Raw genomic sequence first — 72,089 nt, 5'->3', positions numbered from 1 at the left:
AGAGAAAAAAGACAAAATATAAAAAAAAATTAGACAATACTAATTAACATAGAATTAAAGTAAGGTCAGATGGTCTGGATGGAGAAAGAAAAAAACAAAATCTGCAGGGGTTCCAGGCCAAGAGACCGCCCAGCCCCCTCTAGCATTCTACCTAACGTAAATGATCTCAATCAGTCCTCGTGGTTTTCAGGCTTCACATGGCTTCACATAATGTACACTACACATTATAACAGAAACAGCAGTCAAACTCACTCCCTACAAGAGTCGCCATTTATTTGGCCAGTAACATACAGTGAAAAACTATGAATGGGGAAGGCATCAAGTTTGTATAAACAATAAAGTCAAACCAAGTGCTTCATTTCTTTCAATAGCCTACCAAAATGTAATCTTCTTTTTTTATATCCTAATAGTTAATTCCATTTGTCACTAATTACTTATGTGGACATTTTCTAACAAAGTTTACCCAAAATCTGCTTTGTTATAATGTAATTACTGATCTTGAGACATGTTATTTATTTTGCAATTTTATTATTTTAAATATTTTGGCCAAATAAGGTTCCTCAAAAACATTTACTTAACACAGTTTGGCCTATTTGCATCCATCCACTTTCCATGCTCCCTTATCCAGTTCAGAGCCACGGGGAAGAGATGGAGTCAAGCTAAGTTGGAACACCAGTCCATTGCAGTGCCCAATCACCCACACTGGGCCAATGTAGAGTCATCAGGCAAGTTATCTTGTATATATTTGGGATCTAGGCAAAAACCTGGAGAAGCTGGAGAAAAACCCATGTAGATGTAGGGAGAACACGCAGATCCAAATGAAAACAACACCCGAGTAGAGATTAATTGTGAAGCTGTCAGGGAACAGCAAGCCATCCATGTTTTTGTTTACATCATATTTTTATCCAGCCATCATTTAAATGGTTAATCCAAATACATTTTCAAGACATTCCATAGTACTTATTATATTCAATAAAATCTCTGAAATGTACAGTTGGTCTGCATATCATAGAGCAGGAATTTTCAATCTATTTTCTTGGCATTCCATGAACTGAATTATTTGAAGTATTACTTATTTTTTTCTGTTTACCATAACTGTTAAGTTCTTGGTACAGCTAAACGTGATATTTTTATAAGCAATCCCTCCATTATTGTATGGACTTTAATGTGAGCAGTGGGAGATTTTTTATCAGTGTAGCAGGTGAACATAGAAGAGGTGAACAATACCAAGTGGGAGAGACAGGAATGGCATCTCACAGCAAGAACAGTTTGAGATGGAACAGTACAACTGAAACATAGATGAGTATGAATACTTGTGTTTTGCTTCTGTGTAATAATGATCCTTTTAAGACCCATTTTTTCTCCATTTTTAATCTTATTTGCTGTCTGGCAGCTGCTTATATACTGTCATTATATCTTTATGTAATAAACCTTCTGGGGTATTTCAAACTTGCTATCTTTAATTGCCCTTCAGTTCTTGTTATCATCTTTGCTTTGCATTCAAACTAAATACCTGACACTTTTGCAATTTAAATTCTATTTTAAGGTGAACTGCAAAAAATCCCCACCTTTTATTGAGCTATCTTGAGTCATTTAGAATCAATTTACTGTATGTAAATTGTAAGCAAGATGTTATTATGTTTTCTTGAATATAAATCACCTCCACTGATTCACATTACACAAAAACATACATGTTTAATTTGTCTCCAGTACAAAAACATCTCTGAAGTAACAGACATGTCTGAAGTAACAGACATGATAAAACCAGTTTGATCTAGATGAGATTTGTTTCAGAATTTATCACAGAGGTTGGCTAATAATTACAACAGTCCAGTTGTTCTTTAAGATGAGGGTAATCAATTCATGAGGGTAATCAATGCCAGATTAATGGAGGGATTCAAATTACAGAAGAAAGTAGAAGATTTCAGAAATTGCCTGTAAGAGGCAGAAAGGATTTTAGAAGGTAAACCATCAGGGCCTGGAGATTTTCCAGAATTCAAGGAATCTAGAGCCTCCTTTGATTCTGGTGATGTAATTTTTTTTTTTTTTTTTTTTGTTCTTTATTTCACCTTATACAATTTCTTGTATTAGGAATTTGGTAGTTTTCACATACCCCTTGGGGTCAGAGCGCAGGGTCAGCCATTGTACAGCGCCCCTGGAGCAATTACAGGTTAAGGGCTTTGCTCAAGGGCCCAGCAGAGCAGTGGCCTTTTGGCAGTAACGGGGATTCGAACCGGCAACCTTCGGGATACCAGCGCAGATCCTTAGCCTCAGAGCCACCACTCTGCCCTATAAATTGGGGAAATCAATGCAGTGATATTGTCTTCTCAAACCCTGAGAAAAGGACAAGAAGTAATTTCTGAAGGAGAAGACTTAGAGCTTTCATTAAATGACTTAGAATCAAACTCTAAGAAATGGTTATTTATATCCAGAGTGTTTTGTTTGTGGGTCCCTGACACATAATATCAAGTCTGAGTTTGGTGAATTTCCAGTTCAGCTTTCCACATCAACAAAAGGTTTATTTCAGACTGTGTGCCCAAAACTAAAAGAGATCATGTTCTAGATTTGCATATCAGAGGCAAGATTTAAGTTCAAGGTTCATTAACCTGAATGCAGAAAATTACTAGTATATCCAATTGTGAAGTCATATATAAATCCTTTTACAGCCAACCAGACGTACTGATGAAAGAATTTTAGTCTTAAATTCTTTATCATCTAAGTTTGGGACATATATGTTGACCAAACCTATTTCAGTTTTATTTAACATTCCCATCACTATAATGTAGTGCCCTTCAATGTCTGCTGTTACTTCAGTTGGAGTGCCCTGTAGATCAGAATTACCATTCCTTGATTATTCTCATTATAAGTGGAAGAAAGCATTTGACCAATCCTTTTCTGTTTTCAACTGAAACTGATCCCTTGTAGTTCAATGCTTCGCTTGCAAAAATATTATTACTGGTCTCATGGAGCTGCAATGTTAGAGCACATTTGTCTTTTAAAGACATGATTGAGACCTTTAACATTTTAGCAAGTACTGCATTTAGTGGGTCAATTGATGCTAAGTTCGAACCATATGTTCATTTTTGGAAATCAATCTTTTTTGGTGTTCAGGGAAACATGAAGCTTACCCCAGCAGTCTCAGGTGCAACCCTGATTGGGATGCCACTTACTTACACACACAATGTAATGTTACCAGCACATGTCTTTGGAATAAAGAAAAAGCAGAAAGTATCAGGGAACGTCCTCAGAAATATGAGGAGAACATTGAAACATGGTGTCATCATTATCATTTTCACACTTCTTGTTGTGACAAAGGTTGCACTGCCTAAGCTGATCTAGCAAGTTTCTATAACAACTCCTGAGATTTTCCAGATGCTTCAGGGCCTGCTAAAAGATACAATCCCTCCATGCCCTGGGAGAGACCCTTGGTCTTTTCACAGTGAGTCATTCATTGTTCCTAGTTTGCATGGTAAATACATGGTGAAATTACATTAGAAGACTTCTCTTAATCTGGAGAAGCATGATTTCTATTCCAACATTGTCCCTTAGTGCTGAGCTTCTAACCTGGAGAAAGACCCCAGTAATCTTGACATGAACCCCATTTTGGCTAATTTTACTTGCAATCTCATTTTTTGGTCACTACCTAGAGCTTGGGAAGTGAGGTGAAGTATGGATGGGGATATAGACTCCTGCCTTATGACTCTGGTCCGGAAGAACATCTGTAAACCTTCTGCTACTGAAAAAAAATTCTTGCTCAATCTCACAATTATCCCTTTCCTCACTCATGAACAAAACATCGATGTACACTATAGGGGCAATATGGACATTGAGATGCCTGGCCATTACACCAACAGGAACTTTAATGACATATCATTCAAATCCATAGACTGTAATATGGAGTTGGTCCCCCCTTTGCAGCTATAACAGCTTCCACTCTTCTTGGAAGGCTTTCCACAAGATATTGAAGTGTTTCTGTTTGAATTTGTGCCCCTACATTCTGTTCAGCATTTATGAGGTCAGGCACTGATGTTGGACAAGAAGTCCTGGCTCTCGATCTTCATTCCATTTCATCCTAAATGTGTTTGATGGGGTTGAGGTCAGGGCTCTGTGCAGGCCAGTCAAGTTCTTTCACACCAAACTCATCTATCCATGTCTTTATGAACCTTGCTTTGTGCACTGGGCCACAGTCATTTCAGAATAGTAAAAGGCCATCCCCAAACTGTTTTCACAAAGTTGGGAGCATAGTGTTGTCCAAAATGTCTTGGTAAGCTGAAGCATTAAGATTGCCCTTCACTAGATGTAAGAGGCCTAGCCCAAACCCTGAAAAACAGCCCCACACCATTATCCCTCCTCTACCAAACAGTTGGCAAAATCAGGCAGGTAACATTCTCCTGGCATCAGCCAAACCCAGTCTCACCCATGTGAGTGCCAAACAGAGATGCGTGATTCGTCACTTCACAGAACACGTTTTCACTGCTCCACGGTCTATTGACGATGTGCTTTAGGCCACTCCATCCAACGCTTGGCATTGGTATTGGTGATGTGAGGCTTGGTGATGTGCAGCTACTTGGCCATGGAAGCCCATTCCATGAAGCTCCCGCCACACAGTTAATGCCAGTGGAGGTTTGGAACTCTTCAGCTATGGAATCAGCAGAGCGTTGGCGACTTTTACACTCCATACACCTTAACAGTCGTTGACCCCGCACTGTGACTTTACATGGCCTTTCCCTTCGTGGCTGAGTTGCTGTTGTTCCTAAATGCTTCCACTTTCCAATAATAACACTTACAGTTGACTGTGGAATGTCTAACAGGGATGAAATTTCATGAACTGTCTTATTGCAAAGGTGGCATCCTATCACAGTACCACGCTTGAAGTCACTCAGCTCTTCAGAATGGCCCATTTTGTAAATGAAGACTGCATGACTGATTGAAACACTTGAATTCAATAATTAAGAGGTGCGTCCCAATACTTTTGTCCATATAGTGTACTTCTGCTCTTGAAAATTTTAGACCCATCTCTAACCTGCCTTTCTTAAGTAAGATTCTAGAGAAGGCAGTCATTATGCAGTTAAATGAGCACCTCAATAAACATGCTATTCTTGATAAATTTCAGTCAGGTTTTAGAACAAATCACAGCACAGAAACTGCACTCGTTAAAGTAGTAAATGATTTGCGGGTAAATGCAGACAGAGGTCATTTATCTGTTCCCTTCCTCTTAGATCTGAGTGCCGCATTTGACACCATTGATCATAATATTCTTAGAAATCGCCTTAGTCAATGGGTGGGCCTCTCTGGCAGCGTCTTAAATTGGTTTGAATCCTACCTGGCAGGAAGAAAATTCTTTGTTAGTTGTGGTAATTACAACTCAAAGACACATGATATCCTATATGGTGTTCCACAAGGCTCTATCCTGTGTCCGCTGCTCTTCTCAATCTACATGCTTCCATTTGGTCAGATTATCTCAGAGCACAACGTGAGCTACCACAGCTATGCTGATGACACACAGCTGTATTTATCAATTGCACCTGATGACCCCGATTCTCTTGATTCACTAACACAATGTCTAACTTGTATCTCAGAATGGATGAATAGTAACTATGTTAAATAAAGAGAAAACTGAAATCTTAGTGACTGGCAATAATGGATACAATGAGGCTATTAGAAATAAACTGGATGCATTACGATTAAAAGTCAAAACGGAGGTAAAAAGCTTAGGGGTAACTTTTGACTGTAATCTAAATTTTAAATCGCATATTAATCAGATCACTAGGACAGCATTTTTTCACTTAAGAAACATAGCAAAAGTTATACCTCTTATATCATTGAAAGATGCTGAGAAATTAGTTCACACGTTTGTTTTCAGTCGACTAGATTACTGTAATGCACTCCTCTCAGGACTACTCAAAAAAGACATAAATTGTTTGCAAATAGTGCAGAATGCAGCTGCTAGAATCCTAACCAGGAAAAGAAAATCTGAGCACATCTCTCCAGTTTTGATGTCACTACACTGGTTACCTGTGTCATTCAGGATTGACTTTAAAATTCTGCTTATGGTTTATAAAGCCTTAAATAATCTCACCCCATCTTATATATCGGAATGTCTGACGTCTTATATTCCAAATCGTAACCTCAGATCCTCAACTGAGTGTCTCCTTAGAATTCCAAGAGCAAAACTTAAAAGAAGTGGTGAGGCGGCCTTCTGCTGTTATGCACCTAAAATCTGGAATAGCCTGCCAGTAGGAATTCGCCAGGCTAATACAGTGGAGCACTTTAAAAAACTGCTGAAAACACATTACTTTAACATGGCCTTCTCATAACTTTACTGTAATTTAAATCCTGATACTCTGTATATCCAATTCACTATAATAACTATTCATGGTGGCTCTAAAATCTGTACTAACCCCTACTCTCTCTTTTGTTTCCTTTTCCGGTGTCCTTTTGGTGGTGGCACAAGCCACCACCATCTACCCAAAGCACCATGATGTTCCAACAATGATGGATGGATTAAAAGCCAGAAGTCTGTATGACCATCAGCATCAAGTGACTCCGTGAGAACCCTAACTACAAAGAGGACTATTTCATTTATGTTATGTAGAATGCCCAGAGGGGACTGGGCAGTCTTGTGGCCTGGAACCCCTACAGATTTTATTTTTTTCTCCAGCTTTCTGGAGTTTTTTTTTGTTTTTTCTGTCCACCCTGGCCAACGGACCTTACTCCTTTTCTATGTTAACTAATGTTGTCTTATTTTAATTTCTTATTTTGTCTTTTATTTTTCTTTTCTTCATTATGTAAAGCACTTTGAGCTACTTTTTGTATGAAAATGTGCTATATAAATAAATGTTGTTGTTGTTGTTGTTCAGTTGCTCCACTTGACATAGCCACTCAACCCTTACCTGACAAAGCTTTTTTGGAAGAGAACCATGACATTGTTCTGTGATGGACAGGCCAAAATGGCAAGCATTAATGGGTCAGGAAATGAAAATAGAAGTCAGGGACAAATTACCAAAACTCAATATGTAAACCAAACCAACAGTCAAAAGAAGAATAAAAGAACTTGGCCAAAATGAATAGTTAGACCAAATAAATTTCACTATAGGTCTTTAACAGTTTATTCACAGTCTTGTGGAGCACAAACTGCTAGCTCATAAATGGCCATGCCACTGACATCATGCATGAACAACAAAATAGTGTCATGGAGAAATTTAAACATTAATAGTTGAATTTCCCAACATTCAAAACCCAAAACGTTAAAACATTATTAGAAGTACACAGAAAATGTACTAAGCTTACAAAACATTTTCAGGTTCACATTCTCATACCTAAGTGGGAATTGTTCCAGTGCATACCAAAGTTTACAGACAAAAGAAGGCAAGAATACAACATCATTTATCTAAACTAATCTGCAAATAGCAGCAATGCAACCCTTACGTGCCCAGACTGGATACTCTTCAATCCTTGGTTGTGCCTTGATATCCTGTCCATTGAAATCATGAACTGTGGAAGAGTCCAACACCCATATTAAAAGTCTTCACCTTCCACCATGTCTGTAAACACAGCCCTTACCTCACACATACAATGTCTTGCAGCAATGGTCCTCGACTCCATACTTTCTACAAGATATTATGGTGTACACAGTCATAAGCTATTTCTAGAATCCACAAAATACATGTGGGGAGGACTGAAAAATTCACATTAATCCCCCAGATATCAGTCCAAGGATAAAGAATTGATGCACTGCTCCATGTCATGAATAGAATGCATAATGTTCCTATTAAATCTGAAGTTTAATTATCAATTAGAATCTCCAATCCAAAACCCTAGCATATGTTTTCCCCATCATTCCTGGTTGGGTCTAATCCTTAACTCTGGAACTGGAATTGCAGAGCTTTTCAATTACTGCAGCAACATCAGCCACAGAGGTGATGCCTTCTAGAATTACGACCTTGGTGTGATATGGGGGCTTGTATGTCTTAATTATCCTTAGAAATATGTTGTCTGGAACTGTGTGCTCCTGGCAGAAAATAAGCATGGCATTGTAACTTACGGGAAAGGCCAAACCAAGAATAATTAATCTATGATTCTTGTGATACTCTCAAATAAATTTAAAGAGGACCTCGCCCAGGACAGAAACACTGGGGCCCACTCCTAAAACCAGGCATGTGGGTTGGAAATTGTCAGGTTACTGTCTGATTTTTGGCTGACTATCTGGCCTGACCCCTTTTCTGTCTAAAACAGATGCATGGAGCCACCATGTGAACTCATCCCCTACAAGACTGAAATGCTAGTTGGGCAACTGAAAAGAATGGGATGAGAATTCAGAAGTATATCTCTGGAGCTCTGGGGCAGCAGCAGTGAATCAATCATGTGCCATCAAGCCACTGGACAACAAATTCAGTAGATCATTTTTTTTAACATTTGCATTACATTATCATAGTTTGTTTTCCACTAATGTGTACCAGCTCTGTATTTAGTATTTTAGTATAATCTGTACTTGTGTTTTAACTGAGAATTGTTCACAGAACTCTGCGCCAGCACTCAGGGAAGAGCACTATACAAAAATAAGCTGGATTATTAATGATCCACTATGAAGAAAAGGTGCACTGGGAAATGGCTGAATAGAACTGAATATAATATTATGAAAAAAAAATGTAACAAGCCACAATGTGCCCATCTGCATTAAAACTATGCTTACCTATTCAAGCAGGGAACACCTAAAAGGTGAAAATCTTAGTGAAGCAGAAAGACACTACAGATGCTTGTCTGATTAATGTAACTTAATGCCGCGCATTATACTGCCTTTGCATTATGCCTGCCTTACGCTGCCGACGTGTTCTCAAGTCCCTGCTAATGAATCAGACCTGTATAATGCCACCTGTTTTCAAAAATGCTTGTTTCCAGACATGGTAATTAGAACCTGAGCTATAACAGCTGTAATGTTACTAAAAGATATGCCTCAGGGCTAATTAGCTAATATTGCAGTTCCTTGCTAATCTGTACTGAAGTTCAAATTACATTAAGGTTTAATATAGACAAAAATCCATACAAAGCTGAATCTTTTTAAATGAAAAGATACAGAGTCTAATACTTACTGCATCTGCACAGTTCCTTTGCTGGTACAAGGGACCTATCAATTCTTAGTTTCCGACTCTTCCATCATCTTGTGATTTCATGTCCTTTTTACAGGCTTCAGCTAAACTCAAAGTGAGCAGCATTACAACAATGAAGTCTCACAAAGTCAGTTATATCTTTTTCTCACCAAATGCTCATTTTGTCGTGTGCAACTTGATTTTCTGATTATTAGCAGACATTTTCTGTTAAACATATCGGTAGGATTACAAATCTAAAGTGCAAGGGATATTCTCAAGATTGTTGCCTTGGTGCATCACTTATTTGAATGAAACCATGCAGTGTTCTGCAACATAAAATGAACGAGAGAAAAAGCCCAAGTAGAATAGATAAGAATATGCAACCAGGTGACAATAGTTAAGGAGATTCATAAAGATGAAATCATGCAAATTTCTTGAACAGTACAACTGGCTAGAATTCAAACCCATTCTGCTTGAGCTGATAGGCAGTAGGTGTTTTTCATGGTATCACCATGCAAACACGCATAGACATTTTGTTTACCACTAGTCCATACTTTTGGGTTCTTTCCAAACTCGTTCTTAGTAAAAACATTCCTAAAAACTAGGAGAAGGTTTATAATTCACTCTCAGAAAGCATACATGCATGCATCATGTCTGCCACAGCGTTGTTTTGACATGTCCACTGAGCACATCGTCAGAAATTAACGTGATGCGTGCACGAGTTTCAGTACCAGCAAAAATATGGGTGGGGTGTGTGTTCAAGTTTTGGTATGTGACATCAGCATCCTTGTTTGCTATCAACATGTGATGGCAGGCTTGCAGCTCCTACAGGATCAATTTGTGTGCTTCGATGTTTGATGAATGATTCGATGCATTTAAGCAAATCATTAAACTTAAATGCTGACATGCGAATATCTTCATGGTGCTCTTCTTCATCCATTTCTTACATAGGCAATACAAACATTGCATATTTCTGTAGGTACGCAATACTTTTAAAGATCTCACATACCATCTTCTGTGTCGCTGTTGCCATCTTTCTTTTTTTTTTTGCACCTTCGCAATATCATCAGAATGCAAAGAATTTTTGTTTTTAACATCTTTTTTCCTTTAACTCACTGCCATCTGGTGGAATCCTCCAGATTTACTTAAAGTACGAGTGCAAGTATACACAGTACACTGTTGGCGTAGCAGCAGCGTCCTCAAGTTTATACGTTGCATAGCGTTAAATATATCCCCGGCCTAAAAGTAGGACTTTGAGAGCATGTTTGGTCAGTAGTTTCAAAATTAGCACTGTCACAAATATTATAAAATCTTTCCATTTTTAATATATTTGTTTGGTCATTGGTTTATGTTGTTTGGGACCATTTAGGGGTACTGGATGCTTATCTGGTCTATTTTAATATTTGAACTTTATTTTATATTGTTAAAAATAATGTGTGGCAGATGCCATTTTGTTTTTCACTTAGTGAATCCCCTGATTCCCAGGGGCATGGCCTCACAGGTCACAACCTCTGGGATTCATTCATGAGGGTTTAAAATGTCGACTCAGTGGCCATGTTGGTATCCATGTTTGCGGATAAAAATCTAAGAAGATGTTCCTTGCTATTTCTTTATTTTCAAAACACATTTTGGGTAATGAACTTTTGACAATGGAATTTTGACTGTAATATTGCTGTATACTGGAATAGTCTGTGGACCCCCACAATCTTGAAAGGTGTTAAACAGGTTTGAAAATTGTATAGCACATTTTGTTATGTTATGAATATTATGGCATACTTTTGATTTTATAAAGGTGAATTAATCACTTGGAATCTGTGAAATAGATGAGCCATCACATAGGCAACCTCAAGTTGTTGGCTCCAACAGCTGAATCACAAGTCTGGTGCATGTGTTCTATGCAGCTTTTAACAACATACTTTTGGTTCAGAAAGTACTTAGACCCCTTCACTTTTTGCACACTTTACTGTGTTGTAGATTTAAATTGAAATGGATAAATGTGCCATTTTTGTCCATCAATCTACACTCAATAACCTATAATGACAAAGTGAAAATGTTTTCAGGGAAAATATTGAGACAAGACTATTGCCAAGAGATTTTTTCAAGTCCCGCCCTCCTGTCAACCATTTTCAACCACGACCACAGTCCTCTCACCTCTCATTCACGTGAATGTTTTTGTCAGACACAGTTCTTGCGCTCTCAGCTCTTATAAATTTTTACGTTTTCCTTACTTTAAGTTCCCAATAAAAGACTTGTTATGTCCAAATCTTATTGAAGAATTTCATCCTGAAGGGTTGTCAACAGAAGAAATGAGTACACAGGCAATCATAGCACCGACAAATGATGAAGTCAAACGAATTAACTCAAAAATTGTTGACTGGCTACATGGCAAGTTGGTTAAATGCGTATAAATAGACTATGCTAAAACAGAATACAAGGAAGGTAAACAAGCATACAGGAAAGGCAACAAGAAAGGGAATGTAGTACATGTTCTGCGGATAACATTAGACAACAAAGGAGATCTTGATATGCCGTTCATATTAAAATGTTTACCCGTTAGAATAGCTTTTGTTATGACAACTAATATATCACAGGGACAAACATTTGAAGAAGTCGGTTTATTTATTACAGAGAAAGAAACAATATTCACTCACGGATGCGTTGCATTGTCATGATGTAAGTCCAAACACAGAATCAAAATTCAATGTGATACTGACGAAAAGTTAATTCAAAAAATTGTTTTTAATGAAGTTTTACAGTAAAGGTTTAAGATTAAAAAGTATTTGCATGTTAATTTCAAAGCCAAACAGAATGAATACCTCAAACGTAACATGAGGCATAATTTTCTTTCAATTTATTACGTTTTACTATTTCTTACTATGGTTAATTACTTGCTGTAATGTAAAATAGTTAGTTCTATTATTCATATGTAACAATTCCCATGAAAATAACAATCTGTTTAAATTGTATATCCGCTTCCCCATACATAATCAGCAGATCTGTGGAGTGGCTAGCACGTAGCGTCCTCCTAGGGGTTGGCGAGCAAAGCGAGCAGGGGGCAGAGCCCCCTAGTTTTTTAAATTGAAAACTCTAATCTCTCATTCATACAAGTATTCAGACTTTAAATTCAGTACATTATAAAGGCCCCTTTGGCAGCAACTACAGCTTTGAGTCATCTTGGGTAAGTCTGGATAATCTTAGGTCAACTGAATTTGGGTAGATTATCCCATTCTTCCTGGCAGATCTGCTCAAGCTCCTTCGGATTGGATGGGAATCATTGTCATCCTCTGGTCTCTGCACAGATGTTCTGTGGGGTTTAGGTCTGGGCCACTCAAGGACAGTCAGAGACTATCCCAAAGCCACTCCAGTGTTGTCTTGCTGAATGAACTGTTGCCCCAGTCTGATGTTGTGTGTACTTTGGAGCAGATTTTCTTCAAGAACTTCTCTGTGTTTAGCTGCAATAATCTTTCCGTCAATTCCAACCAGTCTACTTGTCCCTATCGCTGAGAAGCATCCCCACAGAATGATGCTGCCATTGTAATGCCTCACCGTAGTAGTGGTATTAGGCAGGTGATGAGCAATGCCTGGTCGTTGGTAGACGTAGTGCTTGGAGCTCTTCCCAAGGAGTGTGTTTTTTTGTCTCATTAGACCAGAGAATCTTTTTCCTTATGCTCACTTGATGGAGTGCTGCTGAGATGGTCATCTTTCTGATAGGTTCTCCCATCTCTGCAAAGGACTTCTGAAGCTTTGTTAGAATGACCATTGGGTTCTTGGTCACCTCATGAACCAAGGCCCTTTTTGCTCAGTTATTCAGTTTTGATACTCTAGGAAGAGCCCTGGTGGCTCCAAACATCTTTCATGTCACAGCCTTTGAAATGGTTTTATACCCCCATTCTAATCTGTGATTCACCAGAATTTGATCACAGAGGTCTGCAGAGAGGTCTTCAGACTTTGTGGCTTTGTTTTTGTTAAGATATGGAGTGTGAATTGTGGGACGTTATATTCACTGATGTGTGCCTTTCTAAACAATCCAGTCAGTTCAGTTTGCCACAGGTGGACCTCAGTCAAGTTCTAGACACATCTCAAGGAGAATTAAAGCCAATAGGCTGCAACTGACCACAATCTAAAGTGCCACAGTGAAGGGGTCTGAATACTTACATAAATGAGAGATTTCAGTTTTTGATTTTTAATAAATTTGCAAACCTTTCTGAAAACCAAAAGAAAGGAAAGCCAAAAATGGAATATTTTTCCTTTTCAATGTAAATCTACACAATAAGGTATGCGAAAAGTGAAAGGTTCTGAAAACGTACTGAAACCACTGTATGTCACAGATCATACCTTGGACACAGACCAGCCATTGCTGATTGGTGTGTTGCTAGTATCTGGACAGCATTTTCTTGTTTTGCATAGGCCAGAGTTCACTTGGGTTTAGCAGACCCAGTCGAGACTTTTGATCTCAAACCATTAAAAGCATTTTTGAAGTCTGATCTGTTCTGGAGTGACCAGTGAAAGAATGTCTATAATTTTTTTTTTCCATAAAGCTGTCTTCTTTCCCATTGCTTTCAAAGATTATTTGAAAGACTGGGTAAACACTCTGTTATTCATTATGTTACTAGATATAAAAGTTGTGAAGATTGTTTTAGACAAAGGACTGACCTCCATTATCACAGACTAAATTTTCTGGCATCTGTGAATAGTGTTGTACTACATATAGCATGTTCTTCTTGAAAATAGCTGGTTATTTAGATTGAACATTGACTCTTATTAGAAGCATCCAGTTAAGAAGAGGTCCTCATAATCAGCATTAACTTACTGTTTAGATTTGTGTCACCACTTAAATGCGTGCAGCAAAGCTACTTGAGGCTGTTGCTAGGTTTATTTATATTCAGATTGTCTTTTGGCCAGAGAAAGACAGAGTTTAGGAGCATGCACTGATACAGAACTTTGCTGCACCCACCACACGATGAATAACCTCAGCTTCCCAAATTAGGACCCAATTGCAGCCATGCAACGGGTGACACCTCAGCTCCATATTAGTTTAAATGGAATGGAACCGTGTAAGGTTTTTTACAGTGGCTGGAGTGCCAATCCTGCCATCATCCCAGGTTGCAGTTTAAGAGACTTACTCAAGGGCTCAATGGAGTGGAATCACTTTTGGCATTTATGGGAGATGAACCGGCAACCTTCTGATTGCCGAAACAGATCCCTAACCTCTGAGCCACCACTTGGCCAGGTACTTCATTAAATGGGAAATTCCAGGTCACCATGCTTGGCTCTTGTCTAACTTTTTCATGTTCATGGTCCCGTGTATCCTTCATGAATCTATCAAGATTACAATAATCCTTCTGTTCAATTATTTCATTTCACTCTTTGTTCTTTTCAAGGACAAATCTTCAAAAGTGTGGACAACTGGGTTAATTTAACTGTGCTTCCCATAGTCTTTATTTTAAACCAACATTCAAAAGGGTTGCACAGTATTTTCAGTTGGAAAACAAACCTGCATTTTCTCTATTCATTTTGTTGCAAACTTATTAATTCTAAAAATGTTTTTCAGTTTGTCTTTTTTGCTATATAGATTGCAATAAAAACAAAAATTGAGTTGTCAGGCATTTTGTGTTTCTATTATTGTAACCTGGAGCAATGATGGTGAGTTGACATTGCAGATGACTTCACTGCTCTTTAGAAAGTTCAGCTAAAATGGTACTAATGACTATATTTGTGATTTTGTCCATCACTGATCAAACAGCCATCACGTTTCGCCAGTTTAAAGAGCTAATGCTTGCTATATTAAAGGACAGCACGCATGGGCTGGCATCCTGGCTGGAAGGCCTATGTAACAGAGAGATTGGGGGAGGCCCTGTTTCAAAACTATATTCTCCCCCGACCCACTAGATGGCAGCATCCCTGGCTTTTGGCACCAAGACACCTGCAGGGAATGCTGGGAATTGTAGTGCAGTTGAGGCAGCCCTGCTGAGCTCCATGGGTGCCACCAGAGGCTGCTACAAGGAGTTACACTACCTGCTTTATGGAACTTCTGGTTGACTGGATGTGCTTCAATTGGACTATCCCAAGGCACGTGAAGTTAAAAGGATAAAAGGAGCTGCTCAGCCTCATCCAGGCAGGTCAGAGTTGAGAGGCAGAGAACAAGGAAGAGGAGCTAGGAAAAGAAGAGAGAAAAGGAAGAATCCATTTAGGTTTTGTATTGTTTAGAAGGTATTTGGAGGAATGAAATCCATTATTTTGAGCCATATCTGTGTGTGTGTCAGTTGTGTCTGGGGATTGGGGGTCAAGAGTGTCCCCAGCAAAAAAAGCCATATACTGTAGTTTCTGCACCTTAAAAGATTTGAACTAAGAAATATGAATCACTTATCTTTTTCTTGCTCTGGATTGTTACGTTACATTGACATTAGTTTTTCATATAACAAGCTTTCTGTCTTGTAGCCAGATACAACTAAAGCTGGAAGAAAAAAATGAGAATGTCTTTATATTGTAAATTAGTCATCCACAATCAGCCTTCACCCTTACAAAAAAGATGAGGCTGAAAGTTCTTTATTAGCTCTTTAGTTGCAAGTAATACTCAATCACAGCTCTCAATCGAATGTGCTGCTCCCATTAACAATGTAGTGAGACACTAATAAAGGCAGGCAAGAACTAAACTGACAGCACTCACAGAAGAAGCTAATGAAAAGAAAAATATTGTTTTACCTACGCTCACCCCCCACAGACCGTTGTGAGTGTGGAGGACACACCATGGTGAAGCTATAAAAATATAAAGGAATAACAGATTACCAGGAGGCTCAGATAAAACACACACTTCTTCTACAGTTTAAGTGTTAGACCTCTGCTTTTTCATTTCTCAGTCAATCCCACTCTAGAATAGGCCTAAAGAACAAGAAATGTTTCCTTACCGCAAGAAAAATAATACCAAGAATCTGTGAAAAACAGCGGCAACCTTCAATTTAAAAAAACATGCCTTTCACATTTTTGAGACATGTTGGTGACTAGTGACGAGCAAACTCCAATAAGTTTAACTTAGCTAGATTTGACTGGATTGTCCATCCATCCATTATCCAACCCGCTATATCCAACCTACAGGGTCACAGGGGTCTGTTGGAGCCAATCCCAGCCAACACAGGGTGCAAGGCAGGAAACAAACCCCGGGCAGGGCGCCAGCCCACCGCAGGGCGTGCACACACACACACACCCACTAGGGACAATTTAGAATCTGCATGTCTTTGGACTGTGGGAGGAAACCCACACAAACTCCACACAGGGAGGACCCGGGAAGTGAACCCGGGTCTCCTAACTGCGAGGCAGCAGTGCTACCCACTGTGCCACAGTGCCGCCCTGACTGGATTGTAATGGTGCAATTATCCTTAAAGTGTCCCTAAGGGCTAAGGAATCATCTGCCAACTATACTGGACCGATTATTGAGGCCAAAAAGATAACCTGAGCTGTGCGGCAACAATGCCAACCACTGTGAGATCAAAGAAGAAAGAATGCAGTCAGAGATGCGCAATCATATATTTTGTCAAAACAAAATGAAAATGCCAAAATCACATGTCAAAAGTCAAAAAAAATATGTAGGTCTTTTAAAGGGAGATACTTCAAAGTGGCGTGTCATGATTGAAGCTGCCGGGTCGTTCTGTTTTTTGAAGTCATGCTGAAGGCTCTCCAAACTGTCTGTGCTGCTGCATTGCACCTTTTCTTCTATGAAAAAGAAAGAAATGTCTTGTAAACAGTAATAAATCTTTTGTTGTTATTATTATTTTTTCATATAGTCTCCTATGTTTGGGGGAGATCAGGCTCTTTCGAGGTTTGTTTTCACTCTCCACGTTGCTAATTATGCATGCATAGGGCACGCACCGTGGATGGGTTTATGGTGCCGAGCCCTCAATCAAATCCACAGCCATGGCTACAACCAGCTCTCTTTCCTCCAGCCTTCATGGGAATTGAATATTTTTTGAGGGGGGTGGGGAATATAAAATACACAAACACAGAAAACAACTGGAGGATATATACTAGGATTTTTTTTAACCCTGCAGTGCCACATAGAACACCACTGCAGGTCTGACATTGTGGTCAGCAACACAGCCTGTTCAGCCTATATATATCGGACTTCCAATACAACTCGGAGTCCTGCCACGTGCAAAAGTTCGCTGACGACACTGCTATCGTGGGCTGCATCAGGAGTGGGCAGGAGGAGTATAGGGATCTAATCAAGGACTTTGTTGGTGCGACTCAAACCAGCAAAACCAAGGAGCTGGTGGTGGATTTTAGGAGGCCCAGGCCCCTCATGGACCCCGTGATCATCAGAGGTGACTGTGTGCAGAGGGTGCAGACCTATAAATACCTGGGAGTTCAGCTGGATGATAAATTGGACTGGACTGCCAATACTGATGCTCTGTGTAAGAAAGGACAGAGCCGACTATACTTCCTTAGAAGGCTGGCGTCCTTCAACATCTGCAATAAGATGCTGCAGATGTTCTATCAGACGGTTGTGGCGAGCGCTCTCTTCTACGCGGTGGTTTGCTGGGGAGGCAGAATAAAGAAGAGAGACGCCTCAGCGGCTGGACAAACTGGTGAGGAAGGCAGGCTCTATTGTGGGCACGGAGCTGGACAGTTTGACATCCGTGGCAGAGCGATGGGCACTGAGCAGGCTCCTGTCAATAATGGAGAATCCACTGCATCCACTGAACAGTGTCATCTCCAGACAGAGGAGCAGCTTCAGCGACAGACTGCTGTCACTTTCCTGCTCCACTGACAGACTGAGGAGATCGTTCCTCCCCCACACTATGCGACTCTTCAATTCCACCCGGGGGGGTAAACGTTAACATTATTCAAAGTTATCGACTGTCTGTATACCTGCATTGTTATCACTCTTTAATGTAATATTTTCTTTATCAGTATGCTGCTGCTGGAGTATGTGAATTTCCCCTTGGGATTAAGTATCTATCTATCTATCTATCTATCTATCTATCTATCTATCTATCTATCTATCTATCTATCTATCTATCTATCTATCTATCTATCTATGACCAACACACACACGTGCGTGTGCCTTTAACAACAAAAGACATGGATGGAATGATAACCATGAACAAAATACAACAAATGTCCACAATCTTACAGTAACTAAAAAAAAAAAAAAACTTGGACAACAGCACAGAACACCTATGAAAAATGAAATTCCAACAGCAGTAAGTCCTTTAAGTTCTTTCTTTCTTCCTTTTATCTCTTATTTCTACCATTAGGTACCAGGCCAGTCTGTAATGCAAATGATCAGCATTATATAAACGGGGGAGTGGTCCCATCCAAAGTAGGCTGTTACAGCAGCAGGGGTGTTGTGCTGGCCTCACAAAGAATTATGGGGCACTTGGAAAAAAAAGTTCTCCTAAACCGGCTGAATTATGAGTAAATATTTTACCGAACAAGGGCACATGTGAACGCACTAAATTTGCTGCGAATAGCGCTTTGGTCAAATTCACTGATCAGCACTATTTGTGACAATGAAAGTAAACTGGAAGTAAAAAATTTTATCATGGATTTTTCCGTGTGAGGGAGACAACCATTGAAATGAAGTGAACAGATGGTCTGCTTTAAAAAGAAAGGTTTTTATTTTTTTTTCCAAAAACAATGTGAATATGCTGTACAATACATGTGCAGTCTCAAGGTGCAGAAAAGTGGACATATTGTGTATGTTTCACAGCTATTGCTTTCAATTTTGGACTGTTACCCTATGAGCCCCATTTAAAACATCAAGAAAAGGCATGATATTTTTCAATTTAAAAAATGACTAATTTTAAAACACAATTTCATGTGACAAATTAATATACATTATATCATGATTTTCAAGAAATGACTTTGATTTTCAAAATGCAGAACTTATCCTTTAAGGGTAGAGGTGCCACAGTTTACTTACAGGCATACAACAAAGACTGAGTGTATCTACCACAGAAGGTAACAGGTCAATTTGCGTTTAAAAGTTAAAAATTAAAATCCTTCTGGGTAATTATTTACAGAGATGTTATCTTATCTCGATTAACACCATTAGTTATTAGGTGAAGTTTAGAAAGCTAGCTGAACAAATGCTGACTAATAGTAGCGCTGCAGAAGGATCTTAGTGTAGTCCAGCAGCTCAAGTAAACATCCATTCTGACACGTCAGGGAGTGGGGAAAAGATACCAGCTGGTTTTCTGTTAAATCAAGCTCTGCATCTGCACCTTCATTAGGTCTGCTATTGTAGCAGAAAGTTCCATATGTACCACTGAACTCACAGAAAAGGGTAATACCTAATTAGTCCCTACAATGTGAAAAGTCTGTAATCTAATCTGATGATCATCTTTTTCCCTGTCCTCGAAGTAGCCAGCCTTTTCACTATCTTGCTAAAATCCATATTGATCACCTTGTCATACTTCACCAAAAGTCATCAACGTCACTGAGATGTGTTGTGATCTTTCATGAAAGGACAAATTTCCAGCTGGACCTTCATTTTCTATATGTGTTGATTTTGTTTGCCAGCCATATTATCATCAGGAACTGCAGCCTTTGATCCTCTCAAGGGAACCCACACAGGTGGGCCTTTATCACAGTCCACAGCCCAAAAGACAAAGTTTTCCATGGCCATTTTCTCTGCCATCATATCTATCTGTAAATTAACAGAGCCTAGTGGATCAGTGTTTGTCACGTAACGTGTCCATTCTATTCACTCAACACTAAATACAAAAAATATGAAATAGAGCAGAAGCAAATGTACAGCAGGATACTGAAACACAAAATTGTGCCTATCTATACTATGACTTATATCTTCAGTTACTGTGAAACGCAGCTGCCAGTGTTCTGGCTAGTTTCTAACAACTATAATCTTATAATCACATTGCTTGTGTTGCTATATTGGCTTCCAGGCCATTTCTGTGCTGCTTTTAAGATAGATAGATAGATAGATAGATAGATAGATAGATAGATAGATAGATAGATAGATAGATAGATAGATAGATAGATATATACTTTATTAATCCCAAGGGGAAATTCACATACTCCAGCAGATAGAGTGCATCCGGAAAGTATTCACAGCGCATCACTTTTTCCACATTTTGTTATGTTACAGCCATATTCCAAAATGGATTAAATTCATTTTTTTCCTTAGAATTCTACACACAACACCCCATAATGACAATGTGAAAAAAGTTTACTTGAGGTTTTTGCAAATTTATTAAAAATAAAAAAAATAGATAGATAGATAGATAGATAGATAGATAGATAGATAGATAGATAGATAGATAGATAGATAGATAGATAGATAGATAGATAGATAGATAGATAGATAGATAAAACTTTATTTGTCCTCAGGGGGAAATGTGGTTATCTACAGAAGGTCCTCAAATACATATACTTTCTATATACACCAGAATGATCCTGCAAAGTTAATATTTGTCTAATCTGGTATTTAATTCACTACATACACATTTGTTATATTAACATTTCCAGGATAATTAAAAAATAATGTGGTCTCTGAGACTCAGGAGTAATCTACTAACTCATGTCATGGGCATTCTTTAAAACACATATAAAAATATATTTACTAAGTGTTTTCTTTCTTAATAATGTCACACACAAGCACTTAGGAGGCAGCCAACAAGTCCTGAGGTGAGTGAATTCTCGTGTGATGAAGGGTTGATATCAAGCATTAATGCCTCTCTCCTTCTTTCATCAGACATACAGAAGGAAAATAATGAATTAGTTCACTTACCTCCATCATTTACGGATTCCCAAAATAGTGTTCTGACCAAGACATCACTTCTGCTTCCGACTCCTGAAGATGATGTTACTTCTGGTCCCAGCCTGATGACATCACTTCTGCCCCTTCCTGATGATGTAATTTCTGGAGCGCATTCTCATGATGTCACTTCTAGTCCCATGCCGATGATGCCACTTCTCGTCTTATCCTGATGACGTCACTTCCATCTCTCCGTTATGACATCACTTCTAGCCATACTTCCTTCCGGTCGCCATTTTCTGTATAAACCACAACCTTACTGCTGTATTTTGTGAAATGCTTCTTGTTTTTGAACCAATTTCATCATTTTTTTTCCCTAGCCCTTTGGACATTATACGGGACAATTCCCAACTCTTCTCGATTTGTTGAGTCAATTCTTTTTTACCACAGTAAGTTTAACTTATAATGTTGCCAGGTTGTCCAATAAATTAACATTTACCAAAACAAAGTTTCTATTACCAGATTGCAGGCAGCAAACTCTTTTCTGCTTGGGTGTGCAATTGAGCCCCGCAAAGGAGTGGCACTGGTACGATTGTGTTTCTTACCTTACACTCAGTGCTGCTGGGATAATAATAACGCAGGTAATTGTACTTCAACAAGATAAGCATTGTGTTAGGTTACTTGTTAATTTAAAAAGTAATTGGACTCCTTAATGCACTCTACTTTTAATGTTTTACCCTACTGCTTTTGACATTGTGTTGCTGGTCTTAGCACTGTATATTTAGCTCATCAACATAAGACTGCTAAAATTCTGAGACAGATTATTTCAGCCAGGAGAAGAAACAATGTAAATGCCCAAACATTTGCCTCTGGAAATTTATTTTGCGGACCTTTCTACCCAAGACCACTGAAAGTGTGTTGGAAGCAATTACATGCATAAGGTGACAGAGTGCAACAGGCATGCACAGACTACAAAAATGTAAGCTGGTTAAGGGCTTACATGGCCACAGAAATCTACCTCTGTTAACCTTGTTTATCAAAGGCCACTAACCTGATTTCTTTAATTGGAATAAGGGTTTACATGGCATTTTAGAAATCAGGTTTCTGTGAATAGCTAAGTTATCGAAGAACATTAAAACACATTTTTTGTTTACTGCTGTTATTAAATGGATTCACATGATTGGTGCCCCAACATTCGAGGCAACTCTACTCTCCTGTCCTGGTCACAATTACTGCTATGTTTTGTCTATGACTTCGTTTTGTTATTGCATGGTTTACAGCATTTTGTGCTGATGTTGCTGTCAATCAATGGTGGGTTGCTCGGGGCTGGTTACCAGATGTCAAGCCAGGTGACATCACTGATATGACGGTATTTAAACTGGGGTCACACAAAAGGTAATCATCCAAGATTGTGTATAAACAGCAAAAACCTTTGGAGTGGTTATGGGAGATTTACAATGTCTTCAGGCAGAGACTTTCACATGATTTTCTGAGTTTTATTTTTAGCTTTGTTTTGGCTTTGTTGTTTCTGAATTTTATGTCTGCCAGCATTGACCTTAGTTCTCCTTATCGGTCTGGATTTCACTTCACCCATGTCCTGGTCCGTTTACCCTCACTTTGATCTAACAAATAAGATCTAGACAGAACATTAATGTTTAATCTCATTGCACTTATACTTTTGATTATTTTTTTACTCTTATCTAGAGATAGAGGTAGGCAGTCTGAGTAGGAAGGAGGGGGGTGACATTTTGAAGAGAGTGTTGTTTTAATTCTCTCAATATTTTTAACTTTATAGTGTTTAATTTATATTGATTTTTCAAGACTCTTGCTTAAATTCAATACAGTTCTGAATGTGAAAAAATATTCATCCATTGTTTTTAAATCACGACACTGTCAAAGTGGAACAACATATTTGTGTCTAGCTAAGAAAAAATCTTGGATTAGCCACACAGCTCTTTCATATCATAGCTCTTTCATATCATAGTTTTCTGTTAACTGCTCATCACAACAATTCAGAATCTCCTTCTCTTCAGCAAAAAATCCATCTCCTCGGTCAAAGATCATAAGGGCAACCCATGAAGGAGCATTGGCTGCATGAGATGTAATGTAATGAGTAGATTAGGCTGAACCATACTGGCAAGATGAAGATGAGCACTAAGGGTAGAGGCAAAAAGATGAACCATGCCAAAGAGAAAGTCAAAAATAACTTAAATATTACAAAATCTTCAGAAGAGATTCACAGTCCTCTTCTGGCACTATGAAGTCCTCTGTTATGATATGATGTGTCCTCCTCTTCCAAGTCTGTACTTTGCTGATATGCTGTACATAATGAAATTGTGAGACTAATAAAATCTTTTTTCGAAGGATTGGAGAGCAGATGGTTTTCATATTTAGAGTGCAATATAAGTGTGAGTAAAGCCACATTCAAATACAGAAGTGAGGTCCTCTTAAATATCAAAACACTGCCGTACATTCAAAGTGAGCACGGACAGGTCCCTTTGTGCTTAGATAGTCTTTACAGACATACATCAAAGCCAATGCTGAGGGTGATTAAGTCTGTACCCCACAAATGCTCACACAGGTAAAATGTCAACCCATCATCACGTCCACTTTATCCACGCCAGGGTCTTCAGGTAGTGCCAATTCTAGCAGGGTGTTTTAATATGTTTAATGTCACTGTTCTCTGTGCCCACTGTTATGGACTCATTCATACAGGCAGACCAAGTATGGTACACAGGGGCTCAGCATCAGCATTTAGAATTGCCGAGCCAAGCACAGGACTAGAGAGCCAAAGACAACTGGAGAATTGAATAGTCAGCCTAAAGACAGACTAGTATATTTCTGTCTTCTGTCAGCACACTATCCTCTTTCCTTGTTGGGAGAATGAGAACTGTATGTAGGCATTGTGCTATTCCTGTATTTTTGAAGGTGGGGTTTGAGTCCTTTCTTGTCCTTGTTTGGATCCAGAGAAGGAGCCTGCACATGGAGCAACCAGAATATAGGATGGACCTACGGCCAACACATTTTGAAGCTGCCGGGCGAAAGATTATGTCTTCTGTCCAGTGAAAATCCTTTCAGTGTGGCGACGAAAGATAGCAGACTGCATAGGTCAAGACCCCCACATTGCTTGATAGAGTCTGTCATAAGCTTCCCGTCTGTAATACAGCGTGAACCCGTCAGCAAAGTGAGCTAAATTATCCTTTATACTTCTCGTTTAATCTTGTAACCGTCATATTGCATGCTGGGGGGAGGAGGGGGGGATAATACCTTTTTTATTTATAATTATTTAAATTCAGGTTAATTAAAACGCCACAATTAAAAAGAACCCATTTCCAGAGAGCTAATGCCTCTTAAGGAAACACAGGGCAGCACTAATTACAATGCAGAAACCAATCCTGGATAAGGTAGACGCGCACATAAAGGGCCAGTTTAGAGACTCATAACAACCTAACACATATGTGTTTGAAATGTGGGTATTAAAATAAAACACCCTGAAAAAAACATAATAATAAAAAAATAAAGTATAAAATTCTACACAGAGAGTCACCAGATTGTGATTCAACCTCTGGCACAGTGAGGCAGACGCATGACTGTTCCATCCACCACAAGAGCAGATTAATTTAATGATATCTTAGATAACACAGATGATGGGGTAGTAAAGGCTTCTTATTATTAGGAGAGTAAAAGTTATGATATAATAAGTAAGGAAGATGACAGAGATAGTATTGTGTTGAAGACAATGAAAATTACAAGGCAGAAATGAGGTGATGATAGCAGCTATTTGAACTTTCCCCAGTAACTGATTTCCTTATTATCGGCTATGGATAGATCAATGTAGGGTGGCTGGACAATCTGATCAGAAACATGGACATGATAAAAGCTCTGGATGTAGATTTCTGAATACAACCAAGTGTTCTTAATAGTTAGCAAAATTATCTTTTTCAAATAGTCTATAGTCCATCCAGACTGAAGTAGGGAAAGTCATATCGCCTGTTATGCCGAGATTAAATTTGGTAAGTTTGATGGAAATATTTGAAAATGGACCAAATGATCATTGAGAAAACTGGGTCAGGAATAAGGAGGAGTCGAAGGCAGACAGACAGACAGTACACCAAAATAAAAAAGTCCAGTATGCTAACCTGAAATCTTACTTAAAAACACACCAAGTCCCACTTCCCCAGATAGATTTAGACTGACTTTTCATCCACAAATCCAAAAAAGTAAGACGCAAGATGTAATGCACTGCCATCTTAAATAGTGGTGGCATTTTGTATCGAGCTTCTGGTCATTAGCTGGCACTGTTGTTATTAACAATATTAACAGGTCATTTAAAAACATGGCATTGTGCTCTGTCCAAACAATCATACAAAATGGCAGGACGGAAACAACACAAACATAACAGTAAGAATGGATAACATTTTCAAAACAAAAATAAGATTGCAAAATTCCTACAAAAATAAAACTGCACCAAAAGTTTAAATTAATAACATTCCCAAGGTAATGTAACCATCCAAATATACTTTTAGACGAAAGGATAAAGTATGTAATTTGTAGATACTTGTACTTATTAGAGTGAAACTGAAGAGGAATATGCTACTTAGAATGGTCACAATAATTTAACATTAGACCAATTTTGACAACACGCCATTCAGCCTAACAAAGCTGACCTATTCACCCAAATTGTCCAAAATAACGTTCAGTCTAGTTTTGAAGGTTCCCAAAGTCAGACACTCTGCTATACTACTTGGTAACTTATTGCATGTTTCTATGGTTCTCTTTGAAAAGAAAACCCTTCTAACATTTGTACAAAATCTAACCTTGACCAGTTCCCATATTTGTACCTGTGTTCTTGTTAAAGAGTTTATTTTAAAGTCACTGCTGGGATGAAAAGTACTAATTTTAAACAATTCAAACCTGCCACCTCTTAATCTCGTTTGCAAGAACTAAAATGGTTCAAATCCTTCAGTGTTCCTGTTACGTAGTCAGATTACCTTTTAAAAAAATGAGAGTCTGAAGTTTGCCTTCTGGGCTTATCTGAGGTAAGCACTAGCACTCTAGGACACAAAAGGGAATGGTCACTGATGGTAGCATCTCCCTTTTCTCAGAAGAGAGCAGACTGATGACTGGAGCTCCTACCTGAAATTGGAGTACCAGAAAAAAAAATGATCAAATTTTTAATTTAATTTAACCTGATTTTCATTATTTATTTATTGAACATGCCATCGAGCACCCATTTTAGTTAAGGACTGTATAAATATTAAGAGGGGCGACCTGTTTGGCAGCCAAACTCTTCCTCCGTGACTGGTGTACTCCCTCGGTCGACAGTTGCTTAAGGTAATACTTATTTTATTCAAGTAAAAATACCAGCATTATTTAAAAAAAAATGCTGTACAATGGAAGCTTATTCCTGCTGTCAAAAAAAAAAAGATAAGATACAATTCCTTTATTGTCATTACATAACACATACAATGAGATTTCAGTACACTACCTGAAATGATGCTCAAAACTATACTTTTAAAAACCACACATATAATACAGTATCTCACACATTACATAATTGTCAGCTCATGCAAAAAAAGTTTTTTTAAAATATTGCACAAAAAAATAATAATGATGAATAAGGTATTTCACAATTTTGGGCAACTTCAGAACATAGCAAGAGAGAAAAGAATTGGAAGTCAAACTCATGCTAAAATTTAACACATTACAACATGGTTTGAATAGAGACAAGAGTTTTATGGCCAAACATGAGGATTGTTTGCATCTCTCGGACTGACACAGACAACCTGACTACAGACCCAACTTGTATTGAAAAACTCATCAGAAACTTCAAAAGACTTTATTGGACAGATATCTTATCCAAACATCTTGACCATACATTGTTTTCCTCTCTTGCTAAATGAATCTTAGCCTGAGGAGGTCTATTACTTTTTTACATTAAAGATGTCTCACTTAAAGGTTTTCCAATGTTGTTATTTGTCCTAGTGTGTATATGAACACAGGGAACTCCATTTTCTGTATTACATCTTGCCTGAAGAAGAGGCCTGAATTGCCTCGAAAGCTTGCATATTGTAATCTTTTTCGTTTATAAAAGGTGTTTTGCTTGACTTCCCACTTCATTCATAATGGCTAACACAGTACAACACCCTAGTACTACACACAATTTTGTCTATAAAGTATGTGATTTCAGTACAGAATTTGGTGTAGTAATCGCTTGGGGGTAGAAATTGTTCATCATTCTTGTGGTCCGCGCTCTAATGGACCTGTATGTCTTCCCTAAGGCGAGAAGTTCAAATAGTTTGTGTGCTGGGTGATACAAGTCCTTTATGATGCTGGATATCTTCCGTAGACACCAAGAGTTGTAGATGTCTTCCAAGGTAGACACATTTTCTCTGCTGTTTTTATGAATCTCTGCAGAGCCTTTTTGTCAGCTGCTGAACTGTTTCCATACCGTACGAGTATTCCATGAGTCAGAACACTCTCCATGGAACAATGATAGAAAAACACCAGAAGGTTTTGTGACAGATCAACCTTCTTGAGATTCCTCAGGAAGTAAAGTCACTGTTGTGCTTTTTTAACTGGCGAGGTTGTGCTTATTTTCCATGTGAGATCTTCTCAGATGTAGACACCCAAGAATCTAAAACTAGAGACTCTCTCCACTCTGTCACAGTTTACATATAGTAGCCGATGGACATCCTGCTTCTTCTTGAAATCAATGATCAGTTCTTTAGATTTGTTAGTATTAAGTATCAAATTATTATTTGTGCACCAATCTGTCAGGCTTTGTACCTCCTCCCTGTAGGCAGACTCGTCTCCATCAGTGATCAGTGCAACTACAGTATTATTGTATCATCTGCAAATTTAATAATGACAATGATGTTGGTGTGGGCTAGTATGCAGTCATATGTATACAGAGAGTAATGGACAGGGCTCAACACACAGCCTTGCGGTGCTCCCATGCTGAGTAATAAAGTGGGGGAGTGGTGGGGACTCAACCTGACTGATTGTGGCCGGTTTGTCCTGTATCCACAGGCAGACATTATGTGAGAGGCCTACGTCGGACATCACATCAAAACAGTCTGCTGGGTATGATGGTATTAGAAGCAGAACTGTAATCCATAAATAGTAGCCATGCATATGTTCCTCACTGTTCCAGGTGGAGCAGTACAGTGTGGAGGAGACAGCAGAAATGGCCTTGTCTATTGACCTATTGGATCTATATGCGTATTGCTAATGGTCTAGAGTGGTTGAAAGAGCAGCCTTGATGTACATCAGGACCAGTCTTTCCAGGCACTTCATGATTATTGGTGTTAATGCTACTGGCCTGTAATCATCAAGGATGGTTATTGCAATCTGCTTTGGAATTGGTACTATGATAGATGTTTTCAGGCAGGCAAGAAAGGTGCACTATGACAGAGATTGATTGAATATATAGAGCACAGTCTGTGCGAACCCGTCCTGGAACACCATCTTGGCAAGCGGCTTTCCATACATTGATATTTTGGAATGTGTGTATAACTTCACCAGACTGTATAGAGAATATCTGGAGCTGGAATGGTGGTCATGACAGATAATGGTCCCTCCTTCCGAAAGCATCCAAAGAAATGGTTAAGATGCTCTGCAAGTGAGGAGCTGCTGCTACTGGTAACTGGATTGGTATTATTGTTTTGTTTAGTGATGTGATTTATACTGTGCCATGCATGATGGGGGTCTGAGTTGTCAAAATAAGGCTCAGTTTTCTGCTTGTAGACTGCTTTGGCATCTCTAATGCCCCTCTTCAGCTTTGAACTGACAACACTGTGCTTCTATTTATCACCAGAGTGGAAAGCTTTATTTTGAGCCTTTAGTAAGAGTCGTACATCTTTTGTCATCCACGGCTTATTGTTGGGGAAAGCACAGATTTGTTTTGTTATAGTGGCATTGTCTATGCAGCTCTTTATATAAAACAGTACAGCAGAGGTGTATATATCAATATTGCCATCTTCAAATACAGTCCAGTCAGTGCTACTGAAGAAGTGCTGGAGCTTCTCAGAAGTTCCCTCTGGCCAGACCTATATGTCTCTCATAGTTGGTTTGACTGTGTTGATAAGAAGTTTGTATACTGGAGCTAAAAACAAAGAGATTTGGTAAGACTGGCCGTGATATGGGAGAGGTAATACTTTGAAGCCATGCTTGAGATTACTGTACACATGGTCAAGTGTGTCTTTTCCTCTTGTGGGACATTGTAAGTTCTCTTGGCAAATAGAATGGACGACATTTTATTGACACATCTTCCAATTCCGGAGAGCAGTGAGTATCAATGATCTTAGCATTTGTACACCAGTTTTTGTTTGTCGGCATGGTGTGCTATGCGGCCTGCTAGTTTAATAGTCTCATCTGAAATCATCGGGTTGAGCCATGTCTCCTTAATGACATAATGCAGCAATCCTGGATGTTCTTCTGCATGGAGATGGTAAGTTCCAGCTCCTCTATTTTTATTTGTGAGCGATCTTGTGTTCTTCATCTTGTGAGACGAAGAGACTTGGCAGCTGAGGTTTATGCAGGTTGCTTGCTAGTCTAGCACATATGCTGGCCCGGCAGCCACGCTTTTGCTTCCTCATTTTACGCCGCTTCTGTCGTCTTCCATCTGGAATTGTAATTTCATGAGACGCAGGTGATCTGACTAGCACTGCTGGGATGTCGTAATCTGCGTGCTCTTTGTTAAAAACATGCATAGAGCCAATGTGTATCAATTCATGTTGGCTGTATTTGATGTTCACCTGTGCATATGTGACATGCGGTAGTAAATAAACTAATAAAACTAACAAAATGCTAATTAAGGAGCATCGTTTTGATGAGTGCTGAGCCGCTGCATCTGCATGCGACGACGTCCTGTTCGTTGCATTATTTTGCAAAAGTACTGAGTTTTTTAATTAAATACAGTATTTGCCTGGTGGGGTTAGTACCATCTCCAGCTCTATGGTGACAGCTGTGAGGAAGATGTTAAGCATGTGCATAGAGTGCAATCAAATGAAATGAACTGAACAAAATGTATAGGTATGCTTTTAATCCTGCATGTGCTAAGGGGTAAATTTAATTTGCCCAGTTTAAGGTCACAGGGAACAACACTGGGTGAAAGCAAGAAACAAATGCATCGGTATGATAGTCCTCTGCAGGACAAACGTCTGCTGCATGCAATCTGGTAACAGAAAGATATTAATAAAATGTCAGTTTAGTTTTAATTCATCTATTTGCTATCAATATGCAGGAACAATGTGATCTGGTGGTGCAGTGGCCAGTGTTCATACTAAGGGGCTCGGGTTGAGGATGGAGAAAGGGGTTATTTACTTCACAGCACTTGAAGGACTAAACTTATTTTCTTCGTAAAATAGTTGATCGTTAAATTTAAAATGAGTTTACCTGGAGTTTATGTTCTACTGTACCCACTGGTAGAACTGACATCCTAAGGCTTAAAATAAGGAGCACTAAAAGATGCATAATAAAAGGAATATAATGGAATCCTGTTTTATGTTATCATCCTGACCTGGAATGGACTAGTAATGAATATTTCAAAAAGACGCAGATTTATTTTGATTACAAGTATAAGTTTCACATCTCAACTTTATGTTGAATAAGAATAAAACTAAGTAAATAGAACACATGAAAACTGTTGAATTTGGCTGTGCTTCATAAAGGTTTATATACTGTATGGGCTTTAGAATTAGTAACAAATGCTAGCCAATGATGTGTGCAGTTTCCATACAAAAGAAGCAAAAAGTTACATAAAAGTAAAGCACTGTTTGTAACGCACAATATTTTATTGTGAGTAACCCTACAATATATTTACTTTTTTGTGATTCATGAGTAATGTGACTATTGTTTTTAAAAGTAACATTCTGCAACAATCTTCCTTACAGCTAATACCTCGCAGTCCTGGAATTAGTCTGGATTTCCTTTTACTTTCTCAAGCACTGCCATGCGTTTTTGTAATATGGAGACCAAAACTCTACATAGTACTCTAGAAGATGCCTCATAAGCGCATTACATACTTAAAATATAACCTCCCTCAACTTGTACTCCACACATCATAGTATATAAATATAACCTAACTTCTTTCACAATCACTTCTGTTCACTGAATGGATGCAGGAAGTGAAGATTCTCCTATGACTCTCAGGTCCTCCTCATAAGATGCGCTTTCAGCTTTCAAACTTCCCATTGGATATTCAATTCTAGCCTTTTTATTTCCTGTGTTTAATACTTTACATTATGGCATGCAGGAGGCACATGAGCTCCCCAAACCAAACACAGACAAACACCAGGCACAAGTTCATCAGCACACACAGGGCTTTATTCAGTGGGAAATGCTTCCCAAATCATTTCCCACCAATGCACTGTACAATAAAGCACAATATTTACAGCACACAGCACTATTCTTCTTCTTCTCTCTTTCTCTTCCTCTTCTTCTCTCTTCCCCTCCCTCACGACTCTGGCTCCCTGAATGAAGTGAGGTGGTCCCTTTTATGTTGCACTGAGGAGCACTTCAGGTGTCCCACCGGCACGATCCAGACGTATTCCCAGTTGTGGTGGAAGCCCACCCCCTGGCTGCACCCTCAGAACCCAACAGGGCTGTGTGGAACTCCAACTCCTATGAAACCCTGTGGGAACCCAAGGCACCACTGCAACCTGTCATCTAGCAGTCCCTTGTGCCCTGTGCATGTCTGCTCCCAGGTCCTTCCATTATGGAGGCATCTTGGCCGTCACAACATTTATTTACATTAAATTTCATCTGTAGTGATCTGGAGTATTCTACATTATCTGCCCTTAAACCTAGTTTAGCATCATCATCATGTAACCAGTATGTTATTTACATTCTTACTGAAGAATTAAAAGTGCAAAGCATCGAGAAAAATATACATTAAATTGTGGCAGTCACAAACATAGCGAAGGAAAGAAAGGAATATAAACAGTATAACTATAAAGAGATCGTTGGAAGAGAAAAATGGTGCGGAAAATGTGAGATGTAACCATCAAGCAGATTAGAGATGATGAATGTGAAGGAGAAAGAGTACGACAGAGGGGAGAGGTGACAATGATCTGGATTGTAATGTTCACCAGATTAAAAAGAGAAGACAACAGCAAAGAGTGGGAAGGGTTAACACCCAGGAGTTCATCCAGCATTTTAAAAAACGACAAAAATTCTACTCTGACCTTCAGTCTCAGATCAATTCCTTTAATTATTTTGTAAGAACATCCGCAGCAACATCTGCAGCAGTGCTACTGAACTCATACTCTTGAAGCTTTGAGCAAAGTGTGGTTTAAAGCTACTGTTCCAAGCTGAGCCTGTTTCAGTATGAATCATCCATCCATCCATCCATTTTCCAACCCGCTGAATCCAAACACAGGGTCACGGGGGTCTGCTAGAACCAATCCCAGCCAACATAGGGCACAAGGCAGGAACCAATCCCGGGCAGGGTGCCAACCCACCGCAGGACACACACAAACACACCCACACACCAAGCACACATTAGGGCCAATTTAGGATCGCCAATCCACCTAACTTGCATGACTTTGGACTGTGGGAGGGAACCAGAGCGCCCAGAGGAAACCCATGCAGACACGGGGAGAACATGCAAACTCCACGCAGGGAGGACCCAGGAAGCGAACCCAGGTCTCCTAACTGTGAGGCAGCAGCGCTACCACTGCGCCACCGTGTGAATCATTCATGTTATAATACATTGATACTATAATACATATGCTTGTTGGAGATAGGATATTGAAACATTGATTAGCAATACCACCTCACATCTCCTGAGTTCTGGGTTCATATTCTGGCTTGGGTGGTGTCTGGGATGAATCTTTTCCATCTCCCAATGATTTTTTTCTGACATGCCTTTTCCTTTCATATTTCAGAGACATGCAGATTTCGTTGTAAAGAAGCCCTAAATGTGTATGGGTGTGTGCATATTGTGTGCTGTGACAGAGTGGCAGTTTGGGACTCATCTTCTGCAGGAAAAGCCCTCAAGGCCCCTTTTTGGGACAAGCTAGTTTGAAAAATAGTGTAAATCAATGAATGAAAATACCAGAGTTGTTATACTTTTGGAAGGGTAAAAAGGAAATTTTGTCATTATTATTATAATTATTATTATTACTATTATTGTTAACTGGCTGATTTCTTTATCCAAGGCAGCTCACATGGTAAGGACACTGAACCGTTGTTAACATTTACTTTAGTGGATCATGAATTAGATGAAGAAGGTTTGAGAATGTTATATTAAACTGTTACTTATAATTTAAGTCAAGCTGTTTTCTTCATTCTTTTCATTACCCATATAAGACATGCTCAGTGCTTTTGCAGCCTCTCCCAACCTGGGATTCTGAAAGATGAGAGACTGACAGGGTTACTAGATGTGGATTAAGATTTATATTCTCTACCACTTTGGGGTTCAAGTATCTTAATTTAAAAGGGTTAGGCACATTTAACATATAATTTATCACCCTTCAGCATCTCATAATTGCAAGGAATGGGAATAATTGTGTGATTCTGATGCTAATTAAGAGCAAACAGTAGGTGTTCTTTTGTTAATAAACTAATAATCTTGTTTCTAAGGCAGGGTAGTGAGGAACATTATATAATGACCTTGGGCTCAAGGAAAAACAATCAGATCAGTTACCAAGACAGATCGAAGTGTAAAACAGGGGTGGATTTCAAGGATAAGTCAAGTGTCAATCAGATTCCACATCATTTGACTAAGGCCATCTTCTTTGTTCTGCCTGTGTTATGACTGACCACACCCGACTTGAACTGGGGATGCCATCAATAAAATAAAAATTAAAATTAAATAAATAAAGAAGCTTTTGATGATATCATTATAGGTCAGAGAATCCTTGACAAGGATAAAAAGTGTGGGGATTATAGATATTGTAAGTAAAATGAGAGAAACTGGTCAGAGTTACTTTAATAAAAAGAGTCATACAATATTAAGGGGCACCTTTGCGGTGTGAGGCCTGTGGCAGTAGCTGCCTATGGGCTTGGTGCGGTAGCTTAGAGACAATTGAGCTTTGAACCCAGTCTTTTAATGCTGTATGTCAACAGCTGTAATTACTGCACCAACAATTTTACAAATATTTTGGGAAAATCCAAGCAAAACTTAGGTATAGATGTGGGAAAAATACAGACACACAGCACCTTGTCGTCTCACAAATAAGCCCCAAGTATGACCCATGATAAAATATTTAATCTTTCTGACTGCATGTATTAAATAAGTGTCATTATATATATTGTATGTGTGCTCGTTCCTCATGGATGTAATGTCTACACCTGATGTGTGTCTGTGTGAAGTTTGCACATTCTCCTGTGTCGGCAAGGGTTCTCCATCCTGAAGACCTGCTTCAGAGTTGTTTTGTGATTTTAAATGGGCCCAATGTCATTCTGTGTGTGTGTGTGTGTATCTATGATGGAGAGATACCCAGTCCAGTATCGCCTCCTGCCTTGTGCACAGTGCTGCCAAAATAGATTCTGGCACCCCCAAGACCCTGAATCGGATTAAGCAGTTTTAAGAATTGTATCTTACATGTAACGTGAGATTTAAATAAAATGTGCTTAAGAAACAGTATGAAAACAAATGTTTCATGGTATAAAATCAAGATTTTCTAAAGGCTATTCCTTCCTTCCTTATGGACTGGTTCTCTTTATTCTACTGCTTCATAATTTTATGAAAAAAGTATAGTACTTAAATATACAACTTTACTTATTAAAGTATTCTAGCGCCTGTTCTTTGTCTGCAGGACACATACAACACAGGTAGCCTTACTGTTAAAGGCCACTGCCATCCTCCAAAGGAACTCATCTTCCTCCTCTATCCCTGTCAGTAACAGCATAGGCCCATTAGCATTCTAATGTACATTAAAAGGCTTTTTATAAAGACTACTAAAAATCCACTCATACTGTGTAATGAGGATAAAGAGTTGTGCTTTTTACAGTTTTTAATTTTTTTAAATGTTTGTTTTTAACATTTGATATTTATTATAAGATTTAATGTTTATTATTTAGTGAATACACTGGGAAGAGAACATTGTTTTTAAACAGGAGTTTAACAGGAAGCTGCCTTTTAGACAGAAGGTTTGGTTGGCATGACAGTGACTTATAGGAAGGGCTGTGTGTTTTTCAACAGACAAAACTCTAGGAAGTATGCAAATAAGATGGATGGGAGATATGCAAATATAAAGTCTGCAATTGCCCAAGAATGTTGGAGGAGTCAGAGGGATAGTTAGGGTGCCAACTGGGCATCCCTGTTTAATTCAACAGAACAAAAAACATAAGTGCACAATGGCACAACACAAAAGCAGGCACTCAACGCCCATCTCAAAGCTCCAAATGACTAAAGGTTGCTCTCTGAACAGGTCAGGTTGTGAGCTCCATCCTGTAGCAAATGCAATGCCTCCTTCCAGAGCTGTCCGAGCTTATAAGACTCTGACCAGAGGGTCATGTTAACGCACTGGGTGTCTTTTCAGATCTCTGGAGGGAACAGATGAAACAGTGATATTGCCTCTCTCGTCCCAGAGTAATATCATATACCTTAGTTTAGCCATGAAGGTGATCTTCCAACACCTATGTGTGACAAAGAATATACTAATAAAAGTGTTGTTATTTTATCTATGTATATGTTTAAGTTTGTATAAACTAACCAGTGTGTATATACTTATAGAAATATGTGAAATAAGGGTTTAGGTCTTTGTAGTCAACATGTTTTTTTATAGTTAGGTAAAAGTAAGATTAACTGAAAAATAACCAGATGACGGGAAATAATCAGTTGTCTAATTTAAGCTGATGTAACTAAATCTGGCACAATCAGGTACCTATGTACTGTACATAAGAAAGGGTTTTGAAAGAACTTGATGACACAGTTTGAATTTGAGGGAGAAGACACACAGCTTTTGATACAAGAGAAGTGAGACACAGTGTTTCTCTATGAGAGAGAAAGGACATAAGAGATACTATATATGAGAGATACAGACAGTTTGGAAGACACAATGAAATATCACAAAACATCAAAATTAAAATATGTCCCAGTGGAGAAGAGGGAAGAAGCTGCACAGAATTGTGTAATTGCTAAAGAACACCTTAGCTGGAATAAGAAGAAAGGACTCTGTCCATGCTTGCTGCACACAACACATTTGGTAGCTGGTAACTGCTTTCACTCAGTGGGCAGCAGAATGTCTATGTAGTGCTGTCCTGACTGTCATGAGAGACCGGACACCTTGAGATAAAGAAACACCTCCTGGGCAGCGATCTGCATTAGTACCAGAGCCTACATCAGGGGTGGGCAAAGTCATTCCTGGAGGGCCACAGTGGCTGCAGGTTTTTGTTCCAACCCAATTGTTTAATAAGAAGCACTTATTGCTCTAGAAACACTTCTGCTTCATTTTAGTTATCTCCCTCATTAAGATTTTGAACCCTTATTGCTTATTTAAGTCTTAAACAGCTGCATTCTTGGTTTTTTAATTGCTCCTTATTAGCAATAAGATGCAAATGACAAAAGAAACCAGCAGTTATCCATTTTGCTTGTTACCCTTTACACCTGTGTGTATTTATCGTGCACTATTTGGTTTAATTAAATACTTGGAAGGAAAGAGAAGAGAAAAAAGTGAAGGATTGAGAATTACCCATCCGTTTTACACTTCAAAGTATTTGGATGATATCCTTAGAATGGAAAAAAAAATCTAGGATATGAGAATGAATTGACATCGCAGGGTTAAAGCACTAACAAGCCATGAAATGTAATTATTGGCAATGATTGTTTTCTAATTAAGCAACTGGGTTGGAACGAAAACCCGCGGCCAATGCGGCCCTCCAGGAATGACTTTGCCCACCCCTGGCCTACATCATCCAGTTGATTGCCACTATCTCAATCACTGTCATTACCATTGAAATATTCATCTTGCAACAACAAATCTACTGTAGTTGTTTCAAAACATCAACAGCTTTAAGCCTTTTTCGCAGCTACATAACTGCGGAGTGTCCATATATTTTCCGCAAACTGTCGCCACCAAATATAATTCTATGGGTATCCACTAGATGTCAGCACTGTAGTAGATAACAGACTCGGCAGCAAAGTTCACCAACAAGCTGGCTGCATTTATAGTGACCGAGATGGAGCTGCTCTCATATATATCACATTTTGACAAGCTCGATGAGATACAACTTAACTCATAACTCACATTCAGGGTGTTAATTATACCCCAAGCTATATGATTTTACAGTGAGCTGTGTACATTCAGGGTAAACTCTTTCAGATGTAGCGACCTGGGAGCCGAAGGATATAGGTAACTTGGCAGGAGCTGGTTCTCATGGCCACTGTTTTAGTATATATCTTGCAAGCCTTTTGAGGATAGACAGTGCCTGCCAAGCATATTTGTTCAGAAGTCTTAAGTGTTTGATCAAAGGAGCAGGCTGTGTTCTGTAATTTTATGCAAGATCAAGCCTCTTGATCATCTCTTAACCTTTGCTATGGTATTCCAAGAATCAGCTCTTGCAGTGAGGGAAACTGAGGGTAAAGTGTCTTCACCATTGTCAAGGTATGTCAGAGGTTTAGTGTTGAATCCTTCAGAGAAGGTAGTCAGCCCTTAGTTGGGATTTCAGAGGTATTTCAGAGAGTAGTTCAGGGTGTGCATGTAAAGCAAGACTAATAATTTTCCAGGATGAACTTGTCAACATTTACAGGTTAAAGTGCCCTTCATGGACTTTTTCACAATACTGCCAACTACATGTATGGACCATCATTTTATTCCCTAACAGGGTTTTCTATTTGTTGTTTGCTGTTGGTGTTGTCCTATTGTCTCAACTCTGTGGGAGACATGTAAATAAGAAATCAATACAGAAATCCCAAGTTGAAAACTGAGTACAAAGGCCTCAGAAGCCAAAAGCACAACCACTGGAAAAACACAAAAGCTCACCAAAAACTCCCTAGGGCATTTGTAATGAACTGTTAGGAACTGTGGGAGACCCTCCAATTTATAGGAAGGAGGGCAGTTCCTGATTGGCAGGTGGCCTGCTCCCTGGGGGGACCACCCACAAAACACATGGGGCATAGCTGAGCCGTTGAAACTTCGACACAAGCAATGGCAAATAAACACAAGTAAGCCTAATACATACTGTACATACAAAAGAACCAAAGATGAACAAAGATGACATAAAACATGACTTGAACCCCATGACACCAGGTACCTGTGCAGTTCAAATTCTTGTGCACTTGATATGGGGTATACGTGACATACAGAATCTTGGCAGTGACACAATCCCCCAAAAACACCATTTTTGTCATATGATGGATGTGTGCTGCAATTAATATTCTGAAAAAAACAGAATGTCTGATTTCCTATGGTTGAAAAAAGATTATTATTAATAATCTTTGTCAATTCAATCCAAATTTCCATTAATAGAACTCAAGGCACTTTTTTTTTTTCTCAGCCCCAAACAGAAGATCAAATTATTTAGAGCATATTTATAGGTAGATGTCTGAATCTAATTTGTAGCAGTTCTTCATGAGAAAAATGAGTGTGCCAGCTAGAAATCTTCAATAATAGGATTCATTCTTGAATATTATTTCAAGAAGCTTGATTGCTTTTGAAATCATTTTCTTCTTCTTTTCTGAGCCTCAGTGTCTTCCGCCCATTTTCTCTTTCTTTGTAACCAAGGACACACTGCCCGTCTACAATGTTCATGTAATTTCAGAGGTTTTGGACTGGGATTAATGCATAGCTTTCTTTCTTCATAAGAAGGTACAGGCAGGATAATTTTCTATGATTATAAGCAGCAGTTGAGCTTTTTTCTTATTCATTTTGTTGCATATATTGCATGTATTTTCTTATTAATACCTTTAACACTTAACTTAACTTTACTAAAGGGTTCATTATTTAGCTTGTCATCCATCTAAATTAGCTATTTGCTAAGTGTAGAATGCATACTCATTGATACAGTTTTCATTTTAAAAATATGCAGGTAAAATTGATCTAAACTATATTGTAAACTCTATACGATCATCATAATTAATGATAATTTTATTTTATAACAAGACTGACCCGCAGAAATACAGTTAATCCCAACAAAAATATGAACAAGGCTGTAACCAGCCCTGTCCATGGTGCCAGTTTTTCACATAGCACATTTACTCACAAGCCAAAGCACACTCATACCAACCGATTTAGAATCACAAATCCCTCTCATCTGTACACTGTTGGATGTGGAAGAAAACGAGCACACACGGAGAAACCAAACTCAGATACACAGAGAAAAAGAAACCCCTACAAAGACAGGATAAGCCAGGATTTGAATGTGAGGCTCTCAAACTGTAAAGCAGCAGAATTAACCATTGTGTTGCCATACTGACCAATGGTAAATGTAATATGTGAATGACAGTTCACCTCAGGTAACATACTCAAACATAATTAATCTAATTCAAGGTCATAATGGTGCTTCAACCCATTCCAGCAGCAGGAAGTCTAAAACAAGACCCAATTCTAAACCAGTCCACCACAATACTGCCTTGTGCACATACCCACACTCACTTCTGCCAGTTTACATTTGACAGTTAATCTAATACAGTGATCCCTCGCTATATCGCGCTTCGCCTTTCGCGGCTTCACTCCATCGCGGATTTTATATGTAAGCATATTTAAATATATATCGCGGATTTTTTGCTGGTTCGCGGATTTCTGCGGACAATGGGTCTTTTAATTTCTGGTACATGCTTCCTCAGTTGGTTTGCCCAGTTGATTTCATACAAGGGACGCTATTGGCAGATGGCTGAGAAGCTAGATTGCTTACTCTTCTCTCTCTCTCTTGCGCTGACTTTCTCTGATCCTGACGTATGGGGATTGAGCAGGGGGGCTGTTCGCACACCTAGACGATACGGACGCTCGTCTAAAAATGCTGAAAGATTATCTTCACGTTGCTATCTTTTGTGCATTTGCTTCCTGAAATGACATGCTGCACAGTGCTTCGCATACTTAAAAGCTCGAAGGGCACGTATTGATTTTTGACTGAAAAACAAACTCTGTCTCTCTCTATCTCTCTCTCTCTCTCCCTGCTCCTGACGGAGGGGGTGTGAGCTGCCGCCTTCAACAGCTTTGTGCCGCGGTGCTTCGCATACTTAAAAGCCAAACAGCCCTATTGATTTGTTTGCTAGAGATTGTTTTCTCTATCTATGTGACATTCTGTGCTCCTGACACGCACTCCTTTGAAGAGGAAGATATGTTTGCATTCTTTTAATTGTGAGACAGAACTGTCATCTCTGTCTTGTCATGGAGCACAGTTTAAACTTTTGAAAAAGAGACAAATGTTTGTTTGCAGTGTTTGAATAACGTTCCTGTCTCTCTACAACCTCCTGTGTTTCTGCGCAAATCTGTGACCCAAGCATGACAATATAAAAATAACCATATAAACATATGGTTTCTACTTCGCGGATTTTCTTATTTCGCGGGTGGCTCTGGAACGCAACCCCCACGATGGAGGAGGGATTACTGTAAATACATTTGGTTGGAAAATTGGTTTATGCAAAGAAAAAACACAGAGAGACAGGGTAAATGTGCAAAAATATTTCACTTACTGGCAAGCATGAAAGAACCATCACAATATAAGAAAACATAATCTATATAAGAATATCATGAATGGTCCACACACTCAGCATGAATGGGCAATCGAGCAGAGGAGTCCATAAGAATAGCTGGGGTGCCAACTAGATCATCCTGTTTAATGACAACATGCACAAGGCAGAAGTTAAATATGCACTCGAGGGTGCAACATCAGAAATCAGGTGAGTCAGTTGCCTGGTAAGCCAATGGGGCTTCTCAATAGGATGAGCTCCATCAAGTGGGTCAAGATCAAGGACATCCGACATAAAAAGTATGTTGTTCTGAACTGAGACTGCTCCTTCCAGAGATATCTGCGTTTAAAGGGTCCAACCAGAAGGGGTGGAGCTTTTTGGGAGGTTACAAGTGTGGCTCAGTTGCCCTCACTCTCCGTCTTCTCGGTTCTGTGCAGAGAAAAAGAGATGATACTGTTGATGACAGCGCCTCCTATTACCCCGGGGTGGTACTACATGCATTAGCAGAGTCCAGCAGACGCCCATGCATGACATCATATAGAAACCAATATATGATGACCCATCACCTCTGCCACATGGACATTTACTCTTAGGAGTAAACCATGCATTGGACTCGGAGTACCAATAACATTAGCTCCCAAGTGTCAGCAGGCCTACAGTTTAATGACAGAATATCTCATCTTCACTGTGAAGTCCACCTTGATCACATGTATGGACCAAATTAAGGTGAGACAGAACCAGTAATGTACTGGAATGGATCTTTAAAAGAAGATGAATTTTATACTCAAGAGAGATGAATGCCATCATTAAGACATTAATATTTTCATTTATATAGCACATTTCACAAATTGAATTCATCTGAAAATGCTTTGCAAAAATTATACAGTTTACCTTAACAAGTATAATAAACTTTACATTCTCACACCTGCTTAATGTAAGATAAAGCTACTACTTCTTCTTTCGGCCGCTCCTGTTAGGGGTTGCCACATCGGATCATCTTTTTCTATATCTTCCTGTCTTCTGCATCTTGCTCTGTCAAAGATAATGCTACTGAAATTACATAATAATAAAAATAATAATAATAATAAAGATGATGCTGAGAAGAAGAATAATCCATACATTTTTATACAGTGTAACTTAAGATTTGTTAAAAACATTGCTCATTTATTGCAATTACTATTACAATAGTTTTTCCAAATCACTATCTGTTGCAAAGTCAGTTGAACCATGAATTGGGGCCACTGAGTGCTGAAGTGGGAGAAAGAGAATCACCTGTCTTCTGTTGCATCACTCACAACAGAGTTCCAAACTGCCTTTGGAAGTGACATCAGCACAAGAACTGACACTGGGAGGTTCATGAAATGGATTTCCATGGCCAAGCATCTGTACACAAGTCTAAGATCATTGTGTGAAAACCAAGCATCAGCTGGAGTGGTGTAAAGCAGGCTGTCATCAGACTTTGGAGCAGTGGAAACGTGCTCTCTGGAGTGATGAATCACTCTTCACTAACTGGCAGTCTGATGGGTGAATCTGGGTTTGGTGGATGCCAGGAGAATACTACCTTCTGGACTACATAGCGTGTACTGTAAAGTTTGGTGGAGTAATGGTCTGTGGCAATTCTTCAGGATTTGGGCTAGGCCCTTTGATTTCAGTGAAGGATACTGTTAATGCTACAGCAAACAAAGACATTTTACAACAACAACAATATTTATTTATATAGCACATTTCATGCAAATGATGTAGCTCAAAGTGCTTTACAGGATAAAGAAAGAGAAAAAAGTCAAAATATAAAAAATAAAATTAGGCAATACTAATTAACATAGAATAAAAGTAAGATCCGATGGCCAGGGAGGACAAAAAAAAAAAACCAAAAACAAACTTCAGACAGCTGGAGAACAAAACAAAATCTGCATGTGTACCAGGCCACGAGACCACCCAGCCCCCTGTAGGCATTCTACCTAACAAAAATGACCTCAATCAGTCCTCATGGTATTCAGGATTCACATGGAAGAACTTGATGATGATGGTCATGTGGACCTCTGGCCTTTAATCCATCAATGTAGGGAGATCATGGTGCTTTGATCAGGTGATGGTGGAGCAAATCGCCACCACAGAAAACTGGAAAAAGAACAGCAGAGAAAGTAGGGGTTAGTATGGATTGTGGAGCCACCATGAATAATAATGATTATTAAATGCATATACAGAATATCAGGATTAAACTAAAATGAAGCTATAAGAAAGCCATGTTAAAAAAATGCGTTTTTAGCAGTTTTTTAAAAAAGCTCCATCGTATTAGCCTTGCGAATGTCTATCTGTAAGCTATTCCAGATTTTAGATGCATAACAGCAGAAGGCTGCCTCACCACTCTTTTAAGTTTAGCTCTTGGAATTATAAGCAGACACTCATTTGAAGATCTGAGGTTACAATTTTAGGCCATTGTGCGCGAACAACTTTGTGGCAAAAGGTTGGGGAGGAACCTTTTCTGTTCTAACATGACTGTGCCCTGTGCATGAAGCAAAATCCATAAAGACATGAACGAACTTGAGTGTCTTGCACAAAATCCATCTCAACCCTACTGAACACCTTTTGTATGAACTAGTTGCTGGTTGCAAGCCCGTTCTTCTCATCCAACATCAGCACCTGACCTCACAAATGCTCGTTGGGCTGAATAGGCACGAATTCCCACAGATATACTCCAAAGTCTAGTGGAAAGCATTCCCAGAAGAGTGGCAGCTCCTATTGGTGGGGTGGCAATGTCATATTAATGTGCATGGTTTTAGAACAGGATGTGCAATAAGCTTATATAGGTGTGATGGTCAGGTGTTCACAAACCTTTGGCCATATAGTACAGGTCTGATGATGCCAGAGTCACTGTAGATGTGTTATCATTCAAGCCGATGAAACTCTCTATAAGACTACTTGGAATTTCTACAAAGATGTAATACTGTATGGTGCCACATCAGGATACTGAGAAAGACATAAAGAGAGAGAGAATGTGTTAAATGTCGATCATGCTAATTGCCTCAAATTCCATTACACATGACTGACCGTGGGTAATGAGTTACCATAATGGAGCTCAGGTCTAAATGAGGAGTTTTAATCAGAGAACAGCAAGCCATTCTTGTCAACAGACATCCTTGGATTGTCAAAGAATAATAATAGAATGATAGATGTAGAATTATCATATACGTGGCTTTTGATTTATAGTGCAGTGTACAGTGCAATTAAAAAAGTTGATTTCATTTAAATGTTGACTCAAAAATAGTAACTATGTCAAATGAAAATATATATATATAACTGCTTTCTGAAAGAAGCAGCTATTTCTTGGCCAGGTTGCCCTGCAGCATCGTTGTCTTCCCACTTTTGATAGTATGTGTCTCATATCTGATTGGTTCTTTGAGAACTGCATGGCCACTCAACACTTTTAAAATGACTTCTCTTATGTCATTATCCATCCATTTTCTGAACATGCTTCATCCATAAAAGAGTTGCAGGGGGTTAAAGCCAATTCTGGCAGCTCTGAGAACAAAGCACAAAGAATTCCTCGATGCCAGTCATTCACAGACGCCCACGTCTGCCCACAACTACACTTCGTCATGTGCTTGTTCTTATTATGGGGGAGGAAACAGGGGTGGGTGACATAACTGCTTGATGGGGTAAATCTGCTGTAGCACTAAAAAGAGCATGCAGTCTTTATTTCCTTTTTGTTTTAATTAATAGCAAGTTGCATTTCATGCAAAACTTTATTAAATAGCAGTGTACATTTATGTTCAATTTGAGGAGTTATGATTTGAAATTTCATTTAAAATATTAATAAAGGGTGTAACCTGAGTCCATCAATCAAAAGGGAAGCCTCATTACATGAAACAAAGCAATAATTAATACTTCACTAGTGGATGCAATAGTCTTGTGCCTAAAATACTATGACATACTGTTTTGCAAAAAAAATGGAAATGTGTATTTGAGACAAATTAAAAAGAAAAACCGTCTGTCAGAAATTTAACAAAATTAAGATGACACTTTTTAAGAGATGCTAGAGAAAAAAAATATTACAGAAGAAAATATATAAATATTTCAGCTACAAATGTTTCTGTTTCGCTTGACTAGTACAATAAAAAATAATGCACTCTGCCTGCCAAGATAGTTTATATAAAACTGGACAAAAACTCGAGGAAAGTTTTGGGAAATATGAAAAATAACATTCATAACTGCAGAAGCATCTTAAATCTGTAATAAGAAACCAAATATCCACCTGCTCACCAAGCTGAGCTAGAATGGAATGAGCTGGGCTTTCAAATAAATTAGGACACAGCGTTATGATAAAATGAAAATAGATTAGTGATCTGGGGGAACAGAAACAAATACTTCAGTACTGTGGTGTAGGACAAAGTGAACAATGCCTGTTTAGTGACACACGCAGATAAGACAGCAGATTTAATGAGGATGCAGAAAGATGCATTCCAGAGTGAACACTGAAGTAAATTTCTGAACTGCAAATTTTTTGGTCAGCTCTGTACTTCATCTAATAGCAAAGATGTAAATCAGAGATGAACTGACATGTCTACAGAGACCCCTTCAGATGATAAGGAGCCCAACTGATCATTCACTTTAGGCCTGTAATCACAAATTGAACCCAAGCTGGATGTGATGGACAAAATATATAAGCAGACACTGGATCTCTAACTGAAAGTGACCTTGATCCACTCACCAGAAGCTGAATTGCATTCATGTGATCTGCTCTGTCTTTTTGGGGAGCTTAAAGCTGACAATCTGCTCTCTTTGGAGCGAGAAGTCCCCCACTGTCTGTGGAGCAAAAAGCTCACAAATACTCTTTGGCCTGGAAGCTACTCTCCAAAGAGTCTTAGAACTAGACCCCCTGAACGAGCTTTAAGATCCATGACCGAGAGGCAGCCATTACTTCAGGAAGGGAACTATAACACCTACGCTCTTGAACAGAATGAGTAATGTTTTTCCTTTTGAAGTTGCAGAGGGCATGGCAAAGAGCCAAACAGTGAGCTGAGAAAGGAAAATCACACCACACCACAGAGAAAGGGCTACTGAGCAAAAACCAAGAGTGCACTCCAACACAAGAAGAATTGTTCACTTGAACCAAGAACTATGACATGTAACTCCACAACATCAGACATCATCCTGTGGGATACAGCCTGGACAGGTAGACATCGTTTAAATCACCACACATGTTTATTTACAACCTCTGTTTACAATAAAGTGTAGAACGCACACCCCAGTGCCTCAGTACCAAACACCCTTAGTCCAGGCCTCTCTCTCAAATGCCTCTTCTCCTGACCACCTCCACTCCTCTCCTCTCCTCCAGGCCTCGTCCTCTTCCACCTGACTCCAGCTCCCGAATGGAGGGAGGCAGGCCCCTTTTATGTTCACCCGGACGTGCTCCAGGTGCCTCCTGATGAACTTCCGCCGGCACTTCCTGGTGTGGCGGAAGTACTGGCTGCGCACCCGGAAGCACTCCGGGTGTCCCTGGTCTTTGTCCCCCCTGCATTTCTGGGTGTGGTGGAAGTGCTGAGGGCCAAGGCTCCTCAGGCATCTGGGCGCCCTCTGGCAGTGACCACAGGCCCCTATAGGGTTGAGCTTCCATGCTCTGTTCTCATGGTCCCCATACTATCCAGGGCGGTTGCCCTCTCGTGGTCTGGAGGAGGCGTAGTCCCTCTTCTGGTCCTTCCGGGCATCCCGGCTGGGTACCGCCCCCAGCTGCTTGCCACAATCCTTAAAGCCTTGGGACTATAAAGATGTTTAAATTAGAACTTTAAATAGTTAACTTAGAACTTTAAATAAATAGTAAACAGCCAGAATTGTCTGTTTTATTTATTTGTCTGTCTCGTCCATATTATATCCTGCCTTCTATGTCGACATATATGCAGTTATGCACATCATCCTTGTGTTAATCAATACATTTTCTTATTCTATTTCTCAAAACAAGAGGGCTTCAGTTGCCTTGATATAAGTCTAACAGCTGGAAACCCCTCCTTCAGAGTAAAGTCAGCAAAATAAAGTTGGAGCTTTACCAGATTATTTAGTTAATTACTGGCATTGCCAAAGGCAAAACTGATAATTAACAGATTGATTAATATCACTCAATCAATTCTTCTTCTTACATAGACACATTCCTTAGAGTGGTCAATGATTGGGTAGAATTAGGGATGAAAAAAACATCTAAATTAAAATGCAGAAATAAGACACAATTTGAACCATCTCTAATTTTATAATAATAATAATACATTTTATTTATGTAGTGCTTTTCCCATGCTCTTGTCCCTAGTAGGATTACACTCTGAAAAATAAACATCACACTAATTGTACTAAATATTACTTTGTCAGTAAGTTGTACTTCAGCAAGCACACGCAAGAAGATTGCGTTTAACAAAACTAAAGTTACTGTTAAGCACATCACAGGTAGTATAAACGCCTACTGAAACTTGGCAATGACTTTTGCAGGAGTAAGATGGTGTCAAGGGCAGCAGTGTTTCCCTAAGGCCAATGCACCAGCATGCCTTTTCTTTCTGTATATAACCTACCACTGTTGACACCTGGGGGGTATTTTTCGTACGTGGATTAGTCGTTTAGCTGGATGTAATTGTTGACGATTTGGCCTGATCCTGGATCTGTCGGTTTTTCGAAACTCTTGCTGGAAGTGTTGTCATAGCAGCACATCCTAATCCTCAAACCTGCTCGGAGCAGGTTTGTTCTACGTAAACAAGGATTAGCTCACACACTTAAAAATCAGTGTCTGTGTGTGGAATTCATTCAGTCATAGCTTCACCGTTCATGAATGAGCAACCAATTGATATCGGTGCACAAATTATAAGAAGAGAATTTCATATAGAGAGGGTTTTGCGTGATCAGCAAGATCCTTTATTGCTCCCGGAGGAAATTCTTTTCGAAAGATACCGCTGTAGCCGAGGGGGAATATTGTACCTCAAAAACTTATTAGGACCTTATATTCGAAGTCAAACTCGGCGAAGTCGGGCTCTCACAACCACACAGACAGTATGCATTGCTTTGAGGTTTTTTGCAAGTGGCACTTTTTTTATATACTGTAGGCGATGCGGAAAATCTAACTAAAAGTGCAGTTTGCCAGGCAATTCTTAAGTCTGTTTGGCTTTTAAATATTTCCTTCAGGTTTTCATAGTGTTTCCTGGACACCTGCGTGTGCAGACAATAAAAGAGGCGTTTCATGCCATTGCAGGTAGGCAACACACAGGCAAAAACACCCACAGTTCCATAAAGAATCTCACAATCAACCTAACATTCTCATTACCCAGGGTTTCCAGATGTGTTTGGGGTACATGGGACTGATCAGAGTGGAGTTTGATCAAACATTATTTGGAAAATGTACCTCTCCTCCTGAGGAATAATCAGACACAGTGTCTTCATCAAATATTTGACCTTTGTCAATATCTCGTTGGTCAGACACAGGTTCAAGGGATATGACATTCCCTGCAACTGACCCAACAAAAAAGAGGGCTATATGGAACCTACCTATGGCACACATCGATGACAAATATATGCAATGACCATCCTTTACCTGAAATGAAGTGACCACTGCATCCAGCCACTGGTTCTGAGGAGGAGCTTCCCCATGGAATGCCCTCAGAAACAGGGCGATGGGCATTTTGCTGGAGAGCCAACTCTTTTGCAGGGGTTAGGTCTGGACCGCGTGGACCTCCAGCTGTTTTTTGCTTGTCTGCCCTTCTTATTAGCTTTAAAATTAATGTTCTTTACATTATATATGATTCTTTATGTCAACAATTCTTTAAATAGTTATATACCAATATTTACCAGTTTGAAGTATATTCTTGTACTTCACTTTAACCTGTTCCCGTGTTCTCCTTGTGCTCACGTTTGATCTGGAATTATGACATATTAAATAATAATTAATCTGACACATAGGAAATGAAACGCTGCTTTCAGTAAGTACAATGCACACACGTTTAATTTGTCGGCCACTTTTTGCCAGCCGTCTTTTCTGGTTTGGGCTGCTTTTGCAGTGTTACCCCTTGTGCATATTAAATCTTGAAATTCTTCATGTTCTTCGAATGAAAGGTCCTGCTCCGCTTGTGTGTAAAAAAAAAAAATGCGCCCGTTCTTTCATCATTTTGTTACAGCCTACCAAAGACTTGCTGATCATGTTTTCTAGACTCAATATATATGGGCTTTTCAATCAGCGCGGGCGCGCGCATTCATCTCGGATGATTAGATCCAGCTAGACTAATCTACTACACGGCTGCGTTTGAAAAACCGACCTATCCCGGATGAGTTTCATTGGCATTAACTCATCCAAGATGAGGCATCTGATCTCGGATGATTTAAGCGACGTACAGAAAATACCCCCCTGGACAGGAGGTAAACCTGATATTCCTTCTCAGAATATTATTATTCAAAGTTTGTTTTTTTGGGTGCAACCCTATTGTTGTCTGTGTCTTATTTACACATTCTCCTGTTAGATATGGCACCAAGAAACCTGCAATGAGAACCATGTCTACAGCAACTACTACAAATATGGAAGCATCTGATGTTAACAAAGTGAAATAATTAAAATTGTGAAACATACAAACAAGACTATAAAAGCAAAAAAAACTTTGAAGATGGCATTTATGACCATTTCTTAATTTTGATGGCTGACATCCTTTTGCATCCCTCTTTACTGTGTGGTTTGAGGGCCCTAACTCTCTGCACGGCCTAAGCATTATAAATAGTTTCACATACTGTATTCTATCAGACTTAGTTAACAAAAAATAAATAACAGTCATTTATAAAAATTAAGGCTTACACCCATGGCTGTAGTGCAAATCCATATGTGTTTCACGCATTCTCTGTGTGTCTGTGTGGATTTCTCTCTTTGTTTTCCGGTTTTTCTACATCACTAAAGATGAGTGGGCTCACTTAACTGGAGACTCTGAGCTGGTGCCAATATGGGTGTGTGCAAGTGTATGCCTTGTGGCCTGGATTGTTTCCTACTTTGTATTTAGTGCTGTTGGGACACGCTCTGACCCTCAGCAACACATACAGGTTTGAGAATACTAGCCAGCCCCTGTGGCTCCGTCCGTCTGTTGTGAAACAGGACATACTTTAATAATCAATAAACAAACAGGTATCACTACCTAAGCTGAGGCAAGGTACACTCCAAAATGTGGCCAGAGGTAAAGCGATTCAAACGGAGGCTGGCGCATGAGTGAGAATGGTCCCGCCCAGCTCACCACTTGTGATGCCACATTTCCCCCTCCCCTCAGCCCGCAGCCTCTGTCTCGGATTAGTGCGAATAAATCGCTCCTGCAAGCAAACTATGATCTTTAGCGTGATGAGAGAAGTCACAAAATCCAACGGAATCTTTAAGCAAAGGTGGCACGGTGGCGCTGCTCCCTCGCAGTTTAGGAGACCCGGGTTCGCTTCCCGGGTCCTCCCTGCGTGGAGTTTGCATGTTCTCCCCGTGTCTGCGTGGGTTTCCTCCGGGTGCTCCGGTTTCCTCCCACAGTCCAGAGACATGCAGGTTAGGTACATTGGCGATCCTAAATTGTCCCTAGTGTGGGCTTGGTGTGTGGGTGTGTGCACTCTGTGGTGGGCTGGTGCCCTTCCCGGGGTTTGTTTCCTGCCTTGTTCCCTGTGTTGGCTGGGATTGGCTCCAGCAGACCCCCGTGACCCTGTGGTAGGATATAGTGGGTTGAATAATGGATGGATCTTCAAGCAAATTACAGAAAAAAACCTGATCAAAATCCATTAAGTAGTTCTCTTGTGAAAAGCGGACAGACATACAGACAGATAGATGTTGGATTTTATATATATGTGTGTTTGTTTGTGTGTGTGTGTTTTTTAGATAATGATATATACAATATATAAAAGTCATCACAGACCGAAATCTTGGAAATTTAGCCAAGTGAACATAACAGACTTCATACCAGAACCATTTATCTAACACATCCTCAAAATTTTCTTAAGTCTAATTCTCCATTTCTGTATCATGCACCTAAAATGGCCTGCGGGTTGCCGCCTGACAAAACTCATTATTTTATATACTGGGAAAGGATCACACACAGTTTGTGAAGTGTCTAGCAAGCAGTTGTGGGAATAATCAAGCCTTGACACATTAAGAGGGTTTTGGTCAGCCTCCGTATAATTGTAGAGTGGCTGAAAAAGTTGAAGGTTTGTTGAATAAAAGTCTTTACAGACAACAGTCCAAAACAGAACTGAGGTTATGGTTCAAACAAGTCAGTTTAAAGTAAGCAGGGATGAAGTAATGTCTTCTGGGGCTGGAACTGGAAGTGACGTCTTCTGTGGCTGGAACTGGAAGTGATGTTATAGAGCCCATGTGGAATTTCCCACATTTGGTCTGTGGGAAAAAAAGAGAAAGGATCAGTGCACTCTGCCACCCCCCTGGTCTGATTGGGAATTACCTTCTTTTGAGCCCTTCAGCTGCCTCCCATGCGCATGTGTGTGACGCAGTATAAACAATTAACATTGCTACGCTATGACTGTTGTCAGTGATTGCCCAAGGCCACCAATAACCATTGGCAGCAATCGTAAAAAGGAGACCCCAAACACTGCTCTAGTGGATAAAATGGTAGAAGTCAATGCTATATGCTATGGTTAGATGGCCATGGTTAGATGGCAAGGGAGAAAGGAAATCAAAACATCTAGCAGGAGGAGAAAATAATCCTCTAGGGATTCCAAGGTGAAAAGACCACCCAGTCCCACCTAGGCATTCTACAGTACTTAAATATGGTAAATTTATTCAATATTTATCTGTCAATGTATAATTGAAAAGTTCTAGAACATGTGGTACTCTGGGTACCATCATAGCAGAAGTATCCTTTATTCTTTTCCAGCAACTAAAGTGGCTGCAGGGGACTTCAGCAAAGCGGCTGCGGCACAGAGCACAAAAAACTGAAAAGAAACACAACAGAAGCTATTAATAACTGGAAAAAATATTTGTAGAAATATTAAGCATGGTAAAAGTTGCATTCTGTGTAACTAATCATACTCATTGCTATGAATAAATGCAAGTCTTAAAATACGCAGTAGTAGTTTTAATCTTTTTACAACAGATTCAATATGAATAAATTATGAAAAGGCCAAAATGCTCAAGCCAGCATTCAAGGAACTGTGCTTACAGTAAGTGGAATCGACATTCCAAAATATAGGATTTTTAAATATAAATGAACAATATACAACACACAAGGTATCACATATCCACACAAAATGACATATTATGTAATTTATTATTATGACATAATACACTGTACATACAATCATTGTGCATGGCAAAAGCATTAATGGAATAATTTTGTTTGTTTATTTAAATCAATAAAAAATAAAGACAAATATGATTCAGGAGTGTGATCAAATGAGAACAGTGTGTAGGTAATGCTCATAAGAGATTGTGCAGCATGTCCTGATTGAGAAGTCTATGGCCAGAGGACAGAAGCTCCTGTTGACCCTCTCTGTTTTGGCTATAAGATCTTGGAACCTTTTGCCCGATTTCTGCAGTTGCCAAATGAGAATATGATGTTCAGTGTTAAGATGCCCTTTACAGAGACTGTGTGGAAAGTGTTTAAGATTGCTGGGAGACCCTAACTTTCCTTCAGTTGTCTCAGGTGGCACAAAAGACACTTTGTCTTTTTGACCTGGGCCTGGATATGCTGAGTCTATGTCATGTCCTTAGAGATATGAACTCCAATTAATATAAAGATGTTAATACTGACGATAGATGTTCAAATGTTCTCTTTTTGGACCAGATTCCTGCTGCTGCATTTTGAAATCTCTGTAGCTGACTGATACTTTTGCTTGGTATTATGAACAAAAGCATGTGCTAATGTTTTAACATCTTGTAATGATATAAGAGATTAAATTTCTATAGTGCTATATCTTCTAAATGAAAAAACACAACGTTAGTAATATATTTGATATGTAATCGCCTGGTGCAGTCTGCAAGAAACCTGCATCTTGGGAAAAAATTTGCTTTCCAGTAAGACAAGAAGTATAAAGCCAAAACTGCACATGAATGGCTTCAAAACAGTAACGTTAATATCCTGGAGTGGTCAAGTTAGAGTCTAGATCTCAATCCAATTGTGAATTTGTGGATGCACTTTAAAAGCTGGTCTTTTATGATTCTTATACAATCTGGCAGCGCTTGAACAGTGTAGCCTGCAGGAGATGCACCATCTCCACAGCACGACTCAAACAGATGTAGCTACAAGTTCAGCAACACACAGGCTTTTATTTTTCTTGTGGGAAACTCTTCCCAGCACAGCAGAAGCATTATAACAAAATAAAGCCCAATTCTTTGTCTTCTTTGCCTTCTTTCTCTGTTGCTCTCTCTGTCCATCTCCACTCTTCCTCCTGCAAGCTTCATCACCTACCTCCCGACTCTGGCTCCTGAAGCAGTGACAGCGGCATTCTTTTATCCTGCTAGCATGGCCCTGAAGCACTTCCAGGTGAGGCAGAAGCCTGACTAAATAGGGCTCTCCAGTCCCTTCAGCAGCCCCTGGCGGTATCCACAGAACCCAACAGGACTGTGCCGAACTCCAACTCCCATGAAGCGCTCTGGGAACCTGAGGCAACACTGCAACCTGGGGAGGCAGCCATCCAGTGGTCCTGGGGAGATAAAGCCCTGTGTATGTTCTTTACCCTGGTCCTTCCATTAAGAGGGTATCCTGGCCAGGCAAGGGCACTGGCCACCCGCCACACTGGGTTTGCAAAGAAGATCAGGGAAAAATTGCAGTGTCCAGATGAGCAAAGCTGATGGAGACCTAAGCACACAGACTGAAGGCTGTCATGACTGCCAAAGGTCCATCAACTAAATACTGACTTGAAGGAGGTGTATACTTATCTGATCAATTATTTTGTGTTTCATATTTGTAATTAATTTAGACCACTTTGCAGAGGTCTGTTTTCACTTTGACATTAAAGAGTCTTTTTCTGTCGATCAGTGTCACAAAAGCCAAATCAAATCCATTGTGATTCAATAATGTATAACAATAAAATGTTAAACCTCCCAAGGGGCTGTGTAATTTTTGTATACACTATAAATAATTGTTCTTAATCCTGTTCTTCTAAATCACATTGGTTAAAAGCAAATGTGAAATGTACAATAATAATAATATTTTAATTTTCTTAATATAAGTAATTAAATTGTAGTATTGATACAAGACATTGATGTTTGAGTTTTTTGTTACCAGTGTGGGGAACAGCCCGAACACAGACAGGTAGACATGATGTTTCTTCACCACACACATTTATTGACAACTATCATATACAATAGAAGTGCACAATCCCAGTGTCTCAGCACCAATCACCCCTTTAAGTCCTTGGCCACACTCACAATGCCTTTTAGTCTCTGGTCCGCCTCCACTCCTCTCCACCAAGCTTTGTCCTTCTTCACCCGACTCTTGCCCCTGACTGGAGGGAGACGGCCCCTTTTATACACCCCCGGATGGACTCCAGGTGCATCCTAAGGACTTCTGTAGCCACACCCCTGTGTGGCGGAAGCTCTGTCGGTGTATCCGGAAGTCCTCCGGGTGTCCCCAATACTCTTCCCCCCAGCACTTCTCGGTGTGGCGGAAGTACTGAGGTCCAGGGCTCCCAAGGCATCAGGGCACCCCCTGGCGATGACCACGGGCCCCTACAGGGTAGAGCTTCCAAGCTCTGTACCCGTGGCCCCCAAAGCAACCAGGGAGGACGCCCCCTCGTGTCCTGGAGGAGGCACAAGCCCTTCTCCGCTCCTCCTGGGCATCCCGGCTGGGCAACAAACGCAGCCGGGTGCCACACCAGTCAATGCCAGTAAATCTGCTTTCAGATTTTCATTTGATTAAGTTTTTAGGAACCTGATATAAGTGGCAAATTGTGCAACAAAGCATGGTCCTGAATTCTCTATACAGTTGTGCTAGGTGTCCCTAGAGACCTCCAGTTTATTTCCAAATATTTTATTTGCAACAGCAAACTGTGTGCTTTCTTCATTCTTCAATGAACTGGAGTTCTGTCCAGCGTGTGTTCCTGTTTGGACTCTTTGCTAAATGAAAATGCTCTGCCCCCCCCTAATGAACCCACTAATGAGGGATTTATGTTAACATAGAAAATAGTTGACCGTTTTAATGCAAACGTGCATTAATAAAGAGGCAAAACATATATATGTAGTTTAAGGTAAATTTTTGTTAGTTATTTTCTTGGAAAATTAGTCAGTGTTTGAACATAACTGCACTGTAAATACAATATTGAAATGAACAATAATTGCATGGTTCATTAAATACTTAAAAGTATGAAAGGTATTTAGGAGAAGGAATATGCATTATCTGGCAAGGTTTCCTTGGAAACAGAAAAGATTATGTTCATAAAATGAGAAACAAGATTAATAAAGAGGTTCTGGAGAGTTCTTGTTTGTTTTCATCCTAGGTACATTACATTTGTTTATCAGTGTGCAAAGCTTCTTTGATCCAAATTTAAAGAGGTGGCAATTTATTTATAAGAATTTATAGTTACCATATTTAAAAAATAACACTAGACTATGAGAAATCAAGCAATTTGTTAAAGAATTACATAGCTTGTAAAGTTGAGGTGTTAGATTAGTTATCCATTTTTTGGTTTATATTGTGATATCCACTCCTGAACAACTTCCCATTTCATTTATGTATTATGAGAAATTGAATGATTTGAGTCAATCAGGAGTCCCAGTTGTTTTCTTCTTTTTTGATATATAAAGGTATACACGCAAGTGTGTGGGGAGGAGGATGTGATATTAATTAGCTTTCACTCTGAACATCCTGAGAATTTTCTAATAAATTAATGTTATTATGTTGATATCCCAGAAAACTAGGAAAAGGGCATATAATCATGTTGTCAAACAATACAAAAAACAAATGTAAAATACACTGAGGTTTGATCAGAGTGAAACAATAATTTATTTCCATTTGGATGATATAACGTTTTAAATTGTTTTATTTTTGCTTTCACGCTGCCATTTTGTGTTTCGTTTTTCAATCTCAGATGCTGCCTGTTAACACATGAGATGGAGATTTGGCACGTCATTAGGACAAGAGGAGAAGAAAGTGATGAGATAAAATCTTATCCGAAAGATTAGTGGGGTTTGTTACCAAAACATCAACAGATTGTGCAACTAAACCCAATACATAATAAAACAAGAAGCTCAAAAGCTAGCTGGAAAGTCAAAAAACTGAAACATCCATATCAGGCAAAAACAATAGATTTAGTTTTGAAATTCTCAAAGTCGGCCAATGGCGTAAATACCGTCACATCCATGAAAGCACACGTCGTGACTCCCGGAAGGTGTGATGCTAGCAACAGGCAGGAGCATCCTGGCAACCAAACCACATATTTGATCCGCTCATGAAGAATAAAAAGGTGATACAATCAAATCCAAAGTAATAATAAAAAATAAAATTATAAGTTTGAAACAAAGCAATACTGAAACCTGAATCCAAATGATTCACAGCCTTAGGGAAAACATAACAGAACTCACAGAAAAATGTATACTTAGAAGGAAAAATTAATAAAATCACAAAGGAATCACGACAGATGTAATTTTGAATGGCTGTGATAAAGTTTTTGTTAACTGTATTGCTACAGACTCACCCCATGAAGCATCTGAGCTCGTGGATTTCAACTTTGATGAACTGCTGGTGGTCCACTGTGAACCTACAACGTCTGGCTCAAAGGCGGTCTCTCTATTGTGCGCTGATAGGAGAACTCCTCGTGTCAGCTGTGCAGACTGTTTCTGAGCACTGCAAATGGCGTGCCTCCTGGGGATATCAGCTCTGCTCTCTCAGTCCCCAACTTTTCTGTGCATTGCCGCCACTGGAGTAACGGCGCCCTACTGGCAGCAGTGGCATAGCTAGGGGCGGGCAGAGGGGGCAGCACATTTTTGGGGGTGGCTTTATTGGCCAAAAGGCTCAGTACAATTCGTATGTAAGCAGCAGGGTTCTGAAAAATATCACTCATGAATGAAAGAAGTAAAATTCTCTGATTTTTATCCACAAATGCTTCAAAAATAATTTTCAGACTGTCCTTATGTGATGGCATTAGACACAGCAGTTGAAATTTATCAGGCAATAACAAAAATAAACATAAACATTACACTGATAATAATTTCTAGGAAGATAAACAACTAATTTACAATTTATAATTTTGTTTCGTTATCAATCTAAATGCCTTCTTGCTCTGCGCAGAAAACATCCCCACCTATCACTTGTACACTACACTGGTTCTGGTTTTTGCAGCGTAATTATATTAAACTAATAATTAGAACACGGCTAATCAGTGCCTCTATACTATATTCTTGTCTAGTTGATACTTATAAATAATTATATGTGAAAAATTATTGCTGTTTCTCTATATATGAATAAAGCTATGAAAAAGTTATCTTAATTTTTCTCTATACTTCATTTTAATTTTCTATTTAAATAAATTAACATATTCAGATATGATGGAGAGCGGCAAATTGAAGCACCGCCCCGCCCCGAGTGGCACGAACTCTAGCTACGCCACTGACTGGCATGTGAATGTTGTGACATGCAACACCATCAAACTGACACTACTCAAAATGGTGTCACACAATCAATAGCATTCATATTCTTGGATTGTTTAAATAAAATGTTCATTTATTAGATAGTGACAAATCAATTCAAAGATTTAGGACCTTTTTGAGTTTTTTTGCTTTGATTTTTGGGTTACTTATTGTGATCTAGTTTTGGATTTTTTTTGCCTTTATGGCTTTTTAACCAAAGTCTTTTATAAAATTAAAGCTATGCTCCTATCTTCAGCACCTCTTAGCCCTTTGGCCTGGAATTATTGTCCATGTTGGTGATACAGAAAGTCACACATTACCTGTGTGATAACATTATCACATTAAATCTTAAATAGGAAAACAAACAATGAACATAAGATACAAATTTTACAAAACTTCATCAGTAACATTTAACAGGACGATGATCCTAACCACAACGCAAAGACAACACAGGAGTGCTTAGGGCCAACTTTGTGAATGTTCTTGAGAAGCCCAGCTAGAGCCCAACTTGAGTCTAATTGAATATCTCTGGAAAGACCTGAAAATTGCTGTCCACCGGCAGTCTCCACCTAACCTGGCAGAGCTTGGGAGGATCTGTAGAGAAGAATGGCAGAAAATCTCCAAATCCAGGTGTGCAAAGCTTGTCACGTCAAACCCAAGAATACTTCAGGCAGTGATCGCTGCCAAATGTGCTTTAACTAAGTACTGAGTAAAGGGTCCAAACACTTGTGTCAATGTGATGTTTGCAAAGATTTCTAAAATCCCATTATTGCTTACTCATTCTGGGTTACTGAGTATTGCCTAATGAGGGAAAATTAATTTAAATGATTTTAGTATAAGGCTAAAACATAATAAAGCATATATATAGGAAACAGTCATATGACAGTCTAAAATACACAAGTTCTTAGTGAGTACATACAAATTACACAAAGTGAAAGCAAAACGGCAGAGCTGGCCTTATTTTACTGAGAACCACCTGTAGAAAACAGGCAAAAATACAAAAAAACAGACCTCAGAAATCATATATCACCTAATTAATCACACTGGAATTATTAAATAAACAAATAAAAGACTAACACAAAATTTGGTAATGAAAACAAAAGGACATAATACTAAGAAAAGTATGAAATCAATAATTAATACCATGTTATCGTGATTTTTTTCCCTCTTTCTACCCCGTACATGCACTTGCCAGGTTTGTTATTGGATTGGTCTACTACTGCACTTTAAGAATAACACAAACATACATAGATATACACATACACTCAGACCCTAACCACAACAGTGCCCAATGAATGACACACACACAGCTGGTTAACTTCTAGCACTTTAAACCAAACAATTGTCATAGGATTACAGTAATCCCTCGCTATATCGCGCTTCGACTTTCGCGGCTTCACTCTATCGCGGATTTTATATGTAAGCATATTTAAATATATATCGCGGATTTTTTGCTGGTTCGCGGATTTCTGCGGCCAATGGGCCTTTTACTTTCTGGTACATGCTTCCTCAGTTGGTTTGCCCAGTTGATTTCATACAAGGGACGCTATTGGCAGATGGCTGAGAAGCTACCCAACCAGAGCACGTATTACGTATTAAATAAAACTCCTCAAATATATTGTGAGCATGGGGGCTGTTCGCACCCCTAGAAGATACGGCCGCTCCTCAATATACGCTGAAAGATTACCTTCACATTGCTCTCTTTCTTGCTGGGCTTACATATGGCTGATTTGTCAAGCGATATGCTTCCAGCACGGTGCTTCGCATACTTAAAAGATCAAACAGCACGTATTGATTTTTGATTGTTTGCTTTCTCGCTCTGACATTCTCTGTTCCTGACGGAGGGGGTGTGAGCAGGGAGGCTGTTCGCACACCTAGACGATACGGACGCTCGTCTAAAAATGCTGAAAGATTACCTTCACGTTGATCCCTTCTGTGCAGCTGCTTCGTGAAGCAACATGCTGCACGGTGCTTCGCATACTTAAAAGCTCGAAGGGCACGTATTGATTTTGGATTGTTTGTTTTTATCTGTCTCTCTCTGACATTCTCTGCTCCTGATGAAGGGGGTGTGAGCTGCTGCCTTCTTTGCAACTGCTTTGTGCGGTGGTGCTTCGCATACTTAAAAGCCAAACAGCCCTATTGATTTGTTTGCTTTTCTCTCTCTCTCTGACATTCTCTGCTCCTGACGCGCACTCCTTTGAAGAGGAAGATATGTTTGCATTCTTTTATTTGTGAGACGGAACTGTCATCTCTGTCTTGTCATGGAGCACTGTTTAAACATTTGAAAAAGAGACAAATGTTTGTTTGCAGTGTTTGAATAAAGTTCCTGTCTCTCTACAACCTCCTGTGTTTCTGTGCAAATCTGTGACCCAAGCATGACAATATAAAAATAACCATATAAACATATGGTTTCTACTTCGCGGATTTTGACCTTTCGCGGGGGGTTCTGGAACGCAACCCCCGCGATCGAGGAGGGATTACTGTAACACAACTTGTCACTCTCTTAGCACTTCAAGAGACTTACTTATTATGAACAACAAACAATGTTTTGAATATACTGTATCTCAGACCTAAACACTAGGAATATATTTAAACATACAAAGGCTCTGCATCCTTGACTATAGGCTGTTTATCTACCAAAGATGTCTTACTTTACGTACTGTTCCCTACCATTGGGTGGAGCTCTCACCCTCAGCCTTAATAAACCTTGCAGAACAGAGCATATGGCAAACCTTTGGCTGCTCCAGGTGCTTGTAAAAATATATCTACTTTATTACTTCAATCACTCTACATATAAAGACAAAGTATAGAAAGATGAAAACAAGTTAGTATTTATTAAAGAACAATAATAAGTAATAGAAAATAAGATTGATAGTAAAGTCTGGATATATAGTCTTAATAAACTTACTGAAAGGAATTAGAGATGTCAAGGATGAAAGCCCCAGGGTGGTGTTGATTTAGCAATCGATGTTTATGAAATGCCATTAACTGACGATAGGATGAAAACTGGTCTCACGTGTCTTTGTTTTCTCTTCTGACGTCGCTCTTCCGTCGTTGCCGTTCCTCTTCTGACATCACTCTTAGACAAGGCATATTAATTATAAAATTCTACCTGGGTTTCGCAACACGTGATTGTTAGATATTCCAAGGGGCTGGCTGTCAATATGATGGATGAATTCGCTCAGATGCTTTAATCTTGTTTGAGTATGTCTGTTTTTTAAAGCAATAAAGTTTCTAATGTTTTAATCTCCTGTCTCAAGCTGTAATTTCCAGTCCCGTAGCATCTCCTTCTATTCACAGGTTGTAAAGTAATCAGATACAGCTTGAACCATAGCATGTCTTCCTTTCCCAAGCTGTAAACCAATTTAATCCTGGTGCCCTTCCCTTCACAGGTGATAAAATCATCAATACAGCTTGAGGCGTCTCCTGAATTCCTGCTCAGTTCAAACAGATGGTACTGATATTAATACAAATCAGGAAAACAGATTGCCTTTGATGTTAACTGTCCATGCTAGTGGCCTGTATTTAAGTTCATATGTTGTTTTGACTTGAACAAAATATAATGAAAATATAGACCAAAATTTACAGATTTTGTACACCACAACAGATACATTCACAATTAAGTACACAAAATTTACTAAAAAAAAATACTAAAAGAAAAATTGGGAAAAAAACTGTTATGTTTCAGCCAGGCTGTGTTTCCTGGTTTATGTTTACTTTCCTGCTTTTCACATTCTTTGCTTAAAAAATGTTCTTATGTTTATGTACTATGTATTTTTTAATTAATATAGATTATGTTTTTTATTAATATTGTTATGGTTCTTTACTATTAAGTTTTTATGCATTTTTAGTGCCCTCTTGTGTTTTGTGAATGGAGCCCCACCCTAAAGTCACTGCTAAAGGACTATCCTCAGCCTACTGTATATATTGTGTGGGCTCGGGAGTGGAAATGTCAGTGGTTCATTGAAGATCATAGAGTGCGTATCAAAGTGAGTACTGATTTTCTAGTTACTAGGTTCTGAATCTGTTTAATGGTTTCTGTTTATTGCATTGCAATTTGGGACCTGTTTTGGCTTGCCCTTACTGCCTTATTTTGTTATTTCTTTGGTTCTTGCATTTACATAAATAAATATCTTTATTTTTAAATGTTGTGCTTTCGCGTTGTATTTTTAACATTTCATTTCCCTGTAAGTATTTTCAGCTTTAAGAATCAGCCTTTTAGTCCCATGTAGGCCACAGCCTACTAGTGGAGTTTGAGGTCAAGCTCCGTGGTGTGATCCCTGTACTAGGCAGGCTAGAGTAGGCCCTGGCCTGGTTTATCTGTCTTTTCGAGGCCTCACAGCATTTTTTTTTCTATTTTGTGTGCTGCTCCAATGTAATACTAGCTAGGATTATTAAATTCTAATGAAAAAATTAGAATTTTAATTAAAAAAGGCCCAGAACCCAAAGACTAGGTCCCAGAGGACCAGTAAAAACTAAAACAGAAAAAAGCCAAAAATGGAAAAATCAGACATTACTGGATGGTAACAAAACAGATTTCAAAGTTCAATCCTGAAGACCAAGCCCCAAATCTATACTCTAAAACTCTAATCCAGATAATCAAAAACAAAGACCAGAAATATAAAGATCAAAATCTAATTTGAATGGCAATACAACACAATACCTCAGCAAAATACTGTGGCTAAAATCCTTTTATTTGTCCTCAGGTGACTGTGCTAAAGTAGCAACAGTGCCTAAGAATGAATCAAAATAAGAGTCTCCCCACTTCTCTGTCTCTAATCTTAATTGGAAGGTGAGTCAATAAACAATGAAAAAGAACACAATTTTAAAATTAACAGGGAAAAATCAAAGAAAGAACAATTGGTGCCAGGGGCAGAGTTCAAGTCAAACCATGATGATTGGAACATAAAACAAATCAAATTAAAAACTGCCTATAAAGACTTTGCCCCAAACACACCAATAAAGAAAGAAAAAACCTAACTCACAAAAAGTCAACTGGACTGTGCAAAACTGAGAGGAGCAATCCATTGTTTAGTTGTGGATATCATATATTATTCACATCTCCTATTCTTAAGATCACAATGAAATTATTATGTTTTCCCAACAATTATCATGTACTCTCCTCCTTATTTGAGGGACACAATGTACTTCTTTTCATTTGCTTTCAGTTGTTGCATTCTGTCTAATTTTCTATCATTTTCATTCTAGAAAAAATGACTGATAAACTGGCTTCTGACTGAGTGTAGGGTAGTTGTTATTCTTTACAGCTAATTAGCAGCAGATTTATTTCATTATAGGGCACCTACGATGTGATTTTTTGTTGTGACCAATTTAATGGCATTTTGATTGTTTCTGAAGCTTTTACTGTTGACAGAACAGGACCTTTATGGTGATCATATCCATATCATGGAAGCCTGCTATAAACAAATTGGTGCCTTTAATAATAAGTCAAGCACACTGACAAGGATAAACAAGGCTACAAATACACAGAAGGTAAACTACATTTACTGGCCTAGTCAACTGGGTGTTGAATTTAAGTTTACCTGCAACATTGTTCTTCATTTCTCATCCCTCTCTCTCTCTCTTTTCATCTACCTATCTACCCTGGCCTCTCTGCCTTCTGATAGCGAGTCCTTTACCCAACTCACCTCTGACTCTAAGTACAAAGGTCTGACAGCTTAAGATGGCTTTAAACCCACTTCTAGGGTTACTTCTGGCCATGATTGCAATCACTTCGCAGCTAAAGGGTAGAATTATAAAATCTTGGTGTTATCAAACAACAATCTCCTCTACCTACCCTGGAGAAGACGAGGTGATTTTATTTTAATTATTTCTTATATTTATTTGCAGAGAAACCAGACATAAATGTTAGAAGACAGAAGTAGAATAAAACATACACCTGAGGGATTCAAATCAATGTTCACAGACTAAGCTTCACTTCAGTATAGCCAAGACAGACATAGCTGTGTAAATTAAAGAGTCCATTCTTCTTAATCCAAATACGGTGTTCTTTAAAAGTATGTGCCACTATGGTGCAGCCTTTGTCCTCTTTTTTTAACTGAGGTGCATTTTAGGTGATGCTGTACTTTCTTCCTTGGAGAGAACAATGTTTTGGTGTGGTTTCATAACTACCTATGCCATCTCTTGCTCTCACTCTCTAATACCAAATCTGCGTTCTCATATTAAAAGCTGTCTGTCATCTGCATCTGATAAGCTATGTAGCATTTGTGTCAAGCCAATAAAGATGACTTCTTTTATACTGTGGCTTGATGGCTATTTTCAGTACAACTAAGCAAGTGATAATTTACTCTTGGCCTCCCAAACTGGTAACCTGAAGTTATTTTAAGCTAATTATGAGATGCCAGATAGACAACAATGTTCCTAAATACTGTGGAACCTCGGTTCACAAACGTCTCTGAACACGTACAAATCGGATTCCAACCAAAAAGTTTGCCAAACTTTTGCATCTGTTCACAATAACACACTCGGTATACGAACAAGCCAGTTTCCCTTTCGGTTTGTGCACGCCGATGATTTCCGCACGTGCTCAGTCTCTCCCTGTGCATTCCCTGTGCAGCGAGTGAGAGACACACGTGAGAGAGAGACACATCCACCCACCCACCCACACACACTCACACACACACACGAGAGAGAAAGAGAGAGACACACACACACAAACGCGCGCACGACCAAGAAGGCAGTTGAAGAATGCACTGGGCTTGTTTTTAAAGAGACTGATTCGAGCATTGTTTTAACCTCATTGTATTTAATGACTTTTTTCTATTGGATTTTAACCTCCACTTCACTTCTTTTTACAGCAATCAGTTCGTAGCATGCATTGTTGCAATGTTACTTTTCTTGGTTGTTTATTAAATTTGTTGTTTCAAATGTTCATTTTTTCCCTGTGCTTAAAACTCATTAAAAAAAGTGTTTTTAGAGAGCGGTTCGTAGCGCTAAAGCGCGAACTCTTGCAATGTTAGTATTTTCTGTTGTTCAAGGTTTTGTCAGTGTTATTCAATGTTTTTACATTTAGTTTACTATTACGCTGTGTATTCTATGGTTTAATTAACTATATTTGTGCTTAAAACTCTTGAAAAAAAATATATTTACATACAGTTTGTACGTCTGGAACGGATTAATTGTATTTACATACAATCCTATGGGGGAAATTACTTCGGGTCACGACCAAATCGGGTTACGACCAGAGTTTTGGAATGAATTACGGTCGTGACCCGAGGTTCCACTGTACTCTTACTTCACATCTTCTACAAGCATATACACACTGGTTAGTTTAACTAAGCTTAAACGTATTCTCTGTATTCTAACAGATAATAACATTTGCTCTTAATGTTCTAATGGACACCTTATTTAAAATAGCCTCAAACTTGGCCTGCAGTGTCTTTTAAAACTTTTCCTACTCTTGCTAATCTCTGTATCCATTCACAGTTTAAAGGACGTTATGCTGGCACTATATAATTCAGTACTAAGACTGCATCTGGACTACTGTGTGCAGTTCTGATCACCATGGTACAAGAAAGACATAGCAGCACTAGAAGCTGTGCACGGAAAGCAACCAAGTACATCCCAGGACTTAAGGACATGTCCTACTCTGATAGACTCAGAAAATTAAACCTATTTAGTCCCAAACAGAGGAGACTTAATCCAGGCTTTCAAAATCTACAAATGCATTGATAACATTCTTTCATCTTAATGGTGAATCACATATTCCATGCCATCAGTGGAAATTAAGGGGAAGTCCATTTAAGACTGAAGCCAAGAAGCACTTCTTTACATAAAGAATTGTGGGACTCTGGAAGACGTAGTTGAAGCAGAAACCTTGACAACCTTCAAGAAGAATCTGAATGAAATATTGGGACAGATTAGCTATTAGCTAAACAAATGGACTTGATGGAGTCAATGGTCTCCTGTTGTTTGTTAAATTTCTTCTGTTCTAGCCTCTGCGACTCTCCCCTGCTCCATCTGTTGCCTCATCTCTTGACAGTATGATGTCACTAGTCCTGTGCCATCATTTTGCTTCTCCCAACATTCTGCTAAACACTTGTTTTGCTAGTTTTCCCTTACGAGCTCTATAATATAGTTATAGTTTGTTCAATTAAAAGCTACATCTTATGCAAATGACTCTAAAATAAAACACACATGTTCAATTTTGAGTCATATTTAACAAAATGAAAAAAATAAGAAGTACCACTTTTCTAATTTCTGTCATATTCTTCGCCTACAAGGAGGGTCATACATCCCAGGAACCTATTGAGATGCCTTTCCACTAACATCCATAAATCACAGCACATAAATCCAACCAAGTACAGCTCTTCTGTACCTGTATCCTTGCCCATTGCCCTTCTAAGACACCCAATACACATACCAGGCTTACCACTCTCTCCTTCCACACTGGTAATATGACTACTGACAGTGGATGTTTTTTTCAGTCTCTTATAATCTTGTTTCTGTCCTGTGCAAAATATTCCTCCCTGATAACTTCTTTACAACTGGTCAGTCCGTCACAACAAATGGTCAGTCACTTTTGGAATAAATTTGGTGCTCTCTGGTAAGCTCTGGACACTTCATCATTTTTATCCAAGTCTGCTATACTGTTAATTTAGCTACAAACCACAACTTTAATGACCAACAGTCCAGACGATTATAAATTGTTATGCAAGTTCAAACATTGTTTATTTAATAAAAAGTGTAAGCATTGGTTTTGAACGTTTTGCTTTTTTATTTTCAGTCATAGACTCAACACATGTAAACCGGGAGGCTTTCTACCTTATCTGCCATATATGATCAAGCCAGGAAAATGCTTCCACTGACTATACCTTCATTACTGACTCTTAGAAAGAAGTGATTAATGAAAGTAATGCATCATATAAAATACAAAGTGTAAACAGCATCTGTCATACTAAGACTACATAAAAGAGAACAAGAGAAGGGATAAATTGGCTCCTTGAAAACACCCACTCTGGTTTTGAATTGTTCAATATTTATTTTCTTGTAGAAAAAAGGGATCAGAGTCTTGGGGTCAGTACATCTACTTTCGGTGCAGATGAGACTTGGGAGCACAACGTCTTTAGTCTGCTAATGTGTCCAGAGTGCTTGCAATATCTGAAAGACTGAATAAAATGCAGTCATTAACAGACCTACTTCAGTCTTAATTTCATCCAGACCTCATGTCGATGCAGCATATCATAGATAATTGTTCAAATCTCCACCCTGTGCTTGTTTTGCTAATTTCCCATTTAAGAAATACTTCATCTTCAGATATAATTTACAGTGGTTTGCAGTCTGATATGCAAATCAAGCAAAAAACATACACTTTGTAGTCGCCTCAAAGTTAATTCCTTTAACACTCCTGCAAAAAAATGCTTCCTCCTTTTGCGAGAATAAAGTTGGCAGAGTCTTTTAGGAGAGCAGAAGCTCAGAGTGAAAATTGCCACATATTTCTCTCTTTAAACTAACATTTGGAAATAGCAGATTTCATAATGAGAATTTAAAATATGTAGAACAGTAAAGTTAAAACTTCTGAATGTTTACTGTGTTTGTCTATAAATAAATGTTCCGTATAAAATAAATAATTGCTGGATACTTGCTTTAAAATTCAAAGTAAACTTTATTGTTATTTTTACCAAATACAAGTATACAGAGAGAGATGAAATGAGGAAGCAGGGCTCACCATGTACACATAGTACAAATAAGACAAGACAGTGTGCACAAACAGACAAAACGACGCAACTTACACATTTAAACAGGCTATATACCAATACAATGAATTGCTACAATTACGCAGGCACCCATTAATTGCATATTACACAGATCAATATAGTGACTGATGTTTTGAAATGATAAAGTGGCTTATGTATGAAATGAAGGGAGAGATCTTAAGGTAAGGTGGAAGATCTCAGGGGGTTCGGGACTGGATTGTGTTGAGGAGTCTGACAGCCTGGGGGAAAAGCTATCATATAACCTGGCAGATCTGGCTCTGATACTGTTTACAAAAGCCAAAAGAATGAAGACTCCATGAGAGGAGTGAGAAGAGTACTGCACATTGCAGCAGGTCTTCTGGACACAGTGTTTAGAGGATGAGAAGGGAAAGAAACCCTGATTATTATTATATTCTCTGCTGACTTCACTATTCTCTGCAGACCAGACCATAATGCAGGTGGTCAGAACACTCTTGACGGTATTATTTAACTTCTTCATCATATATCCATCCATCCATCCATTATCCAACCCGCTATATCCTAACTACAGGGTCACGGGGGTCTGCTGGAGCCAATCCCAGCCAACACAGGGCGCAAGGCAGGAGACAAACCCTGGGCAGGGCGCCAGCCCACCACAGTTCATCATATATATATATATATATATATATATATATAGTGAGCTGGGGGGCTGATCGCACCCCTACAGGACTACCTTCACATTGCTCCCTTGCTTGCTGGGCTTACCTGTGGCTAATCTATCGCATGGTACTTCGCATACTTAAAAGTCTAAACAGCACCTGTCAGATTGGGATTGCTTTGCTTTTCTCTCTCTCTCAGACCTTCCCTGCTCCTGACGCGCACTCCTTTGAAGAGGAAGATATGTTTGCATTCTTTTAGTTGTGAGACGGAACTGTCATCTCCATCTTGTCATGGAGCACGTTTAAACTTTTGAAAAAAAGACATGTTTGTTTGCAGTGTTTGAATAAAGTTGCTGTCTCTACAACCTCCTGTGTTTCTGTGACCCAAGTGTGACAAGTGGTACCAGAAGTGGTTGCACAGACGAACGCAGAGGAGTTGTTTCAGATGGCTCATAATGTTCTGCTTCCTCCCGACCCGGAGGATAACCCGGTTCCTGCTCTACCTACTAATTCCAAGGATGTGCTAACGAAGATGGGTCCTTCCGATGACCCGGAGATGTTTCTTTTAGCTTTTGAACATGTGACAACTTTGCTGGGATGGGACAAACGAAACTGGGCTGTCATCATCACACCTTTTTTGTCTGGGGATGCCTTAATTGCTTTACGGAATGTGCCTCATGATAAACTCGGCGATTATGATTTCTTGAAGCGGCAGGTTGTTTTACGAAAGACTACCAGCTTTTTGTCTAAAGGTTTTGCGCTTCATGATTGGAAACTGAACATGGACAGTCCCATTCGTGCACAAATTCAAGATTTGATTCATAAAGTTCATTGCTGGTTCGAGGGAACTGAGATGGAGCATGTTGTGGAAAAGGTTGTCATGAATATACTGCTGGCAGGGATGCCTGCAGTTCTCCGAGATGAATTTCTTCGTCATGATGTTGAATCGTTGATGATCATAGCCAAATGTTTGGAGGGTTCTCAAACTGCTTGGAGAAAAAGCGGTGGTTTGCAGCTCCTTATGCTATTCTGCAGCCTCGGAGAGATCTCCCACGGAATGCTCATCACTTTGAACAGAGGTTAGAGCATCAATGTGCTGTTAAACCTGAAAATCAGGTTTACTCAGGAAGACAACCAGGGGAGCCGGCTGTTAACGTAGCACCAGCATCTGGGGAAGCAGGAGGCTGTGGACGTTGCCGTGGGCATTTCGGCAGTGGAGCTGAACGAAGATGCTTCCGATGTGATCAACCTGGCCACTTGGTGAGGGAATGTCACCTATCCCCTGCTCAGTCATTGGAAATTGATCTCGCCGAGGTTTGTTGCTCCCGTGTTCCTTATTCTTCAGATAAAAAGGATGGCTTACTGATCTTGGGGGGCTGTGAAATCTCGGCATTATTGGACTCAGGAAGTGACCTTTGCATCGTCAGAAGGGACTGTCTTGATGACAGGTACCTGTGTAACACTGAAACTGTAGACATATGTTGTGTACATGGAGATGTTAAAGACTATCAGACATGGCTTCTTCCTTTAACATATAAGGGTCGAGATTTTAAAGTTTGGTCTGCCGTTTCGGACTCCTGCCCCTGGCCCTTACTGATCAGCAGGAAGAATGTCCTTTTTCCTAGACTCATGACTGAATGTTGGCTGCCAGTCAGTGAGCACCGTGTCAAGCTTAGTGGGGGGAAGAGGAAGAACTGGTGGCTGTTAGGGAAGATCTCAAGCCCGGTTTAGATATCGAACCCGAAGTGGCTCTTGGGGAAGTTCTCGAGCCCAGACTAGATATTGAACCCGATCTCTCCAGCGAGACCGAGGGAGACACCCCCAATTTCCCAGAGCGGCTGGTTGGCCCATCTACAACTTCTAAACCTGCAAATGCCTCCAAACAAGAACCGAGCACTGGCGAGCAGACGGATTTTGTGAGCTTGCAGCATGCCGATAGCTCATTAGAATATGCATTTAAACAGACTCGCTCTGCTAGTGACTCTTATTACCAAGAGCATGCATCCGGGGACTTAAAAATCCCATACTTTCTTGAGAAAGACGACTGCCTTTTTAGAGTGATATCAGATCATTTAGTCAGGGAATTTATTGAACAGTTAGTTGTACCTGAAGTACATAGGGACATTCTTTTGCAATTAGCTCACTCTCACATCTTGGGTGGGCACCTGGGGGCTGATAAGACTACAGTACGTTTATCAAAACGATTTTATTGGTTGAATATAGGGAAAGATGTGGAGCGATTCTGTACTTCTTGTTCTGATTGCCAGATCGTCTGTGCTTATAAACCTCCTCGGGCTCCCCTTTCTTCTATTCCTATTTTGGAAGTCCCCTTCCAACGGGTAGGATTAGATATAGTAGGCCCTCTACCTAAGACTAAAAATGGGTATCAATATATGCTTGTGTTGGTTGACTATGCAATGTGATATCCGGAAGTGGCTTTTTAAAAAAAAAAGCCAATTCCCCCACTGTAGCCAAAGCTTTGTGTGAGATTTTCACTCGTATTGGCATCCCTAGAGAAATTTTAACTGATCAGGGCACACCTTTTACTTCTCACGTGATGAAACAATTGTGTGACAAATTTGCTATTAAGAAATTGAGTATCACTGTTTACCATCCACAGATGAATGGTTTGACAGAACAATTTAACAAGACTTTAAAACAGATGATCAGGCGAGTCGCTCATGACAATCCAATGTCTTGGGACTCTGTCCTGCCTTTTATTATGTTTGCAGTGCGGGAATCGCCACAGGCGTCCACTGGCTTGAGTCCATTCGAGTTGTTGTTTGGCAGACGTCCGTGAGGCGTTTTGGATGTTGTACGAGAGGAATGGACAGGATTCGGGACAACAGCTCACGGGCCGAGCTTTGCAGATCGGGTAATTTAGTTGTAAGAAAGAATTTCTAAACTTTCTTCTATTGCTGTGGAGCATCAGTGACATGAGCAGGAAACTCAGAAACTTCTTTACGATAGGCGCTGTTAGCTCCATGAATTTAAACCTGGTGATCGTGTTATGGTACTGATTCTATCTGACCCGCACAAATTCCTAGCAAAATGGCAGGGCCCTGCCATTATTGAAGAACGTATGGGGCCGGTGAATTACAAGGTTAGAATACTGGGCCACCGCAAACCATTCCAGATTTTACATGTTAGTCTCTTGAAGAAGTGGCATGACCCGGAGGCGGTTTACACTTCTTTGGTTGCTGTCTCTCAGACTGATGTTGCCATTGGTGACGATTTGTCTGACTGGCAAAAGACAGAGTTGTTATCTTTGATTGAATGGAACACTGATGTTTTTTCAGACTTGCCAGGCATGACTAATCTTGCAGAACATAAAATCACTACTGAACCCGGTGTTAGGGTGCAGATGCGCCCATGTCAGATTCCAGAAACACGACGGAATATTGTGCATGAGGAAGTCAAAAAGATGCTAAAATTGGGTGTAATTGGTGAATGTAAAAGTGACTGGTGCAGTCCAGTTGTATTAGTCCCAAAGCAAGATGGCATGGTTCGCTTCTGTATCGATTTCAGGCGCTTGAATAAAGTCTCAAAATTTGATGCTTATCTAATGCCCCGTGTTGATGAACTGTTGGAAAAACTTTCCAGCATATGATGGACCAGATCTTGCATCCTCATTTTGAGTATTCTGGGGCGTATCTTGATGATGTTGTGATTTTCAGTAATTATTGGCAAACACATTTAGAACGTTTCCAGGCTGTCCTTGAAAGCTTAAGACAGGCTGGTTTGACAGCTAACCCCAAGAAATGTAAATTGGGTATGTCTGAGACTCATTATCTGGGCTACTCCATGGGCAGGGGTTTACTCCGACCTCAATTCAGAAAAGTTGAAGAGATACTTGTCTTATCCACATCCAGAAACGCAGAAACAAGTACGTGCCTTTCTGGGGCTTGCTGGTTATTATAAAAGATTCATTCCTGATTTTGCAAATAGGGCTGCTCCTCTTTCAGATCTTACTAGAGGCAGGAAAAAAAACCCTGTTGTATGGACAGACGTGTGTGAATGTGCCTTTTGTGATTTGAAAACTGTTTTGTCTTCTTGTCCAGTTCTGTGGAATCCCGACTTCTCCAAGGATTTTGTTCCACAGACGGACGCAAGTGCATTTGGTGTAGGTGCTGTCCTGTCCCAGGTTTTTGATAGGGAATAGCACCCTATCACAGGAAATTGCTTCATAAGGAGCGTAATTATTCGACTATTGAGAAAGAATACTTGGTGATTAAATGGGCTGTGGAAACGCTTCGTTATTATTTATGGGGTCGAAATTTCACATTAGTGACAGATCACGCTCCAGTGGTTATGCCGTCAGAAGGATACGATCTCTCGTCTCATGAGATGGTTTTTGGGTTTGCAAACTTAGTTTTACAGTGAGGCATCGCTTGTTTGAACCTGGTTTGGAGTGTTGCTTGATTCACGAAAATGTGAATAAAGCTGAGGGAGGGGGTGTGAGCTGGGGGGCTGATCGCACCCGCACAGGTTACGGATGCTCCTCTAAAAAACGCTGAAAGACTGCCTTCACATTGCACCCTTTCTTGCTGGGCTTGCTTGCGGCTGATCTATTGCATGGTACTTCGCATACTTAAAAGTTCGAACAGCACCTGTCAGATTTGGATTGTTTTGCTTTTCTCTCTCTCTCTCAGACCTTCCCTGCTCCTGATGCGCACTCCTTTGAAGAGGAAGATATGTTTGCATTCTTTTAATTGTGAGATGGAACTGTCATCTCCGTTTTGTCAAGGAGCACGTTTAAACTTTTGAAAAAGAGACATGTGTTTGTTTGCAGTATTTGAATAAAGTTC

Source organism: Erpetoichthys calabaricus, chromosome 5 (assembly GCF_900747795.2).
Source record: "Erpetoichthys calabaricus chromosome 5, fErpCal1.3, whole genome shotgun sequence".
In the NCBI taxonomy this organism is placed as follows: domain Eukaryota; kingdom Metazoa; phylum Chordata; class Cladistia; order Polypteriformes; family Polypteridae; genus Erpetoichthys; species Erpetoichthys calabaricus.
This window is presented reverse-complemented; position numbering follows the sequence as displayed.